This window comes from Capricornis sumatraensis, chromosome 8, assembly GCF_032405125.1.
Source record: "Capricornis sumatraensis isolate serow.1 chromosome 8, serow.2, whole genome shotgun sequence".
In the NCBI taxonomy this organism is placed as follows: Eukaryota; Metazoa; Chordata; class Mammalia; order Artiodactyla; family Bovidae; genus Capricornis; species Capricornis sumatraensis.
The window spans coordinates 29,941,177-30,013,265 of record NC_091076.1 but is presented as its reverse complement, the minus strand read 5'-3'; positions in this window follow the sequence as shown (position 1 = coordinate 30,013,265).

The window sequence follows — 72,089 nt, the reverse complement described above, 5'->3', positions numbered from 1 at the left end:
AGCCAGAATATGAAAGGAAAAAAAACAGAACAAGAATTAAAGTAAGTTAATGGCCAATGTTTGTAGGTATTTCAGTCAAAAGCCTAAAAGAAGATTAAAAAAAAACTCAAATGACTTTTCTTTCCAAAATGGTTTGGAGACTCATGAATATTTTGAAGCTAAATGGAGATATTTATTAGTAGTCTATAATGACCTATTGCTGCTAAGTCACTTCAGTTGTGTCTGACTCTGTGCGACCCCATAGATGGCAGCCCACTAGGCTCCTCTGTCCCTGGGATTCTCCAGGCAAGAATACTGGAGTGGGTTGCCATTTCCTTCTTCAATGCATGAAAGTGAAAAGTGAAAGTGAAGTCACTCAGTCATGCCCGACTCTTAGCGACCCCGTGGACTGCAGCCTACCAGGCTCCTCTGTCCATGGGATTTTCCAGGCAAGAGTACTGGAGTGGGTTGCCATTGCCTTCTCCGATAATAACCTATTAGAAGTACACAAAATAATATCATCACTTTTCAAAAAGAAAATAAAACTGAAAAGTTTAAAGTATTTTATAGATGGACTTATATAACTTGACAGATTATCATTGTTTAACTCGACACCTAATTTTGTATTACAGGTAAACTTTCTCAAATAACCATACTAATTTGCCCTATGATAAGAGATAAAGGTCACCATTTGTAAAGAACTGTAGAGTACTACCAGAGATCTCGAGCAAAACAATATTTTTATTTATCTATAATTTAGAATTTGCCAGTTAAAAGCATTCAACCATTGATTCCTGACGTTGAATAAGCATGTATTAACCATTGTTTAAGAGAGCACTATTATTGATAGAAATAGTGTCCCTTCCTGATGATGAATATTAACTACTGAATGTGCTTTTTAAAAACCAATACTTGAGACTTTTTTTCAGGTGTCAGAATGTATAGCATATACTTTCAGGAAGATCATGATTAGCACTAATGTATTAGTGTTCATATTTTTTCCCCTTGGAAAAATAATGTTTAAAAAGTTTTTGCTACATGGTTGAATCAGTAATTTGATCTCGTGAACTGAGCACTTGAAAATGAAGCATGCCTACATTTATATGTTCGTTCATATTTTCATTCATTCACTCTAATTATTGAACAGTTATTCATTCATTCTAATTACTGAATACAATAAATATGTTTCTCAGCTAAATCTTCTGTATAAAGACATAATGATAAAAACAGAGATAGTCTATTTTATAGAACTTAATGTCCCATGGTGTTTTTTTTTCCTTAGTCATGTATGGATATGAGAGTTGGACCATAAAGAAAGCTGAGTACCAAAGACTGATGCTTTTGAACTGTAGTGTTAGAGAAGACTCTTGAACTGCAAGGAGATCAAACCAGTCCATCCTAAAGGAGATCAGTCCTGGGTATTCATTGGAAGAACTGATGCTGAAGCTGAAACTCCAATACTTTGGCTACCTGATGCAGAGAACTGACTCAATGGAAAAAAACCCTGATGCTGGGAAAGACTGAAGGCAGGAGGAGAAGGGGATGACAGAGGATGAGATGGTTGTATGGCATCACCGAGTCAATGGACATGAGTTTGAGCAAGTTCCAGGAGTTCGTGATGGACAGGGAAGCCAGGTGTGCTGCAGTCCATGTGGTTGCAAAGAGTTGGACACAACTGAGTAACTGAACTGAGAGGGGGAAAAAAACCCACAAAATTATATCAAAATTATATCAAACTAGATGATTAGAAACTAAAATGAGTTCTGTGATATGGAGGACGAATATAGTGTGATGGAAGAAAATAACAGTTTTGACTGATTAGAACTGGAGGGTGGAAACAGATATTACTGAAGAAGACAGAAGCCAAGTTATGTACAAAATCTAAGACGAATGTTCAGAACGTTTTGAAGTTTAATTTGGATGTAACCCAACATACTACCAACTAATGACCTACTATGTATAAAACACTGAAATCAATATAGGAAATACAATGTGACATCAGCTAATACCTGTGTCTTTCAGGACTTTATGTTGATAGCAATTAAGAATTAATGTTTTTTAGAAGCCAGAGAAGTAAGACTAGAAAAGTCATATTAGGTAATTTATTTGGCAGGATTCCAGAGTTTGAATGGGTGGATATTGTCTTCAATACCTTTTAGCTCATCTTTACAGAAAGCAGACTCTCCAAGCTGCTTTGTTATGGTCACTCCAGAGAAAAGAAACAGATGGTAGAAGCCAATGAAATGACTATTTTCTTGGGCATTAATAAGAATTTGGCTTGATCTCAGACAGGTCACTACCATTCTACAAAAAAAAAAAAAAAAAAGAAAAAAGAAAAAAAGCTTCTCCAGGTTTTAATCATCATTAAAAAAAACACTATACTATTGGCATATATAACAGCATTTTCAAAAATATGTTTCAAAGAACCTATGCTTCCATGAGATGTTCTTTGGTGGCTAAATAAATTTAGTAATTTCTGCATATTTATCCACTCCTTAGAGGTTCACCCACATTAGTATATCAAAGATTATAAAAATTCCTGCAATAAAGAAACTTGTTTAACTTTCCTAAACCCAGCGTTTCCCTCAAGAGGATTATTTTGCTCATTTAAGGCCTATTAATATCTACAGAAAATAGTGTCCCTAGAAACATGCTGAGAAAGATGATTTTGACTCTAAAGAATCATTTACTTCCTTTTGCATTTTCAATTAGCCATCAGATTTCCATGAAAGGAAACTTTTATACTTCTTCCACCAAAGCAAAATGCCCCTACTTACTATGAATAGAGGATTGAGCCATATTTTCAATAACAGTCACTTTGAGAGACCTCTGCAAAGACATCTAACAGGGAACGGAAGTCCGGACCTGGGAATTTGCACTTTCCTGCTTCTTAGAATTCTGCGGTCACAAATCCAAACCCTTCAGCACTACCAATTATAAACCACACTCCATTCAGTGCTGTTTGTATTCCGACCTTTGCCTTTGAAAGATTTTTAAGACTCGTCTCTGAGAAATTTTTAAAGCTCTATAGAAGAGTGAAGCATTTGCAAAGAAAATGAGTCAGTGACCCAGAAGCAGACTGTTGAGTGACCCAGTTTGTAAGAAAAAAAGATTATGCTCAGTGTAAAGACTGATTTTCTCAAGGCTGGATTAAGTGGGGTCTGTGTGTGTTTGTGTGTGGGAAGCAAGGGTGGGAAATAAAGAATAGAGGCACTGAAAGAACAGGAAGAAATTTCCAGAAGATGCTAACAAATAACAAATTGTGTGTGAGAGAGACAGAACCCACACACACAAATCTATCTTTCGATCCGTAGAGAGAGACAGACAGACAGAGACAGAGATGAAAAGGAGACAGAGATAGAGAGGTTGTGATTTAACCAAAGTAAAGGGACACTTCTCACATTCTAGTAAAGAATTAAACTAGTATAGTCTGAAATAGTAAATATATATATATAGTCTAAAATAGTAAATATATATATATATGCTGCTAAGTCACTTCAGTCGTGCCCGACTCTGTCCCTGAGATTCTCCAGGCAAGAACACTGGAGTGGGTTGCCATTTCCTTCTCCAATGCATGAAAGTGAAAAGTCAAAGTGAAGTCACTCAGTCGTGTCTGACTCTTAGCGACCCCATGGACTGTAGCCCACCAGGCTCCTCCGTCCATGGGATCCTCCAGGCAAGAGTACTGGAGTGGGGTGCCATTGCCTTTTCCAATATATACATATATGTCCAGATATGCAGCTACCTGTCAGAGAGAGAATGTGATTACACCTCTTTACCCTTAAAGTTTGGAAAAACTACGCGTGCGTGTTAGCTGTTTAAGTCATGTCTGAGTTTTTGCAACCAATGGACTGCCTGTCATCCTTTGTCCATGGGATTCTCCAGATAAGAATACTGGAATGGGTTCCCATGCCCTCCTCCAGGTGATCTTCCTGACCCAGAGGTCGAACCCACGTCTCTTACGTCTCCTGCATTGCCAGGAGGGTTCTCTACCATAGCACCACCTGGGAAGTCCCTCAAAAAAACACTATTAATTTTAATAAATAAAACTGCTTTTGAACTAATATATACTTAATTAGGAGAAGGCAATGGCACCCCACTCCAGTACTCTTGCCTGGAAAACCCCATGGATGGAGGAGCCTGGTAGGCTGCAGTCCATGGGGTGGCTAAGAGTCGGACACGACAGAGTGACTTCACTTTCACTTTTCACTTTCATGTATTGGAGAAGGAAATGGCAACCCACTCCAGTACTCTTGCCTGGAGAATCCCATGGACGGGGGAGCCTGGTGGGCTGCCGTCTATAGGGTCGCACAGAGTCGAACACGACTGAAGCGACTCAGCAGCAGCAGCATACTTAATTAAAATTACTTCTTAAAAACATTTTATTTAGTAGTTATCAATATCTGTATTCTTATGGAGACATTCAGAGAATCCCTAACTATTATCTGCTCCTTTCAGCAAATTATACTAAGACACATTTATCTCTCTTCGAGAAGATAAAAAATACTGAGGAAAAACAAAAAAGTATCTTCAGAATATATTGCTTGGATCCTCTTTGACTGGCAATAATACTATTTGTTTGTTTCCATTAAAGAAAATAAACTTGGCTCCCAGAACCCCATATATGATAAGAGATATATGACTGGAGGTTACCAAGGACTCAAATTGCTTTTATTCCAATAAAGATTAAAAAAAAAAAAAAAAGCATCAGTATCATATTCCCCACAGAGTTTAGCTAGGGCAAAAACTTTGGGATTTCTGTCCTCATGTTTAAGTGAACTAGTCCAGTCCCTGTCTAAGGTTCTCTAGAGAAGTGTAGAACCCCACCTCCAAGACACACAGTGGGGTCTCCTGAAGTACTGTCTAAATATTGCTGCACCGTAACAGGGTGCAAAGGGACAAAGGGGGCACTTTGATGGATTAGTCCATTTCATTGAAGAACTGAAACGTCTGTCCCAATGTACCAAAAGCATCAATGTAAGGTCTGAAACAGAAAGACAAGTCCTTCAGTAGAAATAAAATTCTGGTTAATCATCAGCTTCTAATACATCATAAGAACTGTCAAGCACTAGCAAGTATTAAAATAATTCAGCTGAATATTCTTCAAGCATGAGACACTAATTTAACAAAATCATGTGAAACATAGTTCAAATGAATATATATATATATAATTATATATATATATACAGTTTTGTAATCAAAGATCATGATGACTAAAATAAGCAGTGGAAAAGTATTAACTGATAATTCTTAAATTGCCTTTTCTCATATTTTATCATAAAGGTGAATAAGGAGATTAAAATTACATCCTCAAATCAAAGTTAGACTTCCTACTTTAATCATTAACTATACCAAAACCATAGCTTTGGGAGCAATAAATCACACCCGAATGAAACCTGGATGAATCAAGGCTCAGTTAGAAATGCACTGTCCATAACAGAAGCAGTAATATATACTTTTCCTCTGGGTGTCATGAGTTATACACCTGATTAATTGCTACTAATTGATTTATTAGGTTGGAGTCCTGCAGGAAGTTAAGCACTTCATCGTAGAATGATTGCTTTAGGAGCCACAAAGAAATACAGGTCAACCCATGAACATGATGGTATCTCCTTTAAATCGATGTTCATCCTCTACAGAAAAAAAGCTGATAGATATACAGGCAAAGAAGGACGGAAAAAAGGGAGGGTGAGAGGAAGGGAGGAAGGAAACACTTTTAAGGGAAACATTAAATTGACCCTTTGGCATTTGGAGGGATTCCCTGGTAGCTCAGCTGGTAAAGAATCCACCTGCACTGCAGGATACTTTGGTTCCATTCCTGGGTCGGGAAGGTCCCCCGGAGAAGGGATAGGCTACCCACTTCAGTATGCTAGGGCTTCCCTGGTGGCTCAGCTGGTAAAGAATCTGCCTGCAATGTGGGATACCTGGGTTCTATCCCTGAGCTGGGAAGATGCCCTGCAGAAGGGAACAGCTAGCTAGCCACTCCAGTATGGGAGCCATTAAATTGACCCTTTGGCATTTGGAAATATGTATGCTATTTTCATTTAGAGGTTTCATTAAAATCATGGGAAAAAGAAAAAAGAGCCCCTGTAGATGGATATCATAATATAAAATCTGAAGAAAAAAATAAGGTCAGCACTGTTTCTAAGTTATCTCCCCATACATGCTTTGATTCCACCCACTTCATATTTAAACTCAATATTTTTACTTTATACTCAAGTAATATATGATGCAAAGAGTTGACTCATTGGAAAAGACTCTGATGCTAGGAAGGATTGGGGGCAGGAGAAGGGGACGACAGAGGATGAGATGGCTGGATGGCATCACTGACTTGATGGACGTGAGTCTGAGTGAAATCTGGGAGTTGGTGATGGACAGGGAGGCCTGGCGTGCTGCAATTCATGGGGTCGCAAAGTGTTGGACACGACTGAGCGACTGAACTGAACTGAATACATGATGCAAAATATATATATAGGATTTCCTAGAAGGCCTTTCTTAAATATGCATCTGTTGCCTAGGAGGATTACCTATACATGTGTGCATGTGACTCACTCATATCAGTGAATTTTCAAAGCAGAAATAATCTTTTCATAGAGTGAAAATTAGGAAAAAAAAATAGCGGTATCTTTTAGCATGTCTATTATTACCTTGTTTCTCTAGTTTCATTAACATCAAGTTAATTCCCATTTTTTCAGCCTCTCATTAAAGGAACCCCAAGTGGATCCTATCTATGTGCTTACAGTTACATGAACTAATTTTGCTGCCAGAAATAAGAGACAATATTTTGTACAAGTTGTTTCCTCTGCCTAAAAGTCTGCTATTGGTTAGAGTCACATCTATATAAAGACATAATAATATCAAAACTAATATGAAATTAGAAATATCAGGTAATCCCACTGTATTAATAGTCTCTAGGATTGTTTGAGGAGGATAATTATTTCGGAAAAAAGAAATGCGGTAAACTTCCAGAAAGGCCTAATTTCATTAATATAAGACTGAACACTTCTGGTACCAGTCAGTATAACTGTAACCATTGTTATCAATATTCTCAAAATTAGTAGAGATAGGGAAATTAATATAAAAATGCTGTAGTTTACATACCTTCATATATATCCATGTTTATAATCATTTCTAAGTCATGGAATATTTTCTACAACCCCAAAATGAGCGTGCACAAAATACCTGTAATAACTAGAAATTAAGGATTTTAAAAATTATTTAATACTCCCACACAGTGTTTCTTAAAATATAGTATCCACACTTCACATGCGAAGGTTTTAAGTAATAGGAGGATAAATTTTAAAAACATGGAATAGTTATATACTCATTTTATAGCTTCCTCTTTTGTAATGGTAAGTTACATTTGTTTTCATTAATAGGCAGTGATATTAAGGTTTATTTCAAAATAAATGTGCTTAAGTTAAAAAAAATAAACTTAGGTTAAAGTTCCTATTAAGGGAAGAATATTCCTCCATTTGCTATTACAACTTGACAAATAACCAGGAAGAGGGGATAATGTTGACAAAATCTGAGGGGAAAACAATACCAAAATATATCATTTCGTTAGACCAACAAAATTAATTATATAACATCTACCATGTAACCTTCTCCCACCAAGGTTGTTTGTTTTTTTAATTTTTTTAAGTCAAAATTTTTATATTGAGGAAAATATATATATATATAGATTTACATGCAGGTGTAGGGAAAAACAGAGATCTCATGTTCTTTTTCTCCATTTTCCTCCAATGGTAATATTATGCAACAGTACAATACAACATCAAAATCAGATATAGAACACTGATGTAATTCATATAGAGAATATTCCTATTACCACAAAAATCCCTTGTTACCATTAACCCACCTACCTAGCCACGTCCATATCATACCTAACAGCTGGAAACTATTAATTTATTTCTAAATATTGTCATTTCAAGAATGCTGCATGAATGGTTTCCCAGGATGCAAACTTTCGGAATTGACTTTTTTCAATCAGCATAACTTTTCTGGAGACTCATCTAAGGCATCGTGTATATTTGCAGAACATTCCTTTACACTGCTGCATTCTGTGGTGTGGGAACACCACAACTTGTTTAACCACTTACTTACTGAGGATTCAGCTTTTGAGTATCGCAAGTGACGCTGCTACGAACAAATATGCGCAAGCAGTTGTGTGGGAATGAATTTTCATTGCTATTCAGTATGTCCCAGGGTGCAGTTCCTGGGTTAGGTGATAACTGAATAGTTGCATGTTCAGGTTGTTAAGGAACTGCACAACTGTTTTCCAGAGTGGTTTTAGCATTTTACATTTATACCTGCAATGTGCAAGTGAAACGGTTTCTCCTCAGACTTGTCAGCATCCGATGGTGACACTCTTTTATGTTATTCATTCTGTTAAGTGTATGTGATACCACATGGTTGCTTTAGCTAGAATTTACTTGAGGAATGATGATGTTGAGTATCTTTCGTGTGTTTATTTGCTACCTGTATATTCTCACTGGTGAACTGTCTGTTTACATCACTGGCTTATTTTCTCATGAGGCTGTCCTATTATTGTTGTGTTTTGAGAGTTATTTATATAGTCTAGATACCAGTTCTTATTGGATATGTGACCTGCAAATATTTTCTCTTCATCTGTAGGTTATGTTTCGTTGGTTTTAACAGGGTCTTTAGCAAACCAAAAGTTTTAAACTTTGATCATATTTATCAAATTTCCCTTTTACAGGTTATTTTAACATAGACTACAAGAGAAAAGCCTAAAGTCTTTTTCAAGTACACTTTCATTATTCATGATTCATGACTCTGGGTTTATACATAAGCCTTGCAAACTTTAGACTCTTCAGAGGCAAATGTTTGTAATTCAGTGACTTGAAGATCATGGTATAAGAACACCAGAAAAGGTGAATTATAACTTTATTTGATCCTCTGAAAGAAGAAAGTGAAAGTCGTTCAGTTGTGTCCAATTCTTTGTGACCCCTTGGTCTGTATAGTCCATGGAATTCTTCAGGTCAGAATACTGGAGTGGGTAGCCTTTCCCTTCTCCAGGGGATCTTCTCAGCCCAGGGATCAAACCCAGGTCTGAGTCACAACGGAAGCCCATTTGATCCTCTAGACGGATATAAAACTGATTTAAATGACATGATATTGAAGGCCAAAACTTTTATATTCTTCTCATTGACCTAACAACATTCCCCATTCATTTTTATATTTTCTAAACTGATGCACAATATTTCCTTTTTTTTTAATTTTATTTTTTTTTAAATTTTAAAATCTTTAATTCTTACATGTGTTCCCAAACATGAACCCCCCTCCCACCTCCCTCCCCATAACATCTCAGTGGGTCATCCCCATGCACCAGCCCCAAGCATGCTAAATGTGGCAAGTGTACTATTAGTTTCTTCCTACATAAGTGTGCCAAGGAATATGAGTTTATAGGCTAAAGTATAAAACATTGCTTTTGCCCAGTACAAACAGCATTTCTATGGTATACAGTGGATTTCAGGAAAAGGGTGGATTGTTTTGTTGTTCAGTTACTAAGTTGTGTCCAACTCTTTGTGACCCCGTGGACTTTAGCAAGCCAGGTTTTCCTGTCCTTCACTATCTCCCAGAATTTGCTCAAATTCATGTCCACTGAGTTGGTGATGCTATCCAACTATCTCATCCTCTGTTGCCCACTTCTCCTAACCTCAGTCTTTTCCAGAATCATGGTCTTTTCCAATGAGTTGGCTCTTTGCATCAAGTGGCCAAAGTATTAGTGCTTTAATCTTTCAAAGAATATCCAGGGTTGATTTCCTTTAGGATGGACTGGTTGGATCTCTTTGCTGTCCAACAGACTCTCAAGAGTCTTCTCCAGCACCACAATTCAATTGTTCGTAACTAAATCAATGCTTTTGAACTATGGTGTTGGAGAAGACTCTTGAAAGTCCCTTGGACTGCAAGGAGATCCAACCAGTCCATCCTAAAGGAAATCAGTCCTGAATATTCATTGGAAGGACTGATGCTGAAGCTGAAACTCCAATAATTTGGCCACCTGATGTGAGGAACTAACTCATTTGAAAAGACCCTGATGCTGGGGAAGATTGAAGGCGGGAGGAGAAGGGGATGACAGAGGATGTAGATGGTTGGATGGCATCATCGACTCAATGGACATGAGTATGAGTAAGCTCTGGGAGTTGGTGATGGACAGGGAGGCCTGGTGTGCTGCAGTCCGTGGGGTCACAGAGTCAAACACGACTGAGTGACCGAACTGAACTGAACTGAAGTTGTATCTAAAGAATTTGAACTCTAAATCAGAGAGAAGAAAAGAAATTTTTTGAACTAGATGTCTCAGAATTCATCGAATGGAATCCTTCTAAAGCAGAGTTCTTGTCTATAAAGCCATTTTGCCAGGATGTTTCATCAAAGCTTAAAGTCACATGAAGATGTATCATCCTTATAACCAGGCCATGCATTTTTATATTAGTCATCTTATATCACCTTGGGTGACCAGCACAGGAGACCAGGGATTTTGACTTGAATTGCAACATACAGGCTATAAAACTGTATTTTAGTTTTAAAATATTTACTATTAGTTTTTTGTAATAAAATGTAGCATTTAGCATCTTTATCACTTGGCTGAGGATAATGGAATTGGCAGCTCAATTTCTGAAACACTTCCAGTAACCAAGAAAATTAATTTGAAAACTAGATTTTTATCCTATATCAGCATCTGTCCAACATCTTTGTTTAGGGTAAATTAAATTCTGACTCATTCATGAGATAAATGAGTGCGGACATCAATTCAACTTTTCACTGCCCTCATGTTTCACCTGAACTTTGTTTAAAAAAATGCATTAAAAGTTTTATTTTGCATTGTATAAAAATATGAATAACATTTTCACTTTTACAAATGCTTTATACCCCGCTGCGTCTAAGACCTATGATTAGAGATATTTCACTGGGGTCAGAGTTAATGTCTTACAAAGTAATGATGCAGGTTTCTAATAAAAACCAAGTCCATTGAATCTTTACCTAGACAGGGAGATTAGGTAGGACCTCAATTAAAGTGATACTGTTATCTCTTATGGTTCATTTGTCTGTGAATACTGGTTACCAGGATCTTGATTTAGAGCTAAGCAGGCAATCTAAATACAATAACCTGACAAAATGAAATCCATTACTAACATGTGCGGTGTAACAGTCTTATTTATAAACTAACATTTCAAATTAACTGTTTGCTTTTTAAATACAATGGAGCTTGATATTTTAAGCAAACTAATATGTATTAACTTATTCATTAATCACCATTAAATTTACTATATATGATCCCTGGTATATGAAGAATTTATACCAAATGTTAAAGATATTATTGAATATAGGTTTTTTCACTTGTGCTTTTCCAAATTTTCTACATTGTCTACAGAGCTATAAAAATGAAAATATCTTTATTTTGAAAATTATATGTTTCTTTGAATAAAAAGGAGTTACTTCTATAAGCCTCAAATTTGATGAGAATATGATGTCAAGCATAAACCATAGGGACCTAAATCTTAGAGGAAATACTTTAGAGTTCTTAAATTAAAAAGCAACTGTAAGGAAAAATATAATAAAAATCCACATCAGAAGAATTTTCATTGTATAGCCAGATGCTAATTGAAAGAAAGCCAGGCAAAGTTTAGTACAGAATAATTTTTAGGACTATTTTTCAGATACAGAGAGATGAGATAATTGCTGAAACATTAAATATAGGTTGGTAGAGAGGAATTTGAGGGGAATCTTAAGTTTGAAATTATTATGTGGGTGTAGGAAAAAAGAAATGATACAGTCATGCCTTTTGGACAGCTCTGAGTTTAAAGGTATATTTGTCAAGGGGTCTAAGCTCTGTTGTGAAAGCCTCTTGAGCAAGTTGGTTCTATAGCTTTCTTTCAAAGCATTCTCTTCAACCTTCTCCTCATTGATAATATACTATCCTAATAAAATTAGCTATTAGTACTTATTAGAAAAACTATGGGCCAGTTTTTGCCAAACATTCAGTTCAGTTCAGTTCAGTCACTCAGTTGTGTCCGACTCTTTGCGACCCCGTGGACTGCAGCACACCAGGCCTCCCTGTCCAAAACCAACTCCTGGAGTCCACCCAAACCCACATCCATCGAGTCGGTGATGCCACCCAAACATCTCATCATCTGTCGTCCCCTTCTCCTCCTGCCCTCAATCGTTCCCAGCATCAGGATCTTTTGAAATGAGTCAGCTCTTCGCATCAGGTGGCCAAAATATTGGAGTTTCAGCTTCAACATCAGTCCCTCCAATGAACAACCAGGACTGATCTTTAGGATGGACTGGTTGGATTTCCTTACAGTCCAAGGGACTCTCAAGAGTCTTCTCCAACATCACAGTTCAAAAGCATCAATTCTTCAACACTCTGTTTTCTTTATAGTCTAACTCTCACATCCATACATGACCACTGGAAAAACCATAGCCTTAAAAAAAAAAAAAAAGAAAAAGAAAAACCATAGCCTTCTTCAACATTCTCTTCCATTGAAAAAAAAAATCATTTCCAGTATTTAACTTGGTGATGTTTACAAATCAGTGTTCAAAGAAAACACACATAATAAATTGTAAGACACAGTTCACATCATTCCTCCAAAAAAGTGTTTTATGACATAGAAGTCTTGAAATCATAGCTTTACTGATATTCAATGGATGTATCATTTCCAAAGTGGAAATCTGACTAGGAAAAGAAAGGTACCATCTGTTTTGAATTGAAAAGCAGCTGCTCCCTCATTGTCTGATCTGTTTCGCTGGAACTAGAGTTATTAAATTTGTAATTCCAAATATATTTCCTTTTAATTAAAGTAAACGTTGGGCCTCCTGTGAGTTTTCTCATTACTTTTTGAAAAATAAGGTGGGCAATGACAAATTCGTTCATGAAGCTGGTTACTGTAAGTATACAAAGTATATCACAGATTTTCCTTCTTTAACTTCAAAATGCTATGTTTCTTTAACCCTTGAAAAACACTGCCATGGAGACTGTTAGTTTAGCTTCTTTTTATTCTTCTATTGTCTTCCAAGTATAAGTCTAAGGCTGTAAGCAGTCTCTTAACAGGTTACAGAGTTTTTTAACAGTTTCTTAAAAGGTTACAGCAAATAGCAGTGCTCACTCACAAAGATATATAAGTGTGAAACACAAATCCAGAGAATTAAAAACATACTGTCTATTTTCAATGCTGTCCTTCTAGAATTGAACATTGTGGCTGACTCTAGGTGTATACAGAGCCAGAATCTTCAACCTCTTGACTGGACTGAAATCCTGGAAAACACTTGGTACAGTGTTTGTCATAAAGTTCACCATCAGTCTAAGAACCAAAAACTATACTAATCTTTAGGGAGAAATACTTAATGATTTAATGCAACTTCAGAAATAGAAGTTTCAATGTGATGATCAAAAAGATGATCCTTGATTAGAAGTTTTTTACTGACTCAGTGGACATGAGTTTGAGTGAACTCCGGGAGTTGGTGATGGACAGGGAGGCCTGGCATGCTGCGATTCATGGGGTCACAAAGAGGTGGACACGACTGAGCGACTGAACTGAACTGAACTGAACTGCTTTAAGCTATTGTGTTAAGTTTCTGCTGTACAATGAAGCGAATCAGCTATGTGTATAGATATATCCCCACCTGCTTGGACGTCCCTCCCCCACCATGCCATCCCTCTAGGTCACCACTGAGCACTGAGCTGAGCTCCCTAGAATCTAGAAATATGGAACAGATGAACCTGGTTCCACGGCAGGAATAGAGACACAGACACAGAGAATGGACGTGAGGATACAGAGGGGGAAGGGGATAGTGGAATAAATTTGGAGATTAGGTTTGACACAAATAAACTTCTAAGTCTAAAACAGAACTTCCTTTGATTAACCTCTTCTTCCTATCACAGCAGAACAAGCCCTATCCTCTTGCTGCTTCTATAGCACTTAAGTACATATTTGTAGAGGATTTTATATCTTTTACTATTTATTAGGGATCTTTACAACAACAACAAAAATCTCCTTTGGACTATATGTTCTTAAAATGCAGGGTAGTTAATTCACCAGTGAACCTACAGTTAGTACTGTAGTTAGCAAATTAGTTAGTACTGATTCACTTTCCTTGAGACAAAAAACATTTTTTCAGTTACTTCTGTGTACCAGACTTTTCTAGTAATTGAACAATAGTGTGTCCTCTAAGCTCTTTAAAGAAAACAGGTATTTAGAAAAAGGCAACTTATAAAATTTGAATTAGTAAATCACTGCTGTTGTCACGAAGCTTTAAAATCCACACTAGGAATAAAGAAGCTTCTTTTCTGCTGTTAACTCAAGGGTTTCCAAATTTGTTTCACAACAGATGCCATGTTTTCATACTTTGTAGGCACATATGGATTACTTCAAAATAAACTTTCTATAAACCCTTGGGCTTCCCTGGTGGCTCAGTGGTAAAGAATCTGCCTGCCAAGGCAGAAGATGCAGGAGATGTGGGATAGACCCCTGGGTTGGGAACGTCCCCTGGAGAGGGAAACTGAAACCAACTCCAGTATTCTTGCTGGAAAAATCCCAGGGAAAGAGGAGTCTTTGGGGCAATAGTCCATGGGGTCACAAAAGAGTCAGATAGGACTTAGAGACTAAACAACAATTATAAAGCCTTATCTTAATATGTTTCTCTGTCACATTTGTCATTAAGACTCAAGAGTTTTGTTGAGGTCTTAGGAGAGAGTTGTGTTCTGAAGATGGGTTTGCACACGTGATCTGCTACCATGTCTTAAGATTTAGAGTACTGCCACTATGACAGATGATTATCTCTTCACAGGACTGTTAGTAAAATGTAACTCTTACTTGCTGAAGTTTAGCATATTAACCCATTATCCCTATTGATACTCAAGCACAAATAAATGTGTTGTTGGCATAGTAACAAGTTTAGCTGTCCACTTTCGAAAGAAAAGAAAACTACAGCCCAAACTATTCACAACAAGACTGAGTATGTTTACAGGCATTATTTTGGTGAGGTCCATGTTGACAAAAAATATTCTGAGAGATTTAAAAACAAAATTTCAATTTCTCAGATTAGACCAGGTCAAACTCTTTCTCTAAGTACAACTGCTTAAACATATTTAATATAAATTATTATTTTAAACAAGACCTCTAAAAGTGACCCAGGCAAATCCCTCTTATTCAAGTTTTGAGTCTAATAGATGATATTATGTTTCTGATGATGAGCTGGCCTGAATCAACTATAGAGTAGATGACAGAGCTAGGCCCTGGTGACTACACAAATGAGATCCATATGTGATGAAATAAGTATTTTAGATCATTATGTGAATGTCTGAATAAGAGGGTGAGATATATGTAAGCCTGCTTCAAAGTGATCCAAATATAATATCACAAGGGCTAAATATACCTACGACTGTCAGATAAAAAAAAAAAATGGAATTGCTCAGTCCAACAGCTAGGAAAAAGATTTAAAAAGGAATATTTTTCACTGGTTAAAGGAAACATGTAATGTGACTAACGAGCCACTATGTGGATGTCCTTCAGGTAAATGGAAGATGAGCTATTAAGTCATAGTGTGTCTTGGATGACTCATTTCTCAGGACTGCTCATTTTCTACCTCCAATTAAAACTCACATGGATTGCCGTAAAAAGCCCCATTCTTAATCTGTTTGCTGAAGGACAGACATGTCTCTAAAATCTACCTGTGGCATTGACCATCTGTGAGGTTTGTGCAAAACCTTAACTTCCCCAAGTTTTAAGTTTCCTCAACTGTAAAATAATGAAAAGAACTTATGCTTTGAAGTCGTAAGAGAATAAAATTGTGAGGAGTTATAGCACTTAGCACAATGCTAAGATCCAAGACAATTATTTTTTTCAAAAATGATGACAACTGCTACTTTCATCGTTATCATTATGACTTGATCATAACTTGGCTACCTAAGAATATTTCCCTGCTGAAGGGTAAGGCAATGACTGGAAAACATTCACATCCATCACTCTTGCATTTTTATTTCTCCTCAGTGACAACACTGGAACTTTATATTTCAACCTCTTCTAGGTTTAACTAATATGAGTTATCTTTTCTTTGCTGATTTTATTTATTTGGGGATATGCTCACAAAAAAATATGTATCTGATCTTTCAATGTTATGACTATTGACTACCTGACTGAAATATTCTGATTTTCTAAATCGAGTTGGGCCTAGGTTTCAGTTCCTTATAAGTGGAATTTATGTTAGTCTATGCTTCATTGTATCCCATTCCCACAGGCTTCAAAAGAATAACTGAACATAGGAAAATGTGTGTGAGAGATAAGACCATATTTTCTAATGTCCTTTCCATTGTTAAAAGTTTCATTAAATATTATTCAGCAATTTACTGAATTATAAATTTAAATTTATACAAAGATTCTTCTGTGCAATCTCAATGCTACATTGCAGTCTTTCTTTTATTATATATATATATGTATTTTATTACACACACACACACACACACACACACACACACATATGATTCCTTTGGATGGGAAAACATAAAACATCACACCTGATTTCTACGACAGGCAGTGCTTCAAAGTGATGTCCAAATGTGATCATACAAACAAATATTCATTTCAATCATTTTTCAATTCTGTCTTCCCTTCATGTTGATAATAGTTCCATTTTCAAACATTCCTTTTGGTCATGCACTAATGAGTTCTGGAGTAGATAGCAACTTTTTGTAAAGTGTGATTCATTTAATTCTGTTGGTAGTAATTTTACTGCATCTTGACATCTAGCTGTCTTTCCACTAGATCTCCCCTGCTGAGAGTAAAATCCTTAAAAATCCTACTATTCAAATTCTTCAAAATTAAAGATCTTAGATATTAGGTATTTTATGCATTTTAGTCCTACTTTACAGTCACACAACTATGAAACTTCTGAGATTAGATAATAAACTAAGAAAACTAGTGAAACTAGAAAAAAAATTGGATATTAAAAGTAAAGCATTTATAGCTGCCTGACACCAACAGGTGCTGTTGCTATTGCTGCTGTTTTTGTTGCTGTTGTTGTATTGAGTTAGCAGAGAGAAGCAAAACTATAATCCAGGCCTGTGCTGGCAGTGTCTTTAGGTCTAAAGCTTGGCTAAAATGAAAAACTCCCTGAAAATTATGTTCATTCACAGATTTAAAAAGACCAAAATATTTAAAAAAATGAAGTTGTTTTGGTTTTATTCATTTTTAATCATTACTATAAATTAACTATGTTGAAGTAGTAATAATTTATTAAAGCCTGAAGTATAATTTCTCATATAACAAAGCATAAATAAATGAAACCCAAAGAGAACCAAGACATGAGAAAATGACACATTCCCGTATGTGCACAGACATGTGCAGACCTGCTTCACTGAAACTATATCCTAGGAAAATACGAAACCTCTTTGTTAACAACATTTTGCAGAGATAGTTTAGAGGGAGCAGTAACAGGTCTATACTTCCACTATGTTCACAATCCAGTCCTGATTCTGGAAATCTTGCTTCCTTTCTTCAATGTTGTTCTTAGTAGACTTAAGCTCAACATATTTTAAAAACATGAAAACTAGAAAACCTTAAAACAAGGATCTTTAATTAAAACCTTTGTCTTTTCACTGAAACCTACATCCAATTTGCTAGATTCTCCCAGATGACAGACAGAATTATACAATAACATGCAGGGCTCTCCAAAATTCAAGACTCATTCAGAATAAAGTATTAGAGTATTTGAGTGGTGATGTTAACAATCCTTAAACACACACATCTGAAGAACAACCATAATCAAAATATGAAGCAAGATGATGATAATGACTGTGAGAGCAAACTAGTTTATGAAGCCATTCTCCATTTGCTGACTAGCTTTGAACCAGTTACAGATAGAAAGTGGAAAGACCAAAAGAAGAACATTTCAACAGTTTGCATGATGATCCCCTATCATCTTCTGATGTTTCAATCATCAACTTAATACTGTCACAGCTATATTAGAGACAGTCAATAAACACGTTCCTTAATAATTTTTAGCAATTTCTTTTAGACCTGTTTTAGGTAGGAGGAAGAGGCTGCACAATTCTCTTACCAAGGCTAAGGTGCTGTCTCATGCTTTCTTGAGGTGATAATGTCTTGTTTCTGAAACTGTAATCTTCTGGGATCTCCCTGGAATATATCCTGACTTATCCCAAACTCCTAAATCAGAGAGTCTATGTTGTTGTTGTTCAATTGCTCAGGGATGTCCAACTCTTTGTGATCCCATGGACTGCAACACGCCAAGTTTCCCTGTGCTTCACCATCTTCCGGCGTTTGCCCAAGTTCACGTTCACTGCATCCATGATGCTGTCCAGCAATCTCATCCTCTGATGCCCTCTTCTCCTTCTGCCCACAATCTATCCCAGCTTCAGGGACTTTTCCAATGAGTCATCTGTTCACATCAGATGACCAAAATACTGGAGCTTCAGCTTCAGCATTAGTCCTTTCAGTGAATATTCAGGGCCTATCTCCTTGTTGTCCAAGGGACTTTTAGGAGTCTTCTCCAGCACCACAGTTTGAAGGCATCAATTATTTGGTGCTCTGTCTTCTTTACAGTCCGGCTCTCACAACTATATATGACCGCTGGAAGACTATAGCCTTGATTATACAGACCTGTGTCAGCAGAATATAGTGTCTCTGCTTTTCAACATACTGTCTAGGTTTGTCATCAATTTCCTGCCAAGAAGCAATTGTCTTCTGATTTCATGGCTGCAGTCATCATCCGCAGTAATTTTGGAGCACAAGAAGAGGAAATCTGTCACTACTTCTACCTTTTCCCCACCTATTTTCCATGCAGTAATGGGGCAGGATGTCATAACCTTAGTTTTTTTAATATTTAGTCTTAAGCTGGCTCTTTCACTCTCCTCCTTCACCCTCATCAAGAGGCTCTTTAGTTCCTCTTTGCTTTCTGCCATTAGGGCAGTATCATCTGCATATCTGAGGTTGTTGTTTCTTCCGCCTGTCTTGATTCCAGCTTGTAACTCATACAGCCTGGAATTTCTCATGATGTGTTCAGTGTACAGGTTAAACAAACAGAGTCTATGTACCTAGTCAAATTCTCACTCAATTAAAACAGTTAAAGTAGTGGAGGATGGGTGGTTCCCTTGCCAGAGCTGGAAGCCAGGAAAGAGAAAGGGAGGGAGAAGATCAGAAAGAGAAATAAAGACAGAGACAAAGAGACATAGACAGAGATAGGTGTTTAAAGCCCACACTAAAATCAAGTGAATTCAGATTTCTCCATGATGATTTATGGAAAGGATAATACACCTTCAAGCAGCTATTTATCTGCGTGAGGCCAACTTGTAAGTATAGAATGTTATAATGGAAAAAATAGCTCTTTTATATTTTTCTTCAAAATATTCAAAGGGCTTTAACAGTTATGACTAAAGTAACAGACAACACAGACTTTAGCTTTAGACACCCCACCATTCTGATTTCATCAACGACTAGCTGACCAGCTAATAGAATTCTCTTGCCTTACCTAAGCCATAATATCTCATTTATACATTGTATATATTAATTTAATTAGGCAAAATAGATTAAATGTGATAATATCTAGCATGTAAGTGCTGTTTAATTTTTCTCTGTTAGTATTTGTTATTTTATTCATTAACAAAGTATGATGAATTAAAGACTTTTTAGTCACTTCATCTCAAAGTATCATTTCCCCTTCATTTCCATTTTATTTTCCAAGTTAGTAGACCCTTAATGGATACAAAGTGCTAAGTAGCCCACATTTCAAAAACAATTCCTGGAATATGTCATTTAAAGAGCCCAAAGATAAAGGGTTTCTTTATGGGAGGGAAATTACTTTCTCAGTGATAAAAGGCAGGATTTTGATGTAATTAAACAGAGCCTCTAGTATACCATAAATATTAAATACCAAAGGATTTTTTCTTTCTTCAGATGCAACATGAAAATAACTTTGAGCAGCAACATAAAGTCATTTTTCAATAAGTCAAGATAAAACATTCTTTTAACTACGTTATAGCAACTGATGAATTCAACCTTCTTAATGGATTTTTAAGAAAAAAAATAGAAATTGGCTCAAATAATTAAACTTAGGGTTTTTCTGGTAGCTCAGATGGTAAAGAATCTGCCTCCAATGCAGGAGACCTGGGCTCAATCCCCAGGTCAGGAAGATCCCCTAGAGAAGGGAAGGGCAATGCACTCCACTATTCTTGCCTGAAGAATTCCATGGATAGAGGAATCTGGTAGGCTACCATGGGGTCATGTGGGGTCCATGGGGTCACAAAGAGTCAGACATGATTGAGTGACTAGTACACACACACACACACACACACACACACACACTTATACAAGTGATATAACTGATGTGCTCACATTGAAATTTTCAGAGTCAATACACATGTAAGAAATAAGTGAGATTGAATAAACAGGATAAAATTTTTACATGAAAACTATATAGAATCTTTAAACAGTAGCAATAATTCTTTGACAGGCAACTGATTTTTTCAACTATTTCATTTAAATGGTTCAACATAGAACACTGAAATATAAATTTAAAAAATCATGTATTTTGTAGGGAGGATTACAAGAAAAAATAATATACATGGTAACAAGAAATTATCAAGCCCTGGAAAGAACTCATATGGAGAATTAGGGGGTCGCAGAATTTCATAGTCAAAGAAAAACTACTCATACTTCACAAAAATAGCTTTAGGTTTTGCATTAATCTCCATAATGGAATGTTAAGAAAAGTAGCATACATTAAGTATATATAAGTGCCAGGTGTTTTTAATCTGTTAATCTTCACCACAGGATTTCCAGATTGCTTATTTTTCCAATTCAAATGAAACATATTATCATAAAGAATTTTCAAAAGCTCAGTCAAGGTCACATAACTAGCAATGTGGAAGACTAGGATTTAAACCCAGGTGGATCAGTCTCTATCTTAGGTCAGTTACCCCAAAAGTAAAGCCTACAAGGCCTCCTTTGGACAACTGATGTATCTCAATGAGTGAGTACTTTCAAAAGAAGGTGAGAACAAAAATGTTCAGCAAATAAGTGATACCAGAAGAACACAGCTTCTCATGGTTCCTAGGGAAGCTTGGAGCATGCATTGCACCACAGAGGTAGACCCACATGGTTGCTAACTGTGGTGATTGAGGATAGGGGCACCCAAGGCTGGGAACAATGGAAGGAGAGGAAGTCTAATTAGGCATGGGGGTGGGAGTGAAATGGGGGAGAAAATTGATAGGAATAGAGAGATAGACTCCATTAGGGCAGGTTAGGGATGGGAAAAGGTGTTGAAAGAGAGGATGAATAAAGCATAGAATTAGGTGAAAATCTCACTAAGGCCATTTTTCTGTTATTTTTTAGGTTATTCGTTAGCTGTCAGTACCACCAAAAGCAGTTGGTACCATGAAAGGCAACAGGCAAATGGGCCACTCCTAGTGAAGCTAGACTAGGCACCATAAAGGTCTACTGCAGCCTCTAAATTCATTACAATAGTTATCTTTTCATATGACTATTTCACACACTGGGAGGCTGGCTACCAGACCAAACTGATATCCTGTCAACTCCCTAGAACGTAAGACTCTCTATGTTATTTTTCTTGCTTCCTATATTCTAATTTTCTCCTTCTCTTATGGAGGTTGGAAATTAACCATGAAAAATTTCTGGCCAATTGATTTCTCACCTCAACACAGGAAAGACTATAAAGTTACTATACAATTTTATGCAAGGTGGAGGATGGAGCACACATGGCACATATGTGTGTATGAGTGTCTGTGTATGCATGTGTATGTGTGCAGTGCCTGCTCAAAGGCAGATCTATCTCATTCGTTTGTGACTTCAATGAAGTATCTGACTCTATCTGAAAATTATAAAATCCATTTGTAGATATTATAACCTTAGTTACAATACATTATTTATATATAAATTCTTAATGAAAAATTTGCTTGAGTACAAGTCACATAAAACTCACTTATGTGACAATTTTCATTCAAATTTATATAACCTTAAGATATTTTAGTATGGAAGATGGGCAAATGGCCCATCTATTTTCACTCACTTTTTACAATTCTGCTTAGAAGCTATCACTTTGAAATTATTATTAATTATAGTGCCTTTATACATAGCAGTTTTCTTTCTGAGATTTATTTTCTTAAACAACTTGTTTCCCTGGACACATTTAGCTGTTGAAAACCACAGAAGAGTCATTTAGTTCTGTGACACCTTCTACAACTCTCTCCTCTCTATTCCCAGCAGTGGGGAAATTCACTCTTCTGTTCAGATTTGGTCTCCTTCAGTTCCACACTCTGCTACCCCATTCTCAGTTCTCCTGAGATGTAGAGACTGTTTTATTTGTTTAGGGTCACTCAGCTATGAGGCAAACTCACTTACTCTGAATCCATTCTTCTTGTGTTACGGTACTCTCAGTTTCACTATGAATGAGGAATAAGGGACTCATCACCGCCAACTATTTATGTCCCTCTTTCTGCCAGTTTGTCTTGTATGTTCTTTTTATAGCAAAATAAAACAAGCAAACAAACAAAAAAAACCCAGAAAACAGTCACAGACTGCATTTTCCCCCCGATAATCCAGTCTCCTCTTCCACAAACTCTGCTTCAATGCCAGTGATGCACTGTGGGCATCTGGTTACAGTCTTTGTGCTCATCACTCATCTTTAAAACATTGTTTTCCAAAGGTATTTTTTGTTTGTTTGTTTGTTTTGCTTTTTCCAGATGCACTTCTTATTACAACAGAGAATCCTGACTATGCATGCAGAATGTACTATACTTGAAAACATCAGAACACTAAATCGGTTCCATTCTCACTTTGCCCTCCACTTAGCATTCTGTCTAGCAACTCTTATTTTCCCAGGCTATCACCCTTTCATCACTTCTTTGGGATAAATACTCAGTACATTCATTGTTTGAAAAGTTATGGGTAGACAAAAGCTGTTGATTTCCTGAAAGAACAATTGACACATTTCTACCACAATTTAGCCTTTGCTTAGGACGAATGGGATTCACTGACTGATTTTTCATGGTACAATCTAAGCTTTGGAATCAGAGTCTAGGGTCCAAATCTTGGCCCTGCAACTTACTATAGCTGTAAGGGATGATGGATAGAGACAAGTCACAGATGAAATGCTGTTTTGTGGCACACAGGTCCTGAGCATATTAAAAAAAATAATCTTTACACTTCCAATTCTTTAAACCTTCAAAGCAGAACATAATTTAAAGTAGCTACTGATAAATTTATGTTTTCCAAACGTCTTAAAGTACTTTAAAACACAGCTGTTGGCCTGGGACAAATCTCATTCATTTCTTTCTCTTACTTGCTACATGGATTATAAAAATAAAATGTTACCAATGATTACTACAGGATCATGACTAATTATCTTATGACTTTGTATAGACTTTCTGTTACCGAGTCCAAGCTCGCTTTGATCACTGTATGACATGCCAGTAAATTCAGGAGATGAGGTGCTGAGACAAGGAATATGACTTTATTCAGAAAGCCAACTGACTGAAACATGCCAGACTAATGTCTCAAAATAACCATTTTGTCGGTGTCTGGATGCCAGTTTCTTTTATACAGCAAAGATGGTTGTTGGGGGAGGGGGGAGGTGAGAAAACAAGGTAAAAAGCCCATTAATCTCACACATATAACCTGGAATAGACAGCCTTGGCGAGTGCAGTGAAAGTGAATGTGCAAGTCGCTCAGTCGTGTCTGACTCTTTATGATCCCATGGACTATACCGTCCATGGAATTCTCCAGGCCAGAATACTGGAGTCGGTAGCCTTTCCCTTCTCCCGGGAATCTTCTCAACCCAGGTATCAAACCAGGGTCTCACACATTGCAGGAGGATTCTTTACCACCTTAGCCACCAGGGAGGCCCAAGAATACTGGAGTGGGTATCCTATCCCTTCTCCAGAGAATCTTCCCAACCCAGGAATAGAACCAGGGTCTCCTACATTGCAGGCAGATTCTTTACCAACTGAGCTATCAGGGAAGCCTTGGCGAGAGGGTGTGTTAATTTCTCCCTGCCTTTAGGCATTCACAAGTGGACAGGATTCTGAACAAAGGCACCTTTGGTTTAATATTCAGGCAGAGGGGCAGGGTTCCTGAGGTAGACCATTACATATAACCAGTATCCTTTTAGTGAACAAAAACAACAGGAAGCAAAGTTTAAAGTAACAGATTCAACATGAAGTCATAATTGGCTCTTCTATGCAACATTTCTTTCTTGTATAGATGCTTCCAGTTCAGTTCAGTTCAGTTCAGTCACTCAGTAGTGTCCGACTCTTTGCAACCCCATGAATTACAGCATGCCAGGCCTCCCTGTCCATCACCAACTCCCAGAGTTCACTCAGACTCACATCCATCGAGTCGGTGATGCCATCCAGCCATCTCATCCTCTGTCCTCCCCTTCTCCTCCTGCCCCCAATCCCTCCCAGCATCAGAGTCTTTTCCAATGAGTCAACTCTTCGCATGAGGTGGCCAAAGTACTGGAGTTTCAGCTTTAGCATCACTCCTTTCAAAGAACACAAAGGACTGATTTCCTTCAGAATGGACTGGTTGGATCTCCTTGCAGTCCAAGGGACTCTCAAGAGTCTTCTCCAACACCACAGTTCAAAAGCATCAATTCTTTGGCGCTCAGCTTTCTTCACAGTCCAACTTTCACATCCATACATGACCAATGGAGAAACCATAGCCTTGACTAGACGGACCTTTGTTGGCAAAGTAATGTCTCTGCTTTTTAATATGCTATCTAGTTTGGTCATAGCCTTCCTTCTAAGGAGTAAGCGTCTTTTAATTTCATGGCTGCAGTCATCATCTGCAGTGATTTTGGAGTCCAAAAAAACAGTCTGACACTGTTTCCACTGCTTCCCCATCTATTTGCCATGAAGTGATGGGACCAGATGCCATGATCTTTGTTTTCTGAATGTTAAGCTTTAAGCCAACTTTTTCACTCTCTACTTTCACTTTCATCAAGAGGTTCTTTAGTTCCTCTTCACTTTCTGCCATAAGGGTAGTGTCATCTGCATATCTGAGGTTATTGATATTTCTCCTGGCAATCTTGATTCCAGCTTGTGTTTCTTCCAGCCCAGCATTTCTCATGATGTACTCTGCATAGAAGTTAAATAATCAGGGTGACAATATATAGCCTTGACATACTCCTTTTCCTATTTGGAACCAGTCTGTTGTTCCATGTCCAGTTCTAACTGTTGCTTCCTGACCTGCATATAGGTTTCTCAAGAGGCAGGTCAGGTGATCTGGTATTCCCATCTCTTTCAGAATTTTCCACAGTTTTTTTCTGTGATCCACACAGTCAAAGGCTTTGGCATAGTCAATAAAGCAGAAATAGATGGTTTTTTTTTGGAACTCTCTTGCTTTTTCCATGATCCAGCGGATGCTGGCAATTTGATCTCTGGTTCCTCTGCCTTTTCTAAAACCAGCTTGAACATCTGGAAGTTCATGGTTCATGTATTGCTGAAGCCTGGCTTGGAGAATTTTGAGCATTACTTTACTAGCGTGTGAGACGAGTGCAATGTGCTATATTGGCAATAAAACATTGGCTTTCTCCCCCTTTGTCCTTACTGTACCATTAAACAGTTGTAGCACTTTTGATAAGTCATTTGGTATCTGGGAACCTTAGTTTATACATTCATAAAAGTAAGAGCTGCAACAGAGAAGACCCACTGAGATCTGAAATGTTATGATTCAAGGAAGGTTCTTAATATTAATACTACTTATATTTGGCTGACATCACAATTTGGTTTTTCAGCCTGTGCCTACCATAACATGGTTCAGTAACCCTGTGGAAACATCTAGCCCCATAACCTCTTCCTTTGCTTCCAACACCATCTTGGCTTAACCTCTTTCCCTACTCAGCTTCGTATCCATGATCCACTATTTCAATCACTCTGTTGCCATATCCCTCTTGCCATTACAAAAAACTGTACGAAAATTTACTTTCAACCCTCTTTTTCTTTTCCCTAAGGAAAAGTTCCTTACAAGGTGGAGACTTTGAAAAAAATGGGAGCCTCTGATAACTTAAGATACCAACATAAATAAATGTGGATGGTAGTTGAATATGTTCACAACATGGTTTGGAGGTAAAGCACAATTTCCTAAAAAAAGATAGCATCACTGACTTTAAAATTTTAAAATCATCTATATCATTCTTTCCATCCACAAAAAAAAAGCACAAGGAAAAACAACAAGGCAAAGAGTCAAGCACGTATTTGAGTATTTTTACATGTAAAGCACAATATGAAGCCATAAAATACATGTGAACCTTGCCGTTAAAGTGGTCACCTTCAGAACAGATGCACTAAGTTTAAGGCTGGACCATTTACTGACATTACTTTATTGTTAGCAAATATTTAGGAGTCACATAAAATAATTAATTATAAATACCTCTATTTTTAAGTTCCAATTATTCCCAAGTTTGGTTTCCATCTCTTAGCCAAAATTCCAGTGATGTAAGCATTTACCTTACCTATAAACCAAAAGAGAAAATTTACCATTATCTGTTTTGCTTTGATTTTAATTTCTAGTGAGAGATGCCCATCTTCTACTCTTTTGTGCTCAAAATAGGAAAACATTTTAGAGTAATGGGAACCATTTACCTAGTAGAGAATTTGAGAAGCAAACAGGAAAGAAGACAAAGTGAATATAACAGAGCTTCCAATATTCATTTTCCATTTGTCTCCTCTTAAGAAAAAACTGATTTACCCCTGAATATATCACTGAAGCAAAGGGACTGAAAGTCTCAGCCTACCTTTTAACTGGGTGGTGAGTGTTGGTTGCTTAGTCGTGTCCAACTCTTTGCAACCCCATGGACTGTAGCCCACCAGGCCCCTCCTCTGTCCATGGAATTCTCCAAGCAAGACTGCTGGAGTGGGTTGCAATCCCCTTCTCCAGGGGAATCTTCTTGACCCAGGGATCAAACCCGGGTCTCCTGCAATCTGAGACTCCAGGGAAGCATAACTATTCTACTATTCTACCACGGCTAGCAAAATATTTGGAAAAGGAGAATGGTGTGTCCCTATCCCATGCTGCTGTTTAAAAGGATGACCTGAGCGCTCTTGGATCATAAAGGCCAGGCTCACAGAGCAGAGAGCTGGAAGAAGCCTGTGTCCCGCTGACAGGGCCAACAGGTCCATTACGCTCATTAGGCACAGTGCTTTCATGACACTTTTGGGGGCCCATAAACATTTTAAAATTCTTTTAAAATAAAAAAAAATAAGTGAACTTTTAGGCTTATGTATATACAGTATTAATATATCATCTTTATATCAACAGTCACAAAACATTATATATATCTTTGATGGGGGTATGAGCTGATGAAGGTAAGCATACTCCAGGTCCAGAAAATTTACAAGGCAGGCCTGCTTGCTGTCCATGAGAATCAACCAGCCCTGCTTTTCCTCCTCAAAGTATATCCCAGATGACAGGAAGATGAACTTCTATTTTGCTTATGCCACTGTTACTTGGAATTTTCTGTTACATACCAAGAAATTGAATCTTAACTGACTAAAGAGGTAGGTACTCACATTGACTTATAAAAGGTACACAATTAATACAGGGCCAAAATCATGTATGACCAAAGATGTCAAATATTGCATATAGGCCACCTCCTTTAACACTACCAGGCTAATGGCATTTGCTTAATCTTTCAATAGCTGTGTTACAGATGCATGTCAAATTGTCGAAACCCTAATCCTCACAGAGACAGAATTAAGAGGTAGGGCCTTTGGGAAATAATTATATCATGAGGGTAGAGTCCATTGTGTTCTTATAAGCAGACACACAAGACGGTGATTCCTGCCTAATCCACCACGGAGGGGTACAAAGAGAAGACCACAGTCCGCAGACCAAGAAAAGTGCTTTCATTAGACACTGAATATGTCAGCATATTAATTTTTGACTTCTCAGCCTCTAGAACTGTGAGGAGGAAATGTTTGTGGCTTGAGTCACCCGATCTATGCTATTCTGTTACAGGAGCCAAAGCAGACCAAAACAAAGCCACTCTCCCTCCTGTACACTCCAGCTTTCTAGACCCCGAGGTAAGGTTGGTGTTGGGAAAGGGAAACTCAACTCTGGCTCTGGGCCACCTACCTGACATTACCAACAGTCTCTTCATCTATAAAAAGGAGTCATTACTAATTGCTACACAGGATAATATGAAAAGATATGAGCATGTATAAAAATTCAAATTTAAGTACTATAAAAATGTCAGACACGCTTGTCTCCCTTACGTAATGTCTTCTTCCCAACAAGTCTGTCCTTTAAGATTCTTTTAAGTAAGGGCGCATAGGGGAAATGGGTACATTATTAAAATTTCAGGTCCAATTCCACTTAGGAGGGACAAGACATGTAGGAATCACTGTAGTGATGAATGGGATCAAGCTTTGTTTGATTACAAAGTATATTTTCAAGGATAAGTCCCCCCCCCCCCGCCCAAAGCTGTTAAATAACATGCATACGTATATATATGATATAGACTATAAAGTATATGTGCATGAGTATACATACATATATCTCTTTGGTAATTATTTTGGCATGAAATGAAGCCAAATTATTTACGGATCAATCAATTCGGACACATCATTTCGGACACGTCAGTTTTCGGATGTGTCAGTCCAAGTGGGTTAAATCTAGAACAGAGATAACTGTACTATACTTCACACTTCACAGTGCCATCTTCTGCCTATCAGTGGAAGTGCAGTTCCAGTAAAACTGCAGCACTGTTTTAACTTTCTCGGGAAAATCTGACTGCCATTATTATCACTATTATTATTTAAGATAGACTGAGTTCAAACAATGAGTCTGTTGTTTTCAACATCTGTAAAAAAAAAAATGGCACTATTCACGACACGGGGATATTGCGAAGGTTCGTGTGCACCAGACACCTTGGTTCATGAATCCACATTGCATGTATGTGGATACATACTCTAGTCTCATATGATTCTCAGCAGCTCCTTTGTTTCTGAACTACCTTCCAAATGCCTGACATCATAGATTTTAGTGTTAATGTTCACTGTATAAGACCCAGACTTTGAAGCTATGCCTATTAAATCACTGGCTCAAATTTCACCTCTACCTTGGTAATTTTGTGATTTTAGATATATTAACTTCTCTAATCCTCAGTGTCCTAATCTATAAAGTACTTTTATGAAGTACAAAAGAGCATGAGTTAAAGTAATCCTAAAGAAATGTATAGTACAGTTCTTATACATAGAAATCTAACAATAACCTTTAACTACTATTATAATTTTAAAAATTAAATTATGACTCCAGGCAGTGAGACAGCTTCCCCAGGATCGCAGAGGTAGAAAGGGCTAAGCTGCGGTTAGGGCCGGTCAGTGTGATTCCCACCATAGGTTTCTAAACTCCATAATTGAAGCCTGGAAGCCATCTGGAGCCAAACAGTAGGACACTACAAGTCGCTGGTGTGACTCTGAAAAACGACATCCACAAATACACACAGTATTATACAAATACATGATTATTTTTCTTTCACAATAAAAACAAAATAAAATGAACATTATTTTTTGTAAGAACTATAAAGAAAGGATCTTTTGTCATATCTAGTTGTGAGCTTAGACGGAGCGTGAGAAGGAGTCACATATTTATAACTTCTCAATATGTAAATCAGAACACAAGCTATTGCAGATCTAGGGCCATTCCAGTGTTGTACGTTGCACACTAGGAGGCGCTACAGCACAGTGATGGGCTAAAGGGCTAGTTGGTGTTTGACTTCAGTCTCCACTACCTAGGAGCCTAGGGCTTCCCTTGTAGCTCAGCTGGTAAAGAATCCACCCACCATGTGGGAGACCTGAGTTTGATCCCTGGTTTGGGAAGATCCCCTGGGGAAGGGAAAGGCTACCCACTCCAGTATTCTGGCCTCGAGAATTCCATGAACTGACTGTATAGTCCATGGGGTTGCAAAGAGTCGGTCATGACTGAGCGACTTTCATTTCACTTCACCTGGGAGCCTGGGGCTTCCCTGGTAGCTCAGCTGCTAAAGAATCCACTTGCAAAGCAGAAGAATCCCCACAGACAGAGAAGCCTGGCAGGCTACAGTCCACGGGGGTCACAGGGTCGGACAGGGCTGAGCGACTAAGGACAACAGCCCCTGGGAGCCTAGCGGGCTACAGTCCATGAGGTTGCAGAGTCGGACAGAAGTGGGAAGTGTTAGTCACTCAGCCGTGCCCGATTGTGAACCCCATGGACTACAGCCCTCCAGGCTCCTCTGTCCATGGAATTCTCCAGGCAAGAATACTGGAGTAGGCTGCCATTTATTTCTTCAGGGGATCTTCCTGACCCAGGGATGGAACTCAGGTCTCCTGCACTGTAGGCAGATGTTTTCCATCTGAGCCACAGAGGAACAGGAGGGAGCGACTAACATCTTCACTTTTCACTTTCACTTACCACTTTATAGCTGAGGACTAGCAGTCTAATCCCTGCGTTGCCTTAGTTTCCACAGATATAAAAGGGAACCAACAATAGCAACCACCTCACAAGTAAATCTTCCGTGAGGATTAACCTAGTTTAAGATATTACCTGTTAGCTCTTAACCATTATCAAGTCATCTTTCATTTTCTTTCTTATTCCAGAAGAACTAATACTACAGAGAAGATGAGAACTAAGACAGTATGGATGACACAGTTGCATATTGTATTTAATATATAAAATTAATTGAATCAATTTGATTTTCCACATCAGTCAAAACCAACTGCTGCTAATGAAGGTGAGGGCTATCAACAGTTTCATTTCTACCAGGCTAAATATTATTCCTACTTGGTCTAAAAACTCAAATTTCCTGCCCCAAGTAGAAGAACAACAGGCATTTATATAGCCTCAAGTGCAGATCTTAGTTTTCATCGCCTCTTTATCATATACCATGAACTGATGAACGTTAAGAAGGATGTTAAGTTTTCATTCTTTTCAGTGTTATCTATAAGATTTCACCTCACTGTCAAGTACTTTCTAAATAGAGTTACCCCTTGATAAATCCATGTCTTATAGTTTTATATCATTCAGTTTATTTGAGGATTTTCTCAGTCCTCTGTAGAAAAGCACAGGAGGAAGAGAATTATTTTCATGTAAACGACTGATAAATGCAGCCTGGTATGTGACAAGATACTCATCTACTAAATTTATTTACCTCCATGTGAAAATAGGTGTGATTTCTGTCAAAGCAGCACTGTCTTTCCATCTTTCTGACTTCAGCTGCAATGTCCACGTTAAGCAAACGTGCAAGATATCAGTGCTGTAGATGCTAGTTTCAAATATTGGTTTTTAAACTTTCCTGTGTATAGAAAGCATCCAAATTCTGCATTCAAATGAAAACTCCTCGGCCCTTTCCTCAGAAAATCTAATCTGTCTGCAGTAGGAACAAGGAAGTAGACTTTTTAATGTGTCCCCAGGGATTCTGACTTAGGTACACTGAGGAGTGTACTTCGAGAAATATTGGTCTGACACACACATGTTTTCTACATAGAAGTACTGAAATTAACTTGCAAATTGTGTACTTATAATGACGGTTCCAATTTATCGAGTTTAAAACTAACAAATTTCTTTGGCTCCTTTAAGAATGTTTTCAGTGTAGCCTGTCCCATGTCACGCAAACGTGCAGCTACTTGCCAGCGCAGTTTAGTTTCAGCAATTCTTAGTTTTAAGTTATTTTTTTCTTCAGTGTGAATTTATACAGAGATTAGACGTTATGGGTATTGCTACAGTTTCATTCATAAAATGATTCTCAGAAATGACGAGCTAAGATCTAGGAAAATATGGACTAAGTTGCCCCAAACTCCTCCTCTGTAGTGATAAAACAGGGACAGGTATAATGTGTTACAAGAACGTAAGGGCTGAGTGACAGAGAGTAAGCATCTGGCACATTGCAGGGCAATGATTAGTCCTCAACATTACTGGCTGAATCTGTGATTCAAATGTTGTATACAATACCAAAAGAAATAAAGACATAGATAAGGCATTCAATAGTTTTCTAAATTGTAGTGTCAGAAAAAAATGTCTGCCTCCATTTTTATATGAACTTTGTAGAATGAGCTCACATCTCACTTTGTGGCCTCTGAAGATGTTCTCAACGTTATAAAGCTTACTCAACCATATCTGCTTCTTGCCAACATGCCACTTCAATTTTTCATGCATTTCCTTATTTCCTTTATAATTCAAAGGATCCCCCCTCTACTTCCCAGCCCCACCTTTCCTGTGTGATACTAAGGACTTAATTTACTGCAAAGACCTGCACTGAATGACTGCTAGCATAAGAAAAGACAAAGTTAAAAAGAAAATGACAGAAAGCAAAAAAAAAAAAAAAAAGAGAGGAAAGCTCATGATTACAGACTTTCTTCTCTACTCCTACCATCTCTGCTCATGCACACAACATTCAAAGTGCCCTAGTGTATTAGGTTTCTCATTTCCTTCTGCTGTGCCAGCTCTTCTCCACCAGATCAAGACTAACCGTACCCCACTGTGAGACTGCTTAATTTTAAAACTGAGAATCCTCAACTTGTCCAAAGGCTTATTTGTATTTATTCTGTCCTACTTTAAGATATATCTTTTGATCCTGCCATCTTAAACTTGAAAAATGAACCTTCTTTAAAGGCATTTGTGTGATACAGTAATATAATTTCAATAACTATATTTAACATTTAACTAGATTAGCAACATTATTAACAACACAGTTTGGAGCAGTCAAATTCAGAATAGAAGCTAGATCATCATACTCGTTTTCCATACTATTGTTCTTGAGGGTGTTGTACATGTTTAAGTCAGTGTTCCTAACTGCACTGATTAGGGTGATTTAGAATTGACTTTCACATTGGTCTCAATCACCCACATGAGCTGGAGAAATGCATTCTGCATTCAGGTGTATTTGTTTGTTTGCTTGTTTTCATCTATAATAAGGGAGGACACGGCTGAGTTCCAAAATCTGTTCACCAACACTTTTGAGATGGTAGGATGACATCATCGACACAATGGACATGAGTTTGAGCAAACTCTGCAAAATAATGAAGGACAGAGAAACCTGGCGTGCTACAGTCCATGGGTTCACAAAAAGTCAGACATGACTTAATGATAGAACAACAAAACTTTTGTCTTGCCTACACCAAGTAAAAGTTTTTATTAAAGACTGCTCTTTCTGACATGCAAGTACATTCTGTTAGGGTAAAATCTCTCTGATCCTTTCAATAAAATGATGCAAGTTTGGTAATATATTGAGTTGTATTTCTCTGTGCTAGACATTACTTTTTATGTACATTAGTTTATTTGATCCTCTTGACAAATCTATGAGAAAGGCAATGTTATCACCTCTTCATTGATGAGAAAAATGCGGCTGTGTTAGTCATTCAGTCGTGTCCGACTCTCTGCGATTGCATGGACTGCAGCCTGCCAGGTTCCTCTGTCCATGGAATTCTCCAGACAAGAATACTGGAATGGGTAGCCATGCTCTTCTCCAAGGGATCTTCCCGACCCAGGGTCTCCTGCACTGCAGGCAGATTCTTTACCATCTGAGCCACAAGGGAAGCCCAAGGGGATGTTAACTGACATTTCTAACCTCATGTAGCTAGTATGGCTGACTCAAAGTCTGTTTATTATTCTATGTTCTTTGGATTTAACACATAGGATCCCACAAACACTTTCTGTAATCTCTACCTCATTAACCTCAAACTCTCACTGGGTAAGTGTTTTTAGAAGCTCAGAGCTATGTGTTGAACAGAGTCCTAAGGATGTGCAACTAGAAACTCTTTTGATGATAAACAGGAGCAAGTCACAGAAAGTCACATCATCTATAGGGACATGAGATAAAGGTTGGCCCGGAATCTGCATTAGTCTTTGTTGATACCTTAGCTCAGCTGAAAGGACTACTTTAGAAGGCGCAGGTCATTGCATGTTTTTTGTTCCATGTTCTCCTAAGGAGTATTTTCACTGAGTTCAATTTCCTCCAGACCCTACCCCTAGAAAAATCATATCAGGAATAAACTATGAGTTTATTATTTTGGCTGTGTCAGTCAAGAACTTTGAAATTCACTTAGAGGAACGATATACTTTGATTTTTAATAAAAATATTCAATTTTGACTCCTTGAGGTATCTAATATAAAAATCAACACACTACACTAAATTTTAATTTCTACACACAGTAATGGCTAACATATTTTAGGATTTCTTGAAGGACCAAAAATATAGCAATGTGTATGCACTGAAATAGAACTTAAATATCCTTTCTTAAATCCTAATGTCATTAAATGTTGGACATTATTATTTCCCATTTTATAGATGAGAAAGTTAAGTCTCAGAATAGTTAAGAAATATATCCAAAGGAAGCAAGTTAATGATACGTATGTGTAAAATAAAATCCATTACCACTTCACCCTAAAAAATTTTATTCACTATAAATTGTTGATAGGCTATGATGAAAGTATAGAGATATGGAAACCAAACAAAATGTAATGTCACCATAAATTAAAGCTAGATATGAACATATTTAGGAACTAAGATAGTTTAGTACGCTACTCATTGAACAATACCACACAGTTGCAGTATAGGTTTAATAGGAAAGAAATATGTAAGCAAATCTCCTAAGAAATACACTTAAAGAAAAGGGTTTCAAAGAGAAGATTCCAAAGGTACCAAAAGTATTACCTTACAATAGAAGCCAAAAGCCAAGAGGAACCATTATTGGTGTATCTCTTATAAGGTAAACTGTGTACAAATGTGAAAACTCTTTTGTAATGCTGTTTTGAAATGCGGTTTTGAAAATGACCTGGGATCTTTTTAAAGCCAACTCATCCTTCAAAAAAACAGCTGAATGCAGGTGAACAAATGGTGTCCAACTCATTACTGTAATTCCCTTTGAATGTAGCCTGTTGTTCTGTCATGATTCTATGTGGTCAGAGAACTTAAATTACTTTATACTCTATAATAATGAGAATAGTTCTGGATGTAAGGTACGCAGCAATTATACCAATGTGGCTTACTTACAGAAGAGATGATGTGGAGAGTGGTCATATGATAGAAGAGAGAAGCCCTGCAGAAAGTTGTGGGTTCTTGTTTTGGTTTCCTCTGGTCTCAGTCATCCTGGACCTTGGTTTTCTCACCTCTACTATGACGGGCTTTGGATGAGAACACAACCTTACATTCACAGCATGCTTCCCGATAACAGACTCTTTAAAGTACACTCAAGGAGATTAAAACACTCGAAAGCAGCACCAAACAAGTCAGACATAATTGCAATGCAATCACTACCTATAGTATAACGATGTCTCCTAGTGTTTATGAAAGCATTTTCAGAGCACAGCGTTTATTTGGTTGAACTTTAGCTTGTGTCTGAAAAAAATGGTCTACTTTTGATATTTTGTTTTTTGCATCTTATAAACATGAAGCGACATTTCTAAATGTCCCAGTAAACACATGCCCTTTTCTGATGCAGATTTAACATGATCTATGCCTTTTCTTTACCCTTAGCCCCAAATTATACCCTTTTCTATGATCCACTCAACTGACATACACAGACACATATGCATGCATACAGAGTAATCTATGGCAGAAATACATACACTGTTTTCATTTAATGATCAGAATTCCATGGTACAACTATGAAGAGTTTATGATAAAATATATGCACGCTAGTTGAGAGCACACGATCTCTAGAGCTGTTTTGAAATCTGATTTAGTATAAAGTCCCTTTTATGTGATGTTTCTTAAGACATTTAGTAGTTAAGCTTTTTCTGTATTAGCAGTTCTCAAATTGTTGTCAATAGTAGAAAAAAATCTACATTTTCTTTCTGTAATTTTCCTATATGTCTGTACTTTATAGAGCTTGCTGATGCATGATGAAATTGATTAACAAGTAGAAAATAAAGTTGTAGAAACTTTTATATCAATCTTGCCTATGCAGCTTGAACACATCCTTTTTTTATTCATTGATGCTTATGCTGAGTTTTGACTTAAAATTTTATGCACTTTAAATGCAATTTAATTTACTTGTAACTATATAAGTTAAATATCTAAGTATGTACTTTTGTGCTCAATCATGGTAAAAGTAAATGTCACAATTTTTCATGGCATTCACAAAAGTCCACAGTACTTGGCCATCGAGACACATTTTAAAGAGCCAGGAGAGTTACCAGATAATCCTCATTATTTCCCTTGCTTCCCCTCTTTTTTGGCAAATTTTTCTTTCTTTTTCATGATGACTGTCACTTTAGTGAATTTTATGTCTTCCAACTGATTTGCAGCCAAGTTTTCATTTATTCTGCTTTGTCCAGATCAATCACAGATACAAAAATTTCATGAAAATATTAACAATATAGTACTAGCTGCATGGGCTAATCTCTGTTAAGCACTTTTATGTTCCAGGAAATATGGTAAACTCTTTTTTTCAGTCTTTACCATAGCCCTCTCAGGTAGTTTCTATGAGTAGTCCTATTTTCTACATGAGGAAACTGGACAAAGAGGATAAGCAATTCATCTAACATCACACAACTAGCAAATGTTGAGCAATATTAAAGTCTACTCAGTTTAGTTCAGTTCAGTCGCTCAGTCATGTCCAACTCTTTGTGACTCCATGAACTGCAGTACACCAGGCTTCCCTATACATCACCAACTTCCGAAGTTTACAAAAATTCACGTCCATCGAGTCGGTGATGCCACCCAACTATCTCATCCTCTGCCGACCCCTTCTCCTCCCGCCTTCAATCTTTCCCAGCAAAAGGGTCTTTTCAAAGTCAGCTCTCTGCATCAGGTGGCCAAAGTATCGGAGTTTCAGCTTCAACATCAGTCCTTCCAATGAACACCCAGGACTGATCTCCTTTAGGATGGACTGGTTGGATCTCTTTGCAGTCCAAGGGACTCTCAAGAGTCTTCTCCAACATCACAGTTCAAATGCATCGATTCTTCTGCGCTCAGCTTTCTTTATAGTCCAACTCTCGCATCCATACATGACTATCAGAAAAATTATAACCTTAACTAGATGGACCTTTGTTGGCAAAGTAATGTCTCTGCTTTAGAATATTTTGTCTAGGTTGGTCATAACTTTCTTTCCAAGGAGTAAGCATCTTTTAGTTTCATGGCTGCAGTCACTATCTACAGTGATTTTGGAGCCCAGAAAAAAAGTCAGCCACTGTTTCCACTCTTTCCCCTTCTTTAGGCCATGAAGTGATGGGATTGGATGCCATGATCTTAGTTTTCTCAATGTTGAGCATTAGGCCAACTTTTTCACTCTCCCCTTTCATTTTCATCAAGAAGCTCTTTAGTTCCTCTTCACTTTCTGACATAAGGGTGGTGTCATTTGCATATCTGAGATTATTGTCATTTTTCACCTAGTCTTGATTCCGGCCTGTGGCCTGTGCTTCATCCAGCCCAGCATTTCTCATGATGTACTCTGCATGTAAGTTAAGTAAGCAAGGTGACAATATACAGCCTTGATGTGCTCCTTTTCCTATTTGGAACCAGTCTGTTGCTCCATGTCCAGTTCTAACTGCTGCTTCCTGACCTGCTATTCAGATTTATCAAGAGGCAGGTCAGGTGGTCTAGTATTCCCATCTCTTTCAGAATTTTCCATAGTTTATTGTGATCCATACAGTCAAAGACTTTGAGATAGTCAATAGAGCAGAAATAGATGTTTTTCTGGAACTCTCTTGCTTTTTTGATGATTCAGCAGATGTTGGCAATTTGATCTCTGGTTCCTCTGCCTTTTCTAAAACCAGCTTGAACATCTGGAAGTTCACAGTTCATATATTGTTGAAGCCTGGCTTGGAGAATTTTGAGCATTACTTTACTAGTGTGTGAGATGAGTACAATTTTTTGGTAGTTGGAGCATTCTTTGGCATTGCTTTTCTTTGGGATTGGAATGAAAACGGACCTTTTCCAGTCCTATGGCCACTACTGAGTTTTCCAAATTTCCTGGCATATTGTTGTGCAGCACTTTCACAGCATCATCTTTCAGGATTTGAAATAGCTCAACTGGAATTCCATCACCTCCACTAGCTTTGTTCATAGTGATGCTTCATAAGGCCCTCTTGACTTCATATTCCAGGATGTCTGGCTCTAGGTGAGTGATCACACCATCGTGATTATCTGGGTTGTGAAGATATTTTTTGTACAATTCTTCTGTGTATTTTTGCCACCTCTTAATATCTTCTGCTTCTGTTAGGTCCATACCATTTCTGTCTTTTATTGAGCCCATCTTTCCATGAAATGTTCCCTTGGTATTTCTGATTTTCTTGAAGAGATCTCTAGTCTTTCCCATTCTATTGTTTTCCTCTGTTTCTTCATTATGATTGCTGAGGAAGGCTTTCTTATCTCTCCTTGCTATTCTTTGGAACTCTGCATTCAAATGGGTATATTTTTCCTTTTCTCCTTTGCTCTTTGCTTTCCTTCTTTTCACAGCTATTAACATTGATTACAAAATACTTTTTCATTATCCTCAGCAAAAGTTATTTCTAATACTGCTTAATTGGCATTAGTTGCTCTTTCCTCTGTTCACACTTAAAACTTTGTTTAAAATATTGTTAATATTTATAGAACTTTATTTATAAGTATTTCTGAACATAACTAGATTTTAGGTATAGGCATTTGTAACTAATATATTACTTAATTGCCTTGATGCCTTGTAACAACTAACTTGCACTTTTGATGTGTGGTAATGAAAAGATTTCTGTATGTTAAGATATGAAGATAAGGTCAAATTGATTGTTTTGGGGTTTTCTAAAGAATAAAGTCTAATATTAAACATTATCTGCTTAAGCAGGTTACTTAAGTGATTTAGCACTATTTATTAAAAAAGATTTTCTTCTAGAAGTCAGTCAAAAATAGGCACCCGTGCACCCAATCACACACAAACACTCTTATAACATACATGAGAAAGCATAATTTCATTACATCCATATAGCCCCGCCAGTGGTTGCAGTGATTTTTGCTTCCTGGTGGGTAGATCAAGTTCTCCCTTTCAATTACATAGAATTTGGTCTGGGACAATTGTACCGTCAATTCAATTTGAGAAGTCTCTTTCACTGGTTGTAAAGAAAAATTTAATGCACAAAGATAGTCCCCAAATAAGTCATTAAAAAAAAAAAAAAACAACCTGCTATTGGAAACAGGCAATTAAGATGCACAAAAGGAATTTAAAAAGTCAAAAAAAATTTGTTAATATCTTCTTAGCCTAGAAAATTCATTTCTCTAATGCAGTTATACAGAATGGAGCAATTCTTACCAAGACATTTATGCTGGGTCATATAAAGGTGTGTAGAGGGTAAGACTTGTGTTCAGGGCTTGGTACAAAAAAAATATACTTCCACAGATCAATGTAGGGGAGTTATAGTAAGACTCCTACCAATATCAAATTTATTTTGTTTAAAAATAAAATATTTTGGTGCTTATTGGTTTGTTACTATAACTCATCTTTCCTTTATCCTATCCATCAACTTAGTTAGATTAAGGGTGGAGCAAATAGGAGCCTGCAAGGAGATCCAACCAGTCCATTCTAAAGGAGATCAGTCCTGCGTGTTCTTTGGAAGGACTGATGCTAAAGCTGAAACTCCAGTACTTTGGCCAGCTCATGCGAAGGGATGACTCATTGGAAAAGACTGTGATGCTGGGAGGGGTTGGGGGCAGGAGGAGAAGGGGACGACAGAGGATGAGATGGCTGGATGGCCTCACCAACGTGATACACATGAGTTTGGGTAAACTCCGGGAGTTGGTGATGGATAGGGAGGCCTGGCGTGCTGCAATTCGTGGGGTCGCAAAGAGTTGGACACGGCTGAGTGACTGGACTGAACTGAACTGAAATAGGAGCCTGGGGCATCTTCAATATATAGTACCATCCAAAAATAGATTCCAAAGTAAACACGTGGTATGACTGCTGGTCAGAGGGCCCAGGACACACCTCTAAGGTGACTCCTCTTGGGAGGACTATAACCGACCATCTGCTTAAAGTTCTTGCTTGATGGAAAACCACCAGAAGTCAGTAGACCTTCACTCCTCCCTGCCATGTTCTCGCCCCATTAAGTCATTTAAAACCAAAGGTATTAAGAGCAGAATCACAGCAGAAAGGAACAAGAGGTTCAGCAGACTAAAGTATGAGCCTTCTCCAGCACTCCATGGGTCCCTTTTCACCAAGAACTTCTAAAGACTTTTTTCACCCTACTATTCCTTTCTATACCTATACTGCTTCTTTCTGAAGTGAATTGCTGGCTGCCTTTAACAGAATAAGGCTGTTTAAAAAGTATAGTCAATCTACTCTGAAGATATGTTTGCTTTCTTTGATCACATTTATTTGTCCTAGGTTAAATGGCTTTCTGCATTAGCTACATTATTCATAACATTAACTCAAAAAATTTATATGTACTTTATAAACAGGAGAGACAATATGCTAGAAAATTAAATAGCTCTTTTTAAATCTATGAGGTTTAGCTGTAAAACAGAGAACAGTTCTTGGCCAATGTTGAAGGTGAACATTTAGCTTTCTTTCAGGACAAATTGGGCTTCCAGGGTGGGTGTTAGTGTTTAAGAACCCATCTGCCAATGCAGGAGACATAAGAGGCATGAGTTTGATCCCTGGAAGAGGGCATGGCAACCCACTCCAGTATTCTTGCCTGAAGAATCCCATGGACAGAGGAGCCCAGTGGGCTACACTCCATAGGGCCACAAAGAGTTGGACACAACTGAAGTAACAGTATGTACCCACCCAGAACAAATTAAGTAGCTCTGACTGAGGGGCATAGATGTTGTTCACTACGGTGAAAAAGATGAATTTTTCTGTGCTTCAGCATCTAAAGTTGCTACAGAAAATACAGGAATAAGAAACAAAAACAGAAAGCTATTCAAAAATTCATATTTAAAAGGCAGAATTGCTTTAGAGTTTTCATCCCTGTGGGTAGAATACTATTATATAGTAACCATCCTTCTCTAATTGCAGCATTTGCTTTAGTGAACACATTCCTTTACCTTAAAACAGAACTGAATTTAGCCCTATTGGAAGGATAACAGCAAGGTATAAAAGAGCTATACCCAGAAAAGAGATTTTGAAACAAATATACATCAAAAGTCTCAGATCTATGTCTTTAACACTTTGGAAAGAACTTAATAATAAAAGACAAGTGATAACACCCAAAAGATATAGGAAAATCTTGCAACTGCCACCCTCTGTTAATGCATTTAATACAACTGAAGCAAGTGAAATGCCTTTGGCTTCACATACAGGACCACTGACTAAGAAATTAAGTTAGCCAGAAGTCTTTGGCTAGAAAATCCACTATCACAGGTGGCCACAGCTCAGCTACAACAGTTTTTTTCTCAGCAGGACAATAAGCTCATCTTGACTAATGCAAATTATTCTTGCAAACCTGTTCAGCTCAGGTTCTAACCCACACATTAACTGAATGACTACAAGAACTCTTGATTATTACAAAGAGAATAGGCTCCTGCTAAAGTCCACTGAAATATAAGCTCTTCTTGGCAAAATGACATATTGATAGTTCCAAATTCATTGTGAAGTTCTCTGATTTTCACAAAGTAATCTGGGTATCCAGTAAGATTAATTGTTACAGAGTAATCACAAGAATAAGACATACCACCCATTAGGAAAAGTTTCAGTCTTTTAGGCCCAGTGTGTTCTTTTTGTTGAATGGGCAAGAGGGAAAATTTAAAGAAGACTGGTCAGTTTTCACATACCACAAACACTGCAGATATTTCCTATCTAAAGTAAGCTAGGGACAACTCATTCAGTTTTTGCTGTACTATTTTTAAAAATTTTATTTATAAGAATTAAGTTTTATAAGCCAATGACTCTTTGTTTTTGCATTATATAACCAACATTAAAACTTTGGAAGCTAGAGACTATAGAGTTTTCTGAGTCACTTAAATTATAGTGTCCTTAAAAAGCAAATGTACTTTTGGAACACCAAGGAGTCACTGTACTTAAAAATCATTGTGGGCAGAATTTCCATTGTTTAAATATTTATAATTTTCTGAAATATTGACAAGCACCTACTCAAGTGCCCCAAACTTGGAGAATTTGCTTTCTCTAGAAGAATCCACAAGTAATTACTAAACTGTAACACAAGAGTTCAGAGTAAGCGGCAGGACACTTTAAAAAATAATTGTTATGCATGATTTGCACTGAATTGTTTAGAGCTAGACACAAACATTAAAATGGGCTCTGTAACTGGAACAAGTTATTATAGTATTGGGAGGCAGTGATTTTAAAACCATCTGCATTTTGTGAACTCCAGTAATTAGCAACCCTAAAAGAAAATTAAGAATCTGATTTATATTGCATTTTAGTCTAGGAAAGTTACCTGGGCTTTGTTTGCAAGCAAAGACTAAGTTCTTCAACTCTTGGGGCTACAACAGTCCTCACACTCAAAACAAAGTTGGGTTACAAGAGCCTGATAGAGGGTGTGTCCACTAGAAGTGGAATCAAGAATTTCGCTGCCCTGGTTTTTCACAGATAATGACTTTCCTTTATACTTCTCAATTTCAGAATTCGATATAATCCTATTTCCTCTCTTTATTATCCACCAGACACATAATCAGATAATGTTTCCATTCACATAGATTTGAAAAGATCCTCATCCTGTGTGGGTCATTTTATTTTATAGTGGCCAAGGCAGAGAGACTGCTGCCAATATGATGTTCAGGCCATGCAGAATAAAGGCTCAGTGCTGGGCAATGAAACAGTCCACCTTTGTTTTGCCCTCGTGGAAGAAGAATACAAACCCATCACCAACTTTGGGACTTGATCAACAGTGGGGAGTCACAAAACTCTTTTCAATCACTGCATTTTAAACCTTCACTAAAAATAGCTCCTCTGTGCTTGGGCTTAATGTCCCATCTATGGCCAGTGATGGAATACAGTACTTAATTGTTTCTGACTAGGGTCCTTGCATCAGCACTCTGAGAGTGTCTGCTAACTTTTAATCGCCTGTGTGCTCTTTAATTAGACCTGCTCACAGGACAGCCACTACCAGTCAGCCCACTCAAGATGTTAAAACAGTCTATTTCACAAGTCCAGGAACTTTTGTACACGGCTATCCATTTCCTAAGATTTGTTATTTTTTCCTGTGCCTTAAAATCAGACACACTTAGGGGAGGAGGTCATCTTTGTGGCTATTGAGACAGCTCCAATGTATAGAGACACTGCTTGGTGACAACCCTCTCCTTGTCTATCTAATTCCCTTCTTTATGTGGTCTCCTATCCGCGTGTTATCTGTCGGCTATTACTAGGGCTGGAGGGAAACGCGTCTTTGAAAGGAACACTCGGTCCCCTCACTGGCAGGAATACGAGGATTTCTTTAAGGACTCGGATAACTAGAAAGGGGTTCCACTCCCCCAGAAGAATTTCAGAGTCTGGATCATAGAGACCTCCCCAGCTGCCCTCCGCCCAACTTAAGCGGGAGATGCAAACGGCGAGGTGTCTGTCCTTGGCCCCCACCGGTGACCTGCCGGCAGCGCCCCTCGCCTCGGGTCACTCACGCTCCCGGACTCACCTGGTGCCGAGGACCAGCGCCGGCAAGAGAGGCAGCAAGTAGTGCGCTGGGCTGAATTTCATGCTTGTCACCTGCCGGGGTCCTCCTTTCCTCGCTGCCTCCGCTTCCCCGCTTCCTCCTCCAGGTCCCGTCGCTCCTCCTCGGTGCCCGGCTCTGTCCCCGGCCGGCAGTGAGCCCTCTCCAGCAGCGGACGGAAGGAAACCGACAAACGGACGGCCGCCTCGCGAAGGCAGGCGCTGAGAGCGGGGAGTATCTTCGGGAGTGATGTCACCAGCGAGGCGAGCCCTGCCCCGGATTGTTCGGCGCCGCCGCTCCTGAGCCCGGAGGGCGCGCTGTCACTCGCGCCGCAGGCGGCGCGCGGAGCGGGAGGGGTGCCGGCGATGGCTCCGCGCGCTCAGGCAACGGGCTGCGCTCACCCGGCTGCACGTCCCGGGCCCCGGGAGCTGGTCTTTTATTCCCGCTTCTCCAGAGGATGGGGAGGTGCCGGGCGGGGGCCAGGGGAGAAACCTAGTCTGCCAGTAACTGAACCTGCATCCGCGGCAGGAGGTGAGCCAGAATGCACTGGGGAAGACTCTCTGAGGCTCAGAGTCACAGGCAAGTGTCCCTCACCTGGTTAAAGCGTGTTTGGAAAAACGGTGCTCCGGAGGGAGAGAGTGTTTAAAATGTTAACTCGAATTACAAACGCGTAATGACTCGTCGGATGCGAATGGAAGGACAGGAGGTGTGAAGAGCGTCCAGAAATGCACCCTGAGCCCCTATCGCTATTGCGAGCTTCTTAGTCCGCAAAACGTGGACTGGGAAGAGGTTTCCGGACACTTAAGACGTCTGTGGCTTCTGTGTTTTGAAGATTTCTGATTTTCCTATAATTTCAGTTTGTCTATCTGTACAACCAGCTGGCAGTGGGGTTGCAGCTCGTGGTGTCCCAGTTGCACACACCTAAAGGGTGGCTTGTCTTCAGGTGAGGAAATATAACTAAAGAAGTCATCAAAATGTTAACGGTAATTAACCCGGAGTGGTAGTACTGGAAGACAGAAGGTTTATCTGTCTTTCCCCCCTATATTTTTCAAGTTTTCTATAATGAACATCTGATATTTAGTAAGCTTTATTTTAAAAAATTAATAAGGGAAATGAAATAACAGAACTCTAATACAAAATAACATTTTGCAGGTAACCTAGAAAATAGGGCCAACTTCATTTACTGAGATGTTCAGTTCTAGGATATTTGTAACATGCTGTCTGTGTGTGTGTACGTGTACTCCAGCAGGGAGTATGCATGCCTGCTAAGTCTCTTCAAGTCCTGTCCAACTCTTTGGGACCCTATGGACTGTAGCCCACCAGGCTCCTCTGTCCAGAGATTCTCCAGTCCAGAATACTGGAGTGGGTTTCCATGCCCTCTTCCAAGGGATCTTCCCAACCCATGGATCAAACCCACCTCTCTTACATCTTCTGCATTGGCATGGCAGGTGGGTTCTTTACCTATATATGTATATATATATACACACACACACACACATACATACATACATATATACACATATATATTCCAGCAGGATATCCTTGTTAAATAAATGTTTATAAAGAACTACTGTATACATTATTTCATTTGATTGCTACAAGAGCCAATCTAGAGAAATACAAGTAATTCCTATTATAGAGATGAGGAAATATCTCATCAAGATCAGAATTTTAAAAACTGTGTTCTTCTAAATCTTGAGCAAATCCTACTGTTGCCTGGACTATCATACCCAGCATAACAAACTCAGTGATTAACACAAAGTTGATGTTCAGTAGCTAGCTGCTGACGTGCACCAAAGACCCTAGAGGGCAAAGGTCAGATGTTCTCCAGGAATTCCCATCCAGATGGTTCAGCCTATATTCCAGTTATTTTCAGGGACTAGCCATTTACAATAAAATTCAGATGAAGCATCCCCTTTAGTCTATTTTTTGAAGATACTATTTGTAGGAAAAATGCATTTGTTGTAAAGCTTTATTTTAAAGAGGATACAAATTTAAAGAATTAACTTTCTAATTTACTGGACTATTTTTGTTTTTGTTTCTAATGGGATTGAAGTTAAAACAATCATATAGAACAGATATTGCTTTAAAACCCCAGGCCAATAAAACAGATGAGTAATAACTTTTGCAAACTGGATACCACCCTCTTGGGCCATAGTAAGATCTACAACAGATATAACTAGGCATATACAAATCAACTCACTTGTGAATTGCATGTCATTTACAAAGAAAGATTGTATTACACTTTCCTAAAACAGAATTCTGACTCCAAAGGAAAATATGCATTTCAGTTTACTCCTGCCAGAATTATCTAACAATAGATTTGCTGCTCAGTTTGGAAAGTGATCATTTGAGTTGTATACTCTATATTAAAGACCTATGACTGTTTATTATATAGGTATACTGGGGAATAATACCTATGTTTGTATATCATATTTTTGTTTACCTATCAAGTTTGAACTTACTGTATGTTAATTATTGGAATCAAGTGTAGTAGTCATTTCTATTCTCTTTTACAATTGAGGTAACTGAGTGGTTAATTTGCTCATGGCTCAGATGGTAAAGCATCTGCCTACAGTGCCTACCATGTGGGAGACCCGGGTTCAATCCCTGGGTCGGGAAGATCTCCTGGAGAAGGAAATGGCAACCCACTCCAATATTCTTGCCTGGAAAATCCCATGGATGGTGGAACCTGGTAGGCCTCAGTCCATGGGTTCGCAAAGAGTTGGACACGACTGAGCGACTTCACTACTCAGTAAAGTACAGTGGAGATGGCATTCAAATTCAGTCTGCATCAACCTAAAACATTTGTTTTCTTGACAAAAAGGTTTCCTTTTTTCAATACACTCACATAAGATTTCCCCACCTTAATTTATATTACTAAATTAAATCACTAAATGTTCAACATAAAAAAGCAATCAGACTATTGTAGATTGTCAACCAAGAAAAGAAAGTACCAGAATGAACTTTGTTTAGACAATGACTCATAGTTAGGGTGTGCCACTGTGTTGGAAATCAGTAACATGCCTCAAGGTTTGTTGACCTTTATGCATTTTCTGTAAAGCATAAAAAAGACATCCAACTTATGAGAGCATAGAAGCATCAGTCAGGCACATCTTCGACAGTGAACATACGTGAGATTGCAGAAATTCCTGCAGACTTAGAGGACTGAAGTATTATATTCTAAATTCCAGGATAGGCCTGCCTCCTAGCAGAAGACACTTATTCTTCTGGAATTCCAAGACCATAATTCTCCATCACCCATGACATTCTGTCCAGACTGTCATAGGAAAACTCAAATCCAGAATTGATTTTATGGCTTCAGAGAGTTGGTATACGAATGTTAAAAATGTAGTAGTGCTGCTGCTGCTGCTGCGGCCGCTAAGTTGCTTTAGTCGTGTCCGACTCTGTGCGACCCCATAGACGGCAGCCCACCAGGCTCCCCTGTCCCTGGGATTCTCCAGGCACGAACACTGGAGTGGGTTGCCATTTCCTTCTCCAATGCATGAAAGTGAAAAGTGAAGTGAAGTCGCTCAGTCATGTCCAACCCTCAGTGACCCCGTGGACTGCAGCCTTCCAGGCTCCTCCATTCATGGGATTTTCCAGGCAAGACTACTGGAGTGGTGCAGATAGGACATTGATTTAGCGGAAACCACTTGCCCCTATGTTCAGTCCCAATTAACTGTGAACTCAGCAATTTGTAGTAACTATTCCAAGTCTGGATAAAAGACATGAAGAAAGCCCATGTGTTTACACTGAAAGGCTGGTATCTGGAAAATGCTGGAATTGGGAGACACAAAGGCTATTTTTCTAAACAGTTTTATTGTGAATTAATTCTGGCACCCAAAACACCATTTTAAAGTTTATAGGAACTTTCACAATGGCCTGGTGGCTAAGACTCCACACTCCCCAGGCTGGGGCCCCTGGGTTTGATCCCTAGTCAGCAAGCTAGATACCACATGCCACAGCTAAGAGTCTGCATGCTGCAATGAACATCAAAGATCCTGCATGCTGAAACTAAGACTCAGTGGAGCCAAATAAATAAAAATGGAGCGTAGAATTCAGAGTTTTAAATATAATGACAAGTTTATGAAAGCATTGCTATTATCTATTTCCAGAACATTTCACCACTCCCAAAATAAACCCTATACCCCCAGCAGTCACTCCACGCTGCCCCTCCTCTCTTTCTTCTCCCATCCTTGGCAACCTCTAATCACCGTCACCATGTGTGTGTGTGTGTTAGTCGCTCAGTCATGTTCAGCTCTTTGTCCATGGAATTCTTCAAGCAAGAATACCATCATTATGGATGTGCCTAATTCTTGGCATTTCATATAAACTGAATCATACTGTATGTGGTCTTATGTAACTGATTTCCTTAACATCACTTCAAGGTTTACCCTAAGCTGCAGCATGTATCAGTACTTCATTATATTTTATTGCTGAATAATGCTCTACTTTACAGATGCACCACATTGTATTTATCCATTCATCAACTGATGGGTATTCAGGTTAATTTCATGTTTTGCCTATATGCTATGACCATCATATAAAGGGTCCACGGCGAACATCTGTGTTTCATTCCCTTGGGTATACACCTAGAAGAGGAGTTCCTGGGTCATATAACAATACTATGTTCAATTTTTTGAGAAACTGCCAAACTGCTTTCCAAAATAGCTGTATCATTGTACAGTCCTATCAATAATACCGGAAGATGTCAATCCTTGCCAGCACTTGGTATTTTTAATTAATTAATTTTTAATATTATTACAGCCATTCTTACGGGTATAAAGTGGTATCTCATTGTGGTTTTGATTTGTGTTTACCCGACTTAATCATACTGAGCATCTCTCCTTGTGCTTATTGGTCACTCATATGCAATTTTTGGAGATATGTTTATTTAAATTCTTTGCCAATTTTGTCATTTTTGATTTATTTCTGAACTATGGAAGTTCTTCATATATTCTAGATAACAATTTCTTTACTATATGTATGATTTGAAAATGTTTTCTCCCAATCCATGGGTTATCTTTCTATTTTATTTATGGTTTCATTTTCAGCAAAAAAGCTTTCAATTCTCATGAAGTCTAATCAGTGTATTTTTTTCTTCTGTTATTTGTCCTCTTGGTATCCAAGAAGGTTTTACTTCACTCAAGATCATAAAGATTTATGTCTATTTTTTCTTCCAAGAGTTTTATTGTTCTAGCCTTGATGCATTTGGAGCCAGTTTTTATATACAATAAGATATAGGGATCCAACTTATTCTTTGCATATGGTTATCTAGCTGTCTTAGCGTCATTCATTGTAAAGGTTATTATTTCCTCCCATTTAATTATCCTGCTGTTTTTTCTCTCTCAGAGTAATATATTTTCATCATTTCTGCATTTTCTTTTCTAAACTCCAACACCCCCTAGAGTTTCATCCTTAATCTTTCTCTTTTAAAATTCAGCATTTTTCTTTCCATAATGAACTTACTGTTTTTTGTTTGTTTGTTTGTTTGTTTTTGTTTTACTATCTCCAATATAGTTAATCTCTAAGTTAGATTTCTTCACTGAGCTCTACGTAGATTTCTCTTGGGTACCTCAAAGTCAAACTCAATTGCAGTGAAATTCTGTTCTTCTTCTGTCTGATCATCTTTCAGTTTATTCTTTCATATATCCATAAATTCAGTCACCCAAGTCACTTCTTCCACATTTGATCAATCAACAAATCCTATAAATTTTACTTCCTAAGTATTCCTTTACAACAATCACCAAGCTGCATGTTAAACATGTTACTCTCTGTGCTGTGTATTCAGTCATATTCAACTTTTTGTGACCCTGTGGACTGCAGCCCACCAGACTCCTCTATCCACAGAATTTTTCAGGCAAGAATACTGGAGTGGGTTGCCATTTCCTCCTCCTCCAGGGGATCTTCCTGACCCAGGGATCTGAACTGCCTCTGTCTCTTGTGCTTCCTGCACTGTCAGGCAGATTCTTTACCACTGTGCTGCCTGGGAACTTGTTGCTGCTCCTGCTGCTGCTAAGTCGCTTCAGTCGCGTCCGACTCTGTGCAACCCCATAGATGGCAGCCCATCAGGCTCCCCCGTCCCTGGGATTCTCCAGGCAAGAACAGTTACTAGGGCTTTATTTAGGGTTCCTCATCTTTTGATTCTGAAGTATGTTCTTTACTCTCAGGTGTATTTCCCTCATATCCATTTCCCCAGTATAATATATCAAAGCTGTAAATATTTTTTATTGCCTTAAAGATCCTAGGGTTTTACTCTTAACAATATTTTCAATATATGTCTTCTCTGTTCTTTCTTTAACTTTCATGTTTTATTTCTAACAGAACAACAGGATTTTTCTTTGATTTGACTTTACAACTTTTCACATTATTCCTTCTTCCAGAAATGTTCTCTCACTCACCTTACCTCTATGGGCAGCCCTCCATATCTATGCGTTCTAAATCTGCAGATTCAACCAAATATGGATGCGAAGTATTTGAAAAAGAAATTTTCAAAAGCAAAACTTCAATTTGCTGTGCATTGGCAACTATTTACATAGCATTTATGTCATATTTACAACTATTTAGATGCCATTTTCCTTGTATTAGGTATTATAACTAATCTAGAGATGATTTAAAGTATCCTGGGGGATGTGCATAGGTTATATGAAAATACTATGCCATTAATTATACAGGATTTGAGCATGCCAAGATTTTGGTATCCCTGGGTATCTTGGAACCAATACTTCCCCATAGTTACTGAGACGCGACTACAACTTCTTTGAACTATCTGAGAATCACCAAGGCTACTACCTTTTTCTGGTATGTTGTCCTTAATCCATCTGTCACCACAAACTTGGTAAGGCCTCCCTTTTTACTGTGTTATGGTGTATGACAGATTGCCATAATACTGTACTTATAATGTTACTTAGTAATTACATATTTATTTTCCTCACTATGCTATAAGTCTAATAAAAATAAGAAAGGGGCACTCTCACTTTTCTCAGTGCTAAAGAAGTTGAAGATATTGTAAAAATTGTATTTTCATTTACTAAGTCAATCACTAATTTTATCTGTCACCCTAGCAAGTTAAAGACCTAAAAATTTTAACTGCTATCAACCCAGCAATGAAAACTCCTAAAAAAGATGTCTTATATGGCTCATTGGAAGTATGCTTACAATTTTCATACTGGTTTATTGCTGCTAGTGAAAACTATCCAAAGGAAACTTACTAAGGCTGATTATCTTTTTTTTTTTTTAAGAGAGAAGTAGAAAGCTAATACAACTGTCTTTATTTTATACAAAAATAAAGCAAAAGCAATAAACATAAGACAGAAAAAAAGATCAAATTATATACTCTAAAAGAACTAGAGTTCTTCTGAGCCAGTCATGCACACTGAATGCCTTTGATCCACTGAATTCACCACTTTCTTGTTATTTCTGCTGGTTCTCAACAATGGTAAGTCTGTGCAAGAGCCCTGGAGTGGGACTCCCCAGGAAGGAAAAGGGACTCAGGGATCTCATCTACCTTATACTTGTTGCCCTGGAAACAACCCTGTGTCCTCTTCTTTGCTAATATCACCATGCATGTGAGTTACTCTGGGACTAGGTTTATTATAAGTATCTCTTTCTTGGAGAAATAGATAAATACAATAATAAAGTGGTTGCTCTGCTTTCTTTTTTCCAAATGCAGGAAATAAATTATAATTCTGCATTTGTCAGTTATAATGGGAATTCACCAGAGTACTGAGCCCTCAATGAATCTTTTCATAAACTAAATCTTCTAAGTCTTTTGTAATGAGAACAGCAAAGCTTTAATGTATAAACTTTACATTGTTTTTAAAAACAGTATTTTCATATTTTGCACTATATTTACAAATGGATCTCCCCTGCTGAACAGATCCATTTACTGTATCAGTTAAATCCCACCTAACTTTCAAAAATCAGTGGCATATCTTATTTTCTTTTGCTACCCACATTTGGCTATCTCACTGAATTTCTTAACAGATAAATTTAAGACTCAATTTAGTCTCTCTTCTATGACAATCTCTCATTATAGAACCATTATTAAACCACGACTTCTAAGACATAATTTTTCCATGCTTGCTCTATGTAATATTGGACATATGGTTTTCAAAGCATCCTCTCATCCAACACTATATTTAACGCAAAATATAATTAATGAGAATTCTGCTTCCAGGCATAAGGGGATAATTGGTATAAGACTTGTCCTCCTACTATAAACAAATATAATATTTGAAAAAAATGAAATGACTATTTCAAGCACCGAGAAATAGGAAAAGCAAGATCATAGAAAGTAAGCCCATGCTCACACCAGATTTCTCGAGAGGAACATTTTAACTACTATAGCACAAGAGGGTGGGGAACAAGAGAAACAATAGTCTTACTGAGCCGAGGAGGCAGAGTTTTGATCTGCTAAAGTGCTTAGGCTTTGTGGGAAATAGTATCAGAGAAAAAGCAGCTTTGCTAAAGTCTCTAGAATACTAGATGGGGATTTACTATGGATCCTTGGCCAAGGACTGGGCTTTATAAATGCAGACCAGAATCTGAAAGGTCAAGTTCTGCTATCTTGCATTTGCAGTGTGTATGGAATGCAGACACCCAAGTTCTTAACTATTGTGAGATACTGGAATTATCATCCAGTCAGACTGGCAAGCCCTAACAGCACTTTACAAACACACCATTCAGTTGAAATTCCAGAATTTTGGAGTAAGAGTCATACCTTGGTATAAAAGATGTATCTTAGAACTAATGACAAAACTGATAGTGTTTAATCATAAAAATCTGACAATACTGTATCTTTACACCAGTAACTTAACTGTTTAGAGAGGAAAATTCAACATCTGTTAATTTAACATATGTTAAAGGAAGAAGACACAATCTGGAATCTCTACAGTGTGTTCAGCACAATGCCAAGCACACAGCTGAATTACTGGCTACATCAGGAAACATGAACATGCGCTCACATTCAAAAATAACAGTAACTAGTGGAAACAAAACCCCAAACAACACAGATTTTGAAATTAACAGACAAGGATGAGAGAGAAATTTGGAGTATAAAAAAGAAACAAATTAAAATCCTAGAACTGATAATATATGATATAAAAATACAAGCTTTTTAAAAAATGTTTAATACTAAAAATTAAAGGATTGGTAAACTTGAAGACACATAAACAGAAATAATCCTAAACTGAAGGAGAAAGAGAATAATTGAAGAAATGTCTTAAAAAGTATTTAGTGAATTGTGACATCATATCAGGATGTCTAATAAACATATATTTGGAGTTTCAGAGGGCAAAAAGATTAGGGCACATGAATTATATTTAAAAAATGACCGAAAGGCCAAATGTGTTTTAAAAAACATACCTTTACATTTTCAAGAAGTTCTGCCAAACTTTTGCAGGATAAATCCAAAGAGAATGACACTTAGATATGTCATACTCAATTGCTGAAATGAAAAGAAAAAATCTTAAACAGTAGCATCATATTCAAAGTAATCTCAGTATTCATGACATATTCTTAACAGAAACAATAGGGTGGAGAACACAGGGGAACAGTATCTATGAAATGTAAAAGTGTCAACCTAGTAAGTATCGCCTTAAAAATTGAGGGGGAAAAAAGACATCTTCAGTTGAACAAACCTTGGAGAATTCTTAAAAGAAAAGCTGCTCTATCACACATAATAAAACACTCTGGTAAGGCTGAAGAAAAATAAAATAATATGAAAATGCAAATTAATAAGAAAGAATGAGGAGTTCAATTACTAGCACATATTTAGGTGAATACTAAAGGCTATAGTTTCTCATTTTTTAAGGAAAAAAAAAAAACCAGTAACATTATATTCTGTGGCTTGAATATGTAAAACTAACATAAGGCAACAATGACAAAAAAGACAGAGATAGTAGAATAATTATACTAATGGAATGATCTTTGTTCTGTTATAGGAAGTTGTGTGACATTAATTTTAAGTAGAATATAAAAAAAATATGAATGCATAATGTTTACTAAAGTAACCAGAAAACAAAGTGCACATACATACATCAAGTATTCCAAAGTATAGAAACAGAACAATGATATAAAAGAAAGATTAATTCAAAAGGAGGCAACCAAGAAAGAACAGGGGAACAATAATTTAGATGTGAGAAATGGAAAGCAAATAGTGAAATAGAAGACATGAACTATATTAACAATTAAAATTAAATGAAAAGGGTATCAGTTAAAAATAAAAAACTATCAGATCAGATAAATATGAAACTAAAGGTTGGCCACAATATTTTTTTAAATATAAAGACTAAAGAAACAAAGAAATAAAAATATTTCCATAGGTAAGCTTGAGTGATTAAAATCATAATAGAAGTGTTTCATGACAATAGCCTATTACTAGAGATAAAGAGGTATAATTCACGCTGATAAAAAGTTGAAACATTAGAAAAATGTTATAATTTTAATTGTGTATGTTCTTACAAACAAAATTTTTAAATAGAAGAAAAGAGAAGGGACTCAATGGAGAAAAAATAACTAAAGATACAGATAGACATTTCAAGAAACTATTCCAATAATCTATAAACAAATACACAAAACATCAGTTAGAATATACAATATTTGCTGAATATAATCAACTAATCTTACTTAATTGACACTTATAGAAGAACACTTCACCCAAAGTACAGAAAACATATTTTTCTAAGTGCACATGGAATATTAACCATGGCAGATAATGTGCCAGGCTGCAACATAAGTCTCTATTCATTAAAAAAACAAACAAAGAAAAAAAAATGGAAACTTTCAGAACATATACCGTGATAAAATATAAATAAAGTAAAAATTCAATGTCAAAATTTCCAGATATTTTAAGTAACCAATGAATAAAAGAAAAGAATAACAGAAAAATTGGAAAATATTTTAAATCTGATGAAAATGAAAACTACAAGATATCAATAGTCATGTAATACAATGAAAGCAGTGTAACTCAATAGATACAATAGCATGCTTCCACAAAATGACTTGTATAAAAACATGTATAGCAGTTATATTAATAGTTAAGATTTGTAAACAATTCAGATATATATCATAAAAATAATGGGTGCAAATTTGAACTTTATTCATATAATTTTAAAAATAAATCACGGTTCAGTTCAGTTCAGTTCAGTCATTCAGTTGTGTCTGACTCTTTGAGACCCCATGGACTACAGCACACCAGGCTTCCCTATCTGTCACCAACTCTTGGAGCTTACTGAAACTCATGTCCACCAAGCGGTGAAGCCATCTAACCATCTCATTCTCTGTCGTCTCCCTCTCCTCCCATCTTCAATCTTTCCCAGCATCAGGGTCTTTTCCAATGAGTCAGTTCTTTGCATCAGGTGGCCAAAGTACTGGAGTTTCACCTTCAGCATCAGTCCTTCCATTGAATATTCGGGACTGATTTCGTTTAGGACAGACAAGTTTGATCTCCTTGCAGTCCAAGGAATTCTAAAGAGTCTTTTCCAACACCACAGTTCAAAAGCATCAATTCTTCAGCATTCAGCCTTCTTTATGGTCCAACTCTCACATTCATACGTGACTATGGGAAAAACCATAGTTTTGACTAGACGGACTTTTGTTGGCAAAGGAATGTCTCTGCTTTTTAATATGCTGTCTAGGTTGGTCATAGCTTTTCTTCCAAGGAGCAAGCATCTTTTAATTTCATGGCTGTAGTCAACATCTGCAGTGATTTTGGAGCCCCCCAAAATAAATTCTCTCACTCTTTCCACTATTTCCGCATCTATTTGCCATGAAATGATGGGAATGGATGCCATGATCTTAGTTTTCTGAATGCTGAGTTTTAAGCCAAATTTTTCACTCTCTTCTTTCACTTTCATCAAGAGGCTCTTTAGTTCTACACTTTCTGCCATAAGGGTGGTGTTATCTGCATATCTGAGGTTATTGACATTTCTCCCAGCAATCTTGATTTCAACTTGTGCTTCATCAAGCCCAGTGTTTCCTATGATGTACTCTGCATATAAGTTAAATAAGCAGGGTGACAATATAGATGTACTCCTTTTCCTATTAGGAACCAGTCTGTTGTTCCATATCCAGTTCCAACTGTTGCTTCTTGACCTGCATATAGATTTCTCAGAAGGCAGGTCAGGTGGTCTGGTATTCCCATCTCTTTAAGAATTTTCCACAGTTTGTTGAGACCCACACAGTCAAAGAAAGTGCAAAAAGGCAAAATGGTCATCTGAGGAGGCCTTACAAATAGCTGAGAAAAGAAGAGATGCTACAGGCAAAGGAGAAAAGGAAAGATATACTCATTTGAATGCAGAGTTCCAAAAAATAGCAATAAGGGATAAGAAAGCCTTCCTCAGCAATCAATGCAAAGAAATAGAGGGAAAATAATAGATTGGAAAAGACTAGAGATCTCTTCAAGAAAATTAGAGTTACCAAGGGAACATTTCATGCAATGATGGGCACAATAAAGGACAGAAATGGTTTGGACCTAACAGAAGCAGAAGATATTAAGAAGAGGTATGAAGATACACAGACCTATACAAAAAAAATCACAGTTATAACCAAAGAAACTGTATATTAAAAGTTCATAATAATTCATTTCATATGAAGTTCAGCAATAGGGACAACCAATCTATGGTGATAAAAATCAGAACAACTTTCACCAATGAAGAATGTTAGGATGTTGGTTAGAAAGGTGTTCAATATTCCAAAGCTCATCAAATTTTTAACATTTAACACATTTATCAGCTTTCTGTGGCATAATCATATAATTTTATACTTAAGACCTGTGTGTTTCACTTTAAATAAAATATATTTATAAAATAGGTTTAATTTTGATAATCATTTTTATATGTAATAAAACACTCATAGAGATATCATCCACTCAACCATAGATTAATCCATCCACACATCTACCCATACATTCAACAATATTTATTAATAGTGTCCTAGTCAATTTTGCTAGTCAGTCATTGATTATCTGAATATTTCAGAGGAGCTTCAGTGAATGTAAATATGAAATTACTAAGCAATTACATACATTTTCTGAAAGAGAAAGCAAAATTCACTTTTGAAAGGTTCTAATCAAGCTTTTGAAGTCATAGCTTAGAACCTTCTCCAAGAAGTTTCTGTGATTCTCTCCTTCTCTTTCTCTAAGAACACAATTCGTTCTCTCCCACATAGTGCTGGTATACATCTGGGGCCAATGAAATATTAGAAAGTAATGGTAAGTCATTTCTGTTTTTCCTGTATCTTAGTTAACTTTTGAGATGATGTACCCTGGCTAAAAACTCAAATGCAAACTAATGAAAAACCATAAGCAGAATTTAGCAGAACTAGTCACTTGAATTGCTTTCACATTCCTTACCAACAAAAACTGACTCTGTTTTATGTCACTACACTTTAAAATAATTTCTTATGATCCAAGAGATTATCCAGCATATAATTCTGAGATATGATCTGATGTGTGTTTACATTTTTTAATATTATAATTTATTTTGGGTACAGAATTTAACCTGCTACTTGCTAAATTGTATTGAATTTTTAGCATTTTAGAACTGCAAAACACTTTCAAAATTCATTCGGTTGCTTTTATCAAGGATACAATATATTCTTTAAAAAGAAGTATTAACTTCCACAGAATATATTAATATTTACAAAGTGCTTTTTAAGAATAGGAATTCATCTACTCACTACAATTCTGTGGAGAGACATTCTTATCTCCAGTATATAGATATAAAAGCTGAGCTCAGGAATTTATATAGCTTATCCACAATCATACAGTTAACAAGAATCAGCACTTGAATTCAAACTCAATTTATCTGTTTTAGAGACAGGAAAATGGGAAACTTGTAAATAGCCCAAAGTCACTAATGGTCATGGAAAATGTGAACTCAGGTTTTCTCATTTCCAATTTTTTTTTAATTTTTAATTATAAATAACTTTCCTTATACTTCCTCCATAAACAGATTAATTTTTTCTTGATCTTCATTATTGATTAAAATATAGCATTGTGTAAACCAAGTATACATCTTAAGATCCTTACTCATATTTTGATGCTTATTAGTTAAATTAACGCTATTCAAACATACTAAGTGCCACATAATAGAGTCTGCTACAGTACAGTATTGGTTATAAACAACCAATATACAAGTTTTTTTTTAACTTATTGAGCTCTCTCATATTTAAACTCTCTCTGCCCTTACAGATGTTCGTGGTATTCCCTGGTGTCTCAGTGGTAAGGAATCTGACTGTGAACCAGGAGACGCAGGAGAAGTGGGTTTGATCCCTGGGTTGGGAAGATCCCTTGAAGAAGGAAATGGCAACCCACTCCAGTATTCCTGCCTATGGAATCCCATGGATAGAGGAGCCTGGCAGCCTATAGTCCATGGGGTCACAAAGAGTCAGACACGACTGAGCACGCATGCACGTAAAGATGTTCACACAGCGTTACCCCCATTCTCTGTGGTTAAAACTGTCTGCTTCTCCCTTTATAAAAATGCACTACTTTGGTTTTATTTAAATGCAGTCTCTTTAAAAATCTATGGCATTAGAATAGTACTGAAGAAATTATCGACACATGGTATTTTATTTGCCTGTTTCTAAAAAGTTATACAGTTTCCTTAGTTGTTCTTGCTTCTTTTCTTCAAACCCCAAAATTAAACCATACATTTTGCTAGTGATTGTGGTGTGTATCCCAAAGAGTCACACCAAGAATAATAATCATTCTCAGTCATATTGGCAAAATCTTGCATTTTACTAAATCAGATACCGAACATGCCTCTGTACATGATACTGAAATCAAAGCTGAAAATGTCATGTTAAAACCGAACTGAAAGTGATCTTATATAAAGACAATGATCACCAGATACTTGTTGCTTTACTACCTTCTTTGAGTAGGAAGTAAGTAAATGTGTATATGATATTAGTATGATTATATGATATTAGACTTACTAGTATATAAGTCTACAGTAAGTCACTTACATATGAACAAGTGTCATTCAGAGAGCACATTTGTTAAGTCTAATTTGTTCTTAAGTCCAACAGAGTTAGTCTAGACACCCAAGTAACACAACTGGCTATATCGTATTACACTATATAATACTTCTCACACAAATAATACATTAAAAAACAGCAAACACACAGAATAAAGAAAACTGTTTTAATCGTACAGTACAGTACCTTGAAAAGCACAGTAATACACTACAACAGCTGGCATACACAGGCTGGAACTGAGTGAACAGTCAAAAAAGTTATTGACTGGAGGAGGAAGAGGAGATGGGAGGTGATAAATCTGAAGGACTATTGGCAATAGGAGATGGAAGGCAAACTGCAATTTCAACCATGCCTGGCACATGTTCTGGTTCCTTAATGAATTCAATTCTATCCACCCTTTTGAAAAAATGATCCAATGATGTCTGGGTAGTAGCTCTTATTTTCTCATAATACTTGACACAGTAGCACTGGGGTTGCAGTCTTTGTGTACCCTTCTACATTTGGGTCCTGTGCCTCAAAATCTAATAGTGCCTTCTCAAATAAAGAAAGCTCCCTTGCCATTCCCTGCATTGTGAATCCCTTCAGGTTTTCAGTAATTGTTCTTGTCTCTCTTCGTCCATTCTCTGGGCCTCCAGTTTCCTTCAGGTCTTCATTTGTAAGCTCTTCATGTTGTACAGCAAGTTCAATGAAATTGTCCTCTTGCACATCTAGCCCCGGCTTCCTGCTGAGGACCGTTAAGTTACTGAAGACCTTTTTGGACTCCTCATCCATCCTGTCAAACCCATGAAAATCATGAACAAACTACGAGCAAAGATTCTCCCAAACCCATTCATGGTGATGGCTGTAACCTCACACCAAGCAAAGTTAATGTTTTCATGGAATTGTAGATGCTATAGTTTTTCCAAAACTGTTGCAAGGTTGTTCCCGATTCATCACTCACCTACTCCCTGACAAAAAGTGTGACATAAATAACATTTCTTGAAAGTCACTTAATATAACCCCCTAGTCCATAGGTTTCATGAGCAGTGTAGTATTTGGTGGCAGATGCATTACTTGGATGTTGGGATGAAGGTTGTCCATGAATAGAATGTGTCTCAGAGCACTGTTGAACAGTAAAATATGTTGAATGGGTTGTCCTTCCCCCAAGCAATATTTCTTTACCTCCAAGATAAAGTGGTAGAAATGCTTTTCCTGAAAGTAGCCTGTGTAACCTAGAGCCCTTGGCTACACTTTCGGGGTCTTGTGGGTTCTCTGAATGATACTAAGAGAGGCTTCAGCTTCGTATTGCCAGAAACACTGCCACCAAACAACAGAGTTAGCCTATCCTTCAATGTCATATAGTGTGGCATCAACATTTCCTCTTTACTGATTTAAATTTAGTCTGGCATCCTCTTCAGTACAGTCCTGCCTCAACCACATTAAAAACCTGCTTGGGTAAATACATGCCTTCATCAGTAATTTCTTGAAGCATTTCAGGAAATTCCCAGGTAGCACCTATATCTGTGCTCACTTCCTCACCACTTAAATTTTATGTTGTGAAGATTGGCTCTAGCCTTGATCCGATGAAGCCAGCTATGGCTGGAATTAAAAGACATTCCCTCTGATTCTTTGCCATGTATCTTCTTCAAGTTTCCATAAAGGCTTTTAGCTTTCTCTTGAATCAGCATTAAGCTGAGTGGGACTCAACACTGATGCTAATCCTCCATCCACACACTGAGAAGTTTCTCCATCTTCTCTATCACTCTTCCACGGGTCTTCCACACTATTGTCGAAAACACTGGCACAACAAACTTCATATATTCTGTGTTCTTTAGAATCAGGCCGATGATTGATTCAATCATATTATAAGTAAGAGCAACATCTACCATCTTTTCATCTCGCTTCACTCTCCATCATCATTTTCCATCATCATCTCTTGGTGCTTCTCAGCAGTATCAGCTACATCACTCCTGCTTCTTTGTTTGCTTCTGGACATCCTTAAAATAAAAATATGTACTACTGTACTCTACATAGAGCATGTGTGTGCATGCTTAGTTGCCCAGTCAAGTCCAACTCTTTGCGATCCATTGGGCCATAGCCCATCAGGCTCATCTGTCCATGGGATTTTTCAGGCAAGAAAAGAAGTGGGTTGCCATTCCCTTCTCCATGGGATCTTCCCAACCCAGGGATCAAACTTATGTCTCCTTTGTCTCCTGCATGAGAGGCGGATTCCTTACCCACTGAGCTATCAGGGAAGCCCCATGCACACGTGCATAAGCTCTACGCAGTATTGTACAGCAAAGTATACAAAAGCACATCCAATTGTAGAGGTTGATGCACATGACAATGTATATACCAGACACATGAACTAATTTATGAGGCTGGATGTGTGAACACATTCACATCTTTCAAAGTTTGAAGCTTAAATGCTTTTATGTGGGGGACTTAGTGTATATAAAGCACATATACACACACACACATATATATATATATATATATACTATATATAGTGCATATTGTCTATACACATGAATATATATAATTAGGATCATGTCCAGTCTTAGTGGATATTTGCTGTTTTTCCTGTTTGCTCTGCTGCTGATTCTCCTGCCTTTGTAAGTAAATATCACTTTTCCTTTGTCAAAACACCTCTGTCTTCTCTCAGTTGGATTTGAATGGGACTGACACAATGTCCTGGTTTCAGAAGTAGGTATTCATCTCACTCACTATGCTCCTATTCAGCATATTCTGTACTCTGGTCACAATATTGGCTTAGGGTAGGCTATTGCAAGTATAAAGCCACCATGAATATAAATCCGTAACACATTAGTTCACCTCAAACACCACATCAAGCTATTAAGTATTTTCAGACCACTTTTGAGCTTTCATTTTACTTGACTTTTGTGGCTTCTATGATAAGATCCCCTGGAGAAGGAAATGGCAACCCACTCCAGTATCCTTGCCTGGAAAATCTCATGGACAGAGGAACCTGGTGGATTGCAGTCCATGGGGTCGCAAAGAGTCGGGCACGACTGAGTGACTAACACAGACACACATGATATTCAAAAGGGGTATCCATTGCCAATCCCCTTCTGTTTTCCCTCCCCTGTTAGTAGTTGGCTATGACAACCTTTTTATGCAGACATCCACTACATTCACTGTTAACAGTTCCCCAGACTTCTTTCCCATGCTGCTGCTGCTGCTGTTGCTAAGTCACTTCAGTCGTGTCCGACTCTGTGCAACCCCATAGACGGCAGCCCACCAGGCTCTCCCGTCCCTGGGATTCTCCAGGCAAGAACACTGGAGTGGGTTGCCATTTCCTTCTCCAATGCATGAAAGTGAAAAGTGAAAGTGAAGTCGCTCAGTTGTGTCCGACTCTTCGCGACCCCATGGACTGCAGCCTACCAGGCTCCTCCGCCCATGGGATTTCCCAGGCAGGAGTACTGGAGTGGGGTGCCATTGCCTTCTCCTCTTCTTCCCCATATTGTTTCCTAAACTTCCAGTTGTGTTTTCTTTCATTCTTTCTGGTTAGAAATATTGAGATTTCTATTACTTTTAGGCATTGCTTCACTGGAATTATCTCAGGCACATTTTTCTTCAACTTTTAGCACTTCAGCCTCTGAATGTGAGAGTAACTGCCAAACCCATGTAATATTTAAGTCTGCATTTAGTTCAGGTATCTCTTTTCATTTGACAATTTATCTTAAGTTTATATTCATTGTATTCCATTTTCATGATGTCTATGGAAATATGGTTGTCCAGTAAACAACTACATGAATTTATGATGAGGCCTCAGCCATTCATTGAAAAATCAATTGGATTCACTAGAAAATGTACCTGTTTGAAAGAAACTGATTGCACAATTTGTTGGCTGCAATTGCATAAAAATGTAATTGGATAATAAAACTTGGTCTTTATAATACTCTCAAATTATGCAGCAAAGAAAAACAAGCAGGACATGATAGGAAAATTAAAGACAATGAAGTAAATGACATCTGAGCTCACACTGGATGCTGATCAGGTATCTGGGATTTCAATATGGAACAAAGAATATCAGTTTATTGTCCTAATTACCACTATTGCTTCATAATTGCTTTTAATCAAGTATCAGATATGCTAGGTATTTTGTTAAGGAATGGGAAGGAGTGGCATTTCCTATCAGAGATGGAATTAAAATTTTTGTTGTTGTTGTTAGTTTTCTTCCTTTCCTGACCTGAATATGTACTGAGTACCATATAGAAACTTAGAGACCCGTTGCTTAATTAGTCTATGGGTCTCTCCTCATCTTCTATTTCCATTTAGGAAATTCTGTCTTTCTTTTAGTCAAGGATTTCAGATTCTTCTGATCATGACAAAGGGATGTCTTTTCTCAAGGTGACATGAAAGCCCTTGGTGCACAATAGAGAGTGACTAACGAATCAAGTTAAGGTTCACTGCACAGACAGGCTGCAATAATTTCAGTGCTGCCCTGTAGGGAGAGGGTTGTGGCGGAGAGATGACTTTCTGCTCTTAGACTCTCTCCCTGAATTATATTTCAGGTATGAAAGGTCATCTGGTAGTTTTAGGTAGCAAGAAATGCAGATTAAATAATTTATTTGCTAGAGTATAATTGTTTTTATTTACGTTAACTTGAAGATCTTGTTATTATATTATTCAGAGGAGAAGTGCTGTGTCCTAAGTAGGCATAATTAAAACCAATTTATCTTAGACATGCGTTCAGCTGCTAAATTGTGTCCAACTCTTTGTGACCCCATGGACTGTAGCCTGCCAGGCTACTCTGTTCATGGGATATCCTAGGCAAGAATATTGGAGTAGGTTGTCATTTCCTTCTCCTTATCTGAGACAGATGAAGATATAAATGAACTATTATTTGTTGAATACATTCTATGCCTCAGACAGAATATAACATTCTTTATATTTGCTGCCTCACTTAATTTCATTTAACCTGCCCCCAAATCAATTTTGAATTGAAGATATAAGGGAAATTAAGACATGTGTAACACTTAGGAACAGGAACCTGGACATAGGTAAGTAGAACACAATGGTGGTTAAGCGTAAAAAGTGACACTTGTATAGTCTTAGGTGAACATTTTTAACTTGATCAACTGTAAAATGAGAACAATAATACCAATCACCTCTTAAAGCTGTAAAAGTTGGGTGAGATCATGCATTTAAGATCCTAGTTCCGTACCTGACATAGGTATCTGACATAGGTTCATGACAGAGGTGCATGCCTCATGAGCGTTATTGACTGCAATGAACACTGATGAAAGCTAAACCCACATACCCACCCTGTCTTCTGACAACATCTGTTGCAGTGGCTCACAGCTGTTTCTTTCGGAGGAAACTGTTTTTTACCGCCAAGAACTGCCCAAAGTATCCCATTCCATGGGTTGATTTTGGCCAATTACAGGTTCATGTTTGGAAACCAAGGCTCAAACTTGATCAACTTGGAAAAAAAGAAATTCTGCAGGATGCTCTCTAAACAATAAAGCTCCTCAAAGAATCCACTGAAGCTTTACTGGTATTTCACAACATGTTCTTTCTCAATGGTTTCCCTTGAAAAGTGGAAATCAGTATATTTACCTAATTGACCTCCCCGGATGTCTGGAATATCATATAATGCAATAAAAGTGGCCAAACTGTTACCAGCTACCACAGAAACAGAAAACATCATTTTCCCTATTATTACTGTACTAAACAGAGAGAGATGTTGACATAAGGTCTAACTTTTTATCTAGGACATATCGAGTAAGTGTGCAACTCTGCTTCAAGACAGTAATTAAAGGCCTTGGATGGTTATGCAGCAAAAGCACTGAATACAAATTAACCTACACATTTTTTCTTTGTTGTTTATGATGGGTTAGGTCTATGACCTTGGATAAGTCAAGTAATACATCTAAGTTTCAATTATTTGCCACCTACTTCAGGGACAGACTGCATGATAAAGAGATGATGAGATCGTTAATGAGATAACATTTGTTGAGCCCTTTGAGATTCTTAGATGAAAGATGCCCCACTAAGAAAATACATGATCTTCTGTTATAAAGTTGGGGAAATAAACCATAAAGTGGCTTCTCAGGCAACACACATAATGGTGACAACTAAAATCAAGGTGTTGTTAATCCCCCAGACCCTTGTTCATATTCAGGGAACGCAATTATTAATCTTTTCTAGAAGTTTCAAGGGCAATCTTAACTAAGTCCCTATGTAAGTTACAAGTACCCAAGGACACACTGTAATGATAACAAAGGGTTTCTAGTTTATTTTATAATCTAAATACAAAGTTGGAGTTAAAATCCCAGAATCTCATGTCAACTATGAAATCCTAGATCTAAAAGGTATTAGCTTTAACCTTGAGTTAGATTCCTTGCCCTTTTCGCTTTCTCTTAATTATTTTGTAAGTAACATGGCATTAATAATAGTATATGCTTTATCGAGTTGTGAAGATTAAATTAGTAAAGAAATTAAAGCAGTATCTCCCATATGAGAATCACTCATGATCGGTTAGCTTATTTATGTGGCCTAGTGTTTGTGTTGGTGACTCATTTGTGTCTGACTCTTTGTGACCACAAGGACTAAAGCCCGCTAGGTTCCACTGTCCATGGAATTCTCCAGGCAAGAATACTGAAGTGGGTTGCCATTCCCTTCTCCAGGGATTTTGTAATCTAATGGGATCTCAAACTGAACAAAGGTCAAGCAGCATCTTGGGATAAATAACACGATATTTTCAAGAGAGATGAGATGTGAACAATATTGCAACAGTGCCACAATACAATATTGTGAAACTCAGTATTGGTTTCTCTGAGAAAGAACCTGCCTAAGTGAGTTTGAAAGCTATACTGAAAAGCGGAACCCATGATCTGAATCCAAATACACTAACTCAATCAGGTGGTTGAAAAAGGGTCATGGCTTAGAATACACACTATCCTATCACCTGGAGCTATCATGTTTCCTGACATCTGGAGCCGTATTTAAGACCTTCATGTATTTAGGGGGATTCAACCTGGAGGTAACTTAAAAATACCACTTAGTTTCTTATAAAACTAGATCTTCCCATTATAGGCAAAATGAGGACTCTTTCTGATATATGTTAGCTATCTCATTCAAAGGAAATAACTAGATTTCACACAGGAAATTGTATTTGAAAACTGTGATGATGCAAATAGGATCTAGTCCCTAACTCCTTCAGCAAATTAAATTCTGTTTCTAGAGAAAGTAACACTAGTAAGCCGTTATCTTAAGACTTAGCATTACCCTGATTTATTGTAAATCACTGAGTCACATATATATGTATATTAAAATGATATTAACACTGAAATACACTATCAAAAGCAAAGAAATTAAGAAGGCAGTAGGAGTTTATTTTTCAATGTTACTGGTTGGGGCATAGACTTGGATTACTGTGATATTGAATGGTCTGCCTTGGAAACAAACAGAGATCATTCTGTTGTTTTTGAGATTGCATCAGCAAAACGTGAACCATGAACTTCCAGATGTTCAAGCTGGTTTTAGAAAAGGCAGAGGAACCAGAGATCAAATTACCAACATCTGCTGGATTATCAAAAAAGCAAGAGAATTCCAGAAAAACATCTATTTCTGCTTTATTGACTATGCCAAAGCCTTTGACTGTGTGGATCACAAGAAACTGTGGAAAATTCTGAAAGAGATGGGAATACCACACCACCTGACCTACCTCTTGAGAAATTTGTATGCAGGTCAGGAGCAACAGTTAGAACAGGACATGGAACAACAGACTGGTTCCAAATAGGAAAAGGAGTACGTCAAGGCTGTATATTGTCACCCTGCTTATTTAACTCATATGCAGAGTACATCATGAGAAACGCTGGGCTGGAAGAAGCACAAGCTGGAATCAAGATTGCTGGGAGAAATATCAATAACCTCAGATATGCAGATGACACCACCCTTATGGCAGAAAGTCAAGAGGAACTAAGAAGCCTCTTGATAAAAGTAAAAGTGGAGAGTGAAAAAATTGGCTTAAAGCTCAACATTCAGAAAACAAAGATCATGGTATCTGGTCCCATCACTTCATGGCTAATAGATGGGGAAACAGTGGAAACAGCAGCTAGCTTTATTTTTGTGGGCTACAAAATCACTGCAGATGGTGACTGCAGCCATGAAATTCAAAGACGCTTATTCCTTGGAAGAAAAGTTATGACCAACCTGGATAGCATATCTAAAAGCAGAGACATTACTTTGCCAACAAAGGTCCATCTAGTCAAGGCTATGGTTTTTCCTGTGGTCATGTATGGATTTGAGAGTTGGACTGTGAAGAAGGCTGAGCACTGAAGAATTGATGCTTTTGAACTGTGGTGTTGGAGAAGACTCTTGAGAGTCCCTTGGACTGCAAGGAGATCCAACCAGTCCATTCTGAAGGAGATCAGCCCTGCAATTTCTTTGAAAAGAATGATGCTGAAGCTGAAACTCCAGTACTTTGGCCACCTCATGCAAAGTGTTGACTCATTGGAAAGGACTCTGACGCTGGGAGGGATTGGGGGTAAGAGGAGAAGGGGACGACAGAGGATGAGATGGTTGGATGGCATTACTGACTCGATGGACGTGAGTCTGAGTGAACTCTGGGGGATGGTGATGGACAGGGAGGCCTGGCGTACTGAGATTCATGGGATCGCAAAGAGTCAGACACGACTGAGCGACTGAACTGAACTGAACTGAGGAGTTTATTCCTAAATACTTTTTCTAAGAGCAAAGTATGTGTGTGTGCTGTGTGCTCAGTTGCTTCAGTCTTGTCTGACTTTTTGCGATCCTATGCACTATAGCCTGCCAGGCTCCTCTGTCCTTGAGAGTCTCCGAGCAAGAATACTGGAGTGGGTTGCTATTTCTTTCTCCAAGGGAGCTTCCTGAGTTGGGAATCAATCCTAATCTCCTGCATCTCTTGTACTGCAGGCAGATTCTTTACCTCTGAGCCACCTAGGAAGCCCCACGAAGTATAATGACACTGAATTAATTCAATTCTCCTTAGTATATGAGAGAACACAAGGTTACAGTATATAGACATCCATTAGATGCCTCTGATGATGGGGATATTTAAAATAATCAACGAGTCTTCACCAGGGCTAGGGGCTAGGGGCTGATCTCATTTAGATCCTTGGTAACAGTTTTCAATAAACTCTTTATTTCTGATCTCCCTTAGGAGTCATTTGAATAATGTTTCATTATTCTCTTGGATTAAACTTTTGAAGTGCACAGATTGTTATTTAGATGAGATACATGTAAACTACTATAATAAAATGAACACCAAATACAGTGGATTAATGTAAGAAAGGTTTATTTTTCCTTCACATAATTTACAGAAGTGAATAACTCAGGGCCGGTACGCACCTATCCTCAGCACATGGATTTCAAGGTTGCTTCAATTATTATGACTTCCAAAACAGCAGGAAAGATGAAAGAAGGAAACTGACCTTGAAACAGAAAGTCATCATGTACATTAAATCCTTTGGGGTGTACACAGTCACAAAGCAAAAGATGTTGGAATATGCAGTCTCTAGCTGAGTAATCACGGAACCATTTAAAATTTGACTGTGAACCATTTGCATTAGTACAAGGAAAGAATTGCATCTAATTGGTTGTTACTTGGATATACAGAAAGTTCAAATTATAGCTAAAGAAAATTAAAATGTGGGCATAAAAGTGATGTTAATACAATGCTTTATACTTCTCTTTCTGTCCCTATTTTTTTCCTTTATTCTAATAATGTTTTGACCAAAATGATTATTTTTTTCACTAACACCTGTTGTACTTGGCTTCTCTAATATCTGTGCTTCTTGGTTCTCATCTGACCTCACTGACCAACCTGTCTCAGACTCTTTGTTGGTTTTTTCTCATTTCCCCAACCTGTAAATATTATTAACATGTCCCTCCTCTCCAACTTTTTCCTTTTAAAAATTTACACTTAGGCTTCTCTGGTGGCTCAGTGATAGGGAATCCGCCTGCCAACGCAGGGGATATGGGTTCAATCCCTGGTCCGGGAAGATCCCCCATGCCTTGGAGCAGCTAAGCCTGTGTGCCACACTACCAAGTCTGTGGTTTTAGAGCCCGTGAACTGCAAGTATTGAGCCCACATGACGTAATTACTGAAGCCCCTGCAACTAGAGCTGATGCTGCAACAAGAGAAACCACTGCAATGAGAAGCCTGCAAACCACAACTAGAGAATAGCCCCTACTCGTCACTAGAGAAAGCCCGTGTGCAGTAAAAAAAGACCCAGCACAGTCATAAATAAATGGATAAAAATAAATTAATCTTTAAAAAATGTAAATAGGTTTACAGATGGTCCTTAGGTGATATTAACCTCATAGATAACAATGTCTCCAGGTCTATGAGCCGATAACATTAAATAGACTCTAACTTGGACCACTCCTCTGCACACAATATATCCTAGTACCTATTTAACATCCTCATTTGGATGTCAAAGAGGCATAACACAGTTAAAATATCTGAAACTGAACTTCTGATGTTTCCATACTCCAAAACTGCAACTCTTACTGGCTTCCACATCACAGTGCCACCACATCTCTATCCTTCAGCAGGAAGAGAAAAAAGAAAAAAATGTTGTCATAATTCTCTCTTCCTCTCACATATGCCCTTACATATTCATCACTGAACTCTGCCACCATTCCCTTCTATCCTCAGTTCAACAGGTTCTGATGACCTCATTAAAACCACTTCAATCCAAGCTGTCTTCATTTTTCACACTTGTTTATTTTATTCCCTAATTCTATTCATGCACTCCTTATTCCCAAATTCAGACTTAAATTATGGAAAGTAGGGAAAAACACTATACCATTCAGGTATGACCTAAATCAAATCCCTTTTGATTATACAGGGGAAGTGAGCAATAGATTCCAGGGATTAGATCTGACACAGTGCCTGAAGAACTATGGACAGAGGTTCCTAGCACTGTGCAGGAGGCAGTGATCAAAAAGATTCCCAAGAAAAAGAAATGCAAAAAAGGCAAACGGTCATCTAAGGAGGCCTTATAAATAGCTGAGAAAAGAAGAGAACTGAAAGACAAAGGAGAAAAGAAAAAATACATCTATCTGAATGAAGAGTTCCAAAGAATAGCAAGGAGAGATTAGAAACCCTTCCTCAGTGATCAAAGCAAAGAAATAGAGGAAAACAGTAGAAGGGGAAAGCGTAGAGATCTCTGCAAAAAATTAGAGATACCAACGGAACATTTCATGCAAAGATGGGCTCAATAAAGGACAGAAATGGAATGGATCTAATAGAAGCAGAAGATATTAAGACGAGGTGGCAAGGATACACAGAGGAACTATACAAAATAGATCTTCATGACCCAGATGACCATGATGGTGTGATCACTCACCTAGAGCCACACATACTGGAGTGTGATGTCAAATGGGCCTTAGGAAGCGTCACTATGAACAAAGCTAGTGGAGGTGATGGAATTCCAGTTGAGCTATTTCAAATCCTTAAAGACGATGCTGTGAAAGTGTTGCACTCAATATGACATCAAATTTGGAAAACTCAGCAGTGGTCAGCACAGGACTAGAAAAGGTCAGTTTTCATTCCAATCCCAAAGAAAGGCAATGCCAAAGACTGTTCAAACTACTGCACAATTGTACTCATCTCACATGCTAGCAAAGTAATGTTCAACATTCTTCAAGATAGGCTTCAACAGGACGTGAACCAAGAACTTCCAAATGTTCAACCTGGATTCAGAAAAGGCAGAGGAAACAGAGATCAAATTTCAAACATCTGTTGGATCATAGAAAAAGCGAGAGAGTTATAGAAAAAGCAAGAGAGTTCCAGAAAAACATCTACTTCTGCTTCACTGACTATGCCAAAGCCTTTTACGTGTGGATCACAAAGGACATTCTTAAAGATATAGGAATACCAGATCACCTTACCTGCCTCCTGAGAAATCTGTATGCAGGTCAAGAAACAACAGTTAGAACTGGACATGAAACAACCAACTGGTTCCAAATTGGGAGATGAGTATGCCAATGCTGTATACTGTCACCCTGCTTATTTAATATTTATGCAGAGTACATCATGAGAAACGCTGGGCTGGAAGAAGCACAAGCTGGAATCAAGACTGCTGGGAGAAGTATCAGTAACCTCAGATATGCAGATGACACCACCCATTTGGAAGAAAGTGAAAAGAAACCAAAGAACCTCTTGATGAAACTGAAAGAGGAGAGTGAAAAAGTCGGCTTAAATCTCAAAAGTGAAAAATCTAAGATCATGGCAACTGGTCCCATCACCTCATGGCATGGAGAAACAGTGGAAACAGTGAGAGACTTTAGTTTTTGGGGCTCTAAAATCACTGCAGATGGTGATTGCAGCCATGAAATTCCAAGATGCTTGCTCCTTGGAAGAAAAGCTATGACATATCTAGACAGTATAATAAAAAGAAGAGAGATTACTTTGCCGAGAAAGGTGCATATAGTCAAAGCTATGGTTTTTCCAATAGTCATATACGGATGTGAGAGATGGACCATAAAGAACTGTGGTGTTGGAGAAGACTCTTGAGAGTCCGTTGAAATGCAAGGAGATCAAATAAGTCAATCTTAAAAGAAATCAGTCTGGAATATTCATTGGAAGGACTGATGCTGAAGCAGAAGCTCCTATATTTTGACCACCTGATGCAAAGAGCCAACCTATTGGAAAAGACCCTGATGCTGGGAAAGATTGAAGGCAGTAGGGGAAGGGGATGACAGAGGATGAGATGATTGGATGACATCACCGACTCTATGGACATAAGTTTGAGCAAGTTCCAGGATTTGGTGATGGATAGGGAAGCCTGGCATCCTGCAGTCCATGGGGTTCCAAAGAGTTGGACAAAACTAAGTGATCTGAACTGAACTGAATTCTCGATATAACTCCTACAGTCTTTTCTCAACACAGAAGCTAAAATGATTCTTTTAAAGTTAATTACAATTACATCATTCGGCTGATCAGAACCCTCTGATCAATTTAAACCTCACTCAAAGCAAGAGTCTGTCTTGTCCATGGTCCGTTCCCTTGTTCTCTTTATGAATTCATCTTCCAGCAATGCTGACTTCCTAGTTCTTCCTCAAACCTGTCAAATGTGATCCATTTCTGGTTCTTTGAAACTGTTTTTTTTTTTCTCTGCCTGCGATCTTTTTTCTCTAGTTAAGCCTACAGCTGGATTCCTTACTTCGTGCAAAACTTCGCTGAAATTCCACGTTATCAGGGACTCAGGCTAGTTACTAATTTAATGCCTTAATCCCACACCCATCCTTTTCCGACCCACTTCTTGTTACTGAAAATGATTGCTAAAAACTGTACTGCTTTTCTTTTTTCCATGTGGATTTTTGTCGAGTCCTGACAATAGGAAGCACTGGAATGAGAAGGCCAGAAGAAAGGAAGAAAAGACTACTTTTTCTTTATTCACATTTTTGTTTTCTCTGCAGGGTTAAGTTCAGGAGAGTCTTTTCAGCATTTTCCATGGTGGTGAGTTCTTCTTCCACTTCCTGGGTGACCTGCAGAAATTTTCCACTTTACTGTGGTAGCAGGCAATGCACTTGAGCAGAAGGTAGACCACCTCTTCAGTGGCGTTAATGTCAATCTTGTGG